This window comes from Furipterus horrens, unplaced genomic scaffold (assembly GCF_987537825.1).
Source record: "Furipterus horrens unplaced genomic scaffold, mFurHor1.1.pri manual_scaffold_10, whole genome shotgun sequence".
Classification (NCBI taxonomy): domain Eukaryota; kingdom Metazoa; phylum Chordata; class Mammalia; order Chiroptera; family Furipteridae; genus Furipterus; species Furipterus horrens.
Genome location: NW_028327180.1, coordinates 25,974,188 through 26,035,135, shown reverse-complemented (window position 1 = coordinate 26,035,135; position 60,948 = coordinate 25,974,188). Strand labels below are relative to the sequence as shown.

General features: G+C 34.1%; 1 protein-coding gene across 1 annotated transcript; it reads left to right on the top strand.

Moving 5' to 3' along the window:
- Positions 1 to 4,225: 4,225 nt before the first annotated feature.
- GLRB (glycine receptor beta) lies at positions 4,226 to 55,995 on the top strand. Its single transcript, XM_090287962.1, has 10 exons — positions 4,226 to 4,323; positions 5,998 to 6,148; positions 23,281 to 23,387; positions 25,230 to 25,297; positions 40,685 to 40,914; positions 41,021 to 41,103; positions 42,633 to 42,773; positions 48,721 to 48,873; positions 50,830 to 51,122; positions 55,654 to 55,995. The coding sequence occupies exons 2-10, from the start codon at positions 6,027 to 6,029 to the stop codon at positions 55,948 to 55,950; spliced, it is 1,494 nt and encodes a 497-aa protein (XP_090144088.1). The 5' UTR covers positions 4,226 to 4,323; positions 5,998 to 6,026; the 3' UTR covers positions 55,951 to 55,995.
- The last annotated feature ends 4,953 nt before the right edge of the window (positions 55,996 to 60,948 follow it).

Genomic DNA, 60,948 nt, shown 5'->3' with positions numbered 1-60,948 from the left:
ATAATTAGGATATTAGAGAATATTTTAAGGATAATATGCTGTGTCTGAAAAACATATGGAACTGATTTGGGGTTATAAAATATTATTTTCATTATTCTAATACATTAAGACTGGCTACTTATTAACATTTCCCAATACAGGTTTTGCTGTCTTTTTAAATTTATGAATAGTACTTAACAGATGCCAAATAACTGACCCATAATTCTAATCATACTCAGGTGTAATCTTAGCTTTATTTCTATTCCAACTTCTTGATTTTGAGATTTTTTTTAAAGAGGATGATTTGGAGAAAAACACATCTAAAAACAGGTGAAGATGCTCTTTAAAAATGTGATGGTTATAATGGCATAGAGACTGAAGTTTAGTGAAAACTCTCATGAATGACTATCATAATTCAGGCTTCCATTGAAAAACAAATATGATCCATAAATAGAGAAAATAGAAAAGAAGTAAATTTATATATTTAAAACTAATGTTTTATAGCTATGTAAGCAGTAAGCAGCAATGGTGGTAAGTACTTATATGAACAAATGATTTGGTGAGACTAACTTCTCTTCTTAAAATGTTCAATTTCTTAATCTAATACAGGATATTTAGGACAGTATTTAAGTTTCTGAACAAGTAAAATAAAATTAATATATTGTAGACCATGTAAAGTTGGGGTGCATGGGAAATAAGGTTCCTATTGAGTGTCTTGAGATAGGCTTACAAAATGTTTCCACATAAATATCAATAAATAAAGGGACAAAAAAGTAGAAAAAATGTACGTCAGAATCCCACTAACTAAAAATCTATCATTCCATTACACAAATAGAAAAAAAATTAAGAGAGGGAAGCTAATTATTTATGGTCCCTCTTCTGTGTACTAATACCAGATATTTAACATAAATCAACCTGTTCATTTCTTGGAACAATCCTGCAAATTATGTATTGTCATTTTTATTTTACTAATACAAAATCATGAAATTTAAAGAAATAAAGTAACTAGGCCAAGCTTTACTCATTTATTCACCACTATTCCGGGTGGTTGGACAACACCAATGGACAAAAACAGACACAAATCTACTCTTTAATTGAGCTTACATTTTAGCAAGGAAAAAGAGGCAACAGATATATGAATAAATAATATAATATTTTAGAAGGTAATAGTACTATGAAAAAGAAAAAAAGTAGGTAAGAGGGGATCAGAAATTCTTGGATGGGACCAGTTTGCTCTTTTAAACAATACCTACTGAATCTCCTTGAGAGGGTGACATCTGAGGGAGAACTTAAAAGACATTAGAGAGTTAGACATGTGCCTCTTTGGGGGAAAGGACAGCTGGAATGAATGACCTAAGGTAGGCTCCTGCCTAGTGCGGGAATGTTGGAGAAGCAACAAGATCAGTGTGGCCGGAACAGAGAGAGCAAGGGGCAGGATGAAAGTGGGTAGAAGGCAGAGTTTTCGGGAGAGGGGCATAACAATTGGGACCATGTAAGCCATTATGAGCACTTTGGTTTAAAATCTGAGTGAAATGAGGATTGCTGTGTTTGGGGCTGAGGAGTGACATAAGCTGACACATGACATGTTTCAAATGTATCTGGCTGTTGTGCTGAGAATACTAGAGGATGGGGAAGCCAATGGAGGTGGCAGGGAGAGCCACCAGAAAGCTATTACAATAATCCAACTAAGACATAGTGGTGGCTCAGTCCAGGTTGTTTGCAGTAGAAATAGCAAGAAGTAGCGAGATTCTGGATATAATTTGAAAGTAAACAGGGTTTCCTCACAGACTGAATGTGGGAGAGAAAAAGAGAGAAATCAAGAACAACTTCTAGAGTTTGGGCCTGAACAACAAGAAAGAAGGGATTGCCATCAACTAAGAAGGCTGAGCATGGAGCAGAATTTGGGAAGAATATTAGTTCCATTGTGGATATGCTGAATTTGAAATATTTATTAAATGTGCATGTAGAGATGTTTAGAAGGTATTTGGTAACACAAGCCTAGAGTTCTGAAGAGAGGTCTAGTCTGGAGAAGTAAATTTGGAAGTCATTAACGTGGTATTTAAAGCCATATGACTGAATGAAATTACTAAGGGAGTGATGTAGATAAAGAAGAAATAGAGGAAGCAGATCAAAATTTGACAGAATTGGAGAAAAATACATTATTTCAAGACTTTATTTGGAAGCTTTCCCATTGACGATATAAAATAAAACAGCTATATAAATACAAGTGAGTAGATTATCTTCAGAGAAAATATTCAAAATTCTTAACTTCACAGCTTCACGGGCCTGGAGCAGGTTATTAACTATATTTGCTAATCTTTGGGAAAAATACAAAACCAAACTCAAAACAATTGGACATGATTTTCTTATGATTCACCTAATTATCCAATAAAGTATCTATATGTCACATTATTAGAGATAATCCCAGGAAAAGTGATCAAGTCAATTTTAGATATTTTCAGCATAGAAGTTCTTCTAAATATCCCCCTAAGATTTTGGAAGTAAAAGATAAGTCTATTTTATTATATGAATGTGAACATCCAATTATTCCAAACACTTAATAATTCCTTGATTACATGCAAATGAAGTTTAAGGTTTTCTTCAACTTCTAAACTCTCTTGTTTCCATGAAACTTATTATTTATCCTTCCTTATATAAATGATTCTCCAAAACTTATATCTTATAAAACTTCCATGATCAATACAGTCCTCCTTTGTACACCTTTAAAATCCAAAGTCATGATCCAATCTGGAATCGCCAGAAAAGGACAGTTCTTTAAATAAAGGAATTATGAAATACTAATCTTAGGGAGCAGCGTATCTTGTAAAGCTTATAAAACATGATTATACAGTCTCCCATTTATGATGGTTTGACTTATGACTTTTTGTCTTAACAATCATGCAAAAGCAACATGCATTCAGTGGCAAGTATACTTAGAATTTTGAATTTTTATCTTCTCCAGGGTAGCAATATGTGACGTGACACTCATGCGTGATGCTGGGCAGTGGCAATGAGCAGCAGCTCCCAGTTAGCCACACAATCGTGGGGGCAAACAACCAATACTCAACCATGTACTGTGTTGCCAGCACATTTTGCATGTTGTGTTTTGTGTTTTCACATCCCACCATGTCTACAAAACATCCATCTGTGTCTCCCGCTTCTGGTGAGAAGAGGCAGGCAATTACTGTAAACAATGAATGCTCCCTTCTCCCCATGTGATATGGGTTGAAAACTTTATTAATGGATAAGTCTGTAGGTCCAGAACACAGTGCTAAGTGATGCTCACCTGAGCCAATGCTTTCTTAATAATAATATTTTTTCAAATCAGTTAAGTACACAGAGATAATAGGAAAGCTGTCTGTTAACCAAGAGCTATATAGCCAGGGAAGGGACCACGTTGTAAACAACAAAGACAATGAGCACTTTGCTAGAGAGAGCCGATATCATATTTGGCTAAGAAGTGTAAAATCAGACTGTGAGTCTCTGGTAAATTACATCAAGGTATGTAACACCAAGTATATATCCCTTAACAAAGACATCTGAGCTTCATTTTCTTAATCTGCAAAATGAGAAGGAAGACTTAATCTTGCCGAAGAATGCAGGTTGAGAGGGCCGGATGAGATAATGCAGTGCATGGGTTTTGAAACCATCAAGTTCTGTACACGTGATAATTAGTTAACAAAAGTTGAAACAACATACCTGTACGATTATATGGCCTTATTCCTTTTGACTCATTTAAGGTTGCTTAGAAAGGTCAGGCTTTTAGAGATTAGAAATAAAATTCAGAGATTAGGTTTACAGAAACTGTAGATTGCCCATTTTGGTCCGAGGAGGTCATTTGTTCTCCTGTTCTTGTTTGTTTTGTTGTTACTACTGGTTAAAAGGTGACCCTGAACGATTCCAGCTCGCGGAAAGGTTGTTCTTCCTCTGTACCAACACTGTCCTTACCTGACCCCTGCCCTCACCGTCTTTAGTCCCCCAAAAGGGAGGACCACATTTCTTCTGCTCGAAACCCTTCCAAAGCCCGCAGGGAACGGTGTTATGACGTCCCTACACGCTGGGTGGGGACACCTCTTCCCGCCCCCCGTCCCGCCGTCTCGCTACCCCTTGCTCCGGGCTCCGCGACCCGCTGTCCCCGCGACGGTCCTGCCCGCGGTTGGGGACACCCGGCAGCGGCGCGCCACGGCGCAGGCTCCGCGACCGGAGCAGGCGCGTCAGCGGAGCTCGGCCGGCGGGGACGCAGCTGCCCCAGCTCCGCGCCCGCCGCACCCCCGGCAGCCACCGCCGTCTGGGCCCTGCGCCGCCGCGTCCTGGCCTGGCGGCTGCAGGCGGCGGGCTCCTGGGGTACGTGTCAGGGGCTCGGCTGAGGAGGGAAGGGCGGGGGAGGACGGCGGTGGGCGGTTGTCTGGGGACAGGAATCAATGCTTCTGCGGAAAGACGGGGTCAAGGCTGGAGTGGTAGGGGGGCGAGGAGCACTGCGGCGTGCAGGGAAAGGAGGCGCGCGCTCCCCTGCGCGGGGACAGGGGCGCGGGGTGGCCGCAGCCGGGCCACCGACGCCGTGGCATCCGCAGACAGGCTCGGGATGGAGGGATGCAGAGGGCCGGCGATAATTAAGAGAATGCAAATTTGGCGGGGAGGGCTCCTGGCGTCATTGCAGCTGTGCCCCTTGAAAGGTTGACGGTGAAGACAGAGAGCATGGTGTTGAATTTCTCCCTGCCCCCTGAAACCGTCAGGACGGGCCCTTGTGTTTTCTCGGGGAAGGATGTGAAGGTGGGAGAAGTACCTGCTGCTGTGGGCAAAGGCATCTGGAAGCAGATGCCACCGTACGGTGGGGGGAGGGAGAGTCCAGTGCTGTAAGTTGACAGAGGAGAGTCTTCTGCTATTGCTGTTGGCCTGATAAACACCCTCTTTTCTTCAGTATAAGGGACCTAGCTTGCTTTAGGGGTGTAAAGGATAAACCTGAGAAAATAATTCCTGGAGAAAAGGAAGATGAAAAACATGACATAGAAGAAACAAATGTATAAGGGTCATATGGGAATTAAGTTGTTAATGTTGAGGGGTAGGATAGTCCCTCCCTCTGCAGAAAACAATGAAGGAGAAACAATTTATGGTTTGGAAATGAAGGACATGGAAGAGGTTTAAATATTCCAATATTAGCAGAGGCTTAAAGTTTTTTTTTTTTGTTTGTTTTTTTTTTTTTTTTTTTTTTTTTTTTTGATGTATCAGAGTCTGGTAAGAATATAATTCTCATTTCAACATGGAAAATGTTATTAAAATATGGCTAAGAAGATTATTTGGAAGAGTCTAACCATACTTGCTATTTTATTTTATATAATGTTACCTAGAGTTTCTGAAGTCAGAAATAATCTTATGTTAATAAACATTAGTATTAAGCAAGTAGGAAGGCCAAAGAGCTAATTTAAATCTATATGCATCTTTTGGGGGAATAAAAGGTAACTTGCAAATTTATTGTGTATGAATAAAAACACAATGAATTTAGAATGTGAAACTGTGATACTAATTTTCTTATCTTCTGTCAATTTTTAATACTTAAAATTAACTTTCCTTTCACTAGTTTTTATTGTTTATGGAAGATACACGTGCAAAATTGAAACAATATAAAAATTTAAAAAGAAAACAAAAATTAATTTCACTGTAATAGCATGAGATAACCATTTTATCACTGTGTTAAACATCCTTCCAGATATCTTTCTAAACATAGGTCAATATACTGTGCAAATTAATATCAATTTACAATTTTATATAATTATGGAGCCTGAAATATCACATAGTTATCTTTTATATCTAATTAGCCTTTTATTTCCTACCGTTATTTAAAGTAACTTTTACTGCTGAATCTCCACAAAATGTATAGTGAAGTATAGCCACATAGGAATGAGCAATGAGGATTTGATGTACAAATGTCCATTGGGTAGTAATGATCATACTCCTTAGAGTCTTATAGTTAGTTAATCATTTGCTTCATAAACGTAAACGTTTTCTTGTTCTTTCTTGTAGATCCATCTCCTGAAACTTAATCTGTCAAGATGAAGTTTTTATTGGCGATTGCCTTTTTTATTTTAATTTCCTTGTGGGTTGAAGAAGCCTATTCTAAAGAGAAGTCTTCAAAGAAGGGGAAGGGGAAAAAGAAGCAATATCTATGCCCATCGTACGTTCTCCATGTCTTATATTCTAATATGAAGAAATGTTATTGCTTTTTTTATCCACATTAGGTGGTTTACTGAAACATATATCAGCAGAACTTTTCATATCAGAATATGCCACTCATTTGTTTCATAGGTAGAAAGTGATAGGATGAAGAGAGGTTTAGAACGTGAAAGCTAATTCCCGGTATTAAAGGTAAAGTTTTATATAGTTTTGTCTATGCCCTGAGCTTATAAATTTGTATACAGCTTTTATAACAGTAGAAAAAAAAGTTACCTTTTCTTACCCTAAATGTGCAACTTCAATTGGATACTGAGATTGCATTTTCTGAGCAATACCAGTTCAGAAACTGATGTTTAAAAAACACTCCTAAAAATATTTATTAAAGATATCAGATAGCTAAACTATGATTTTAAAATCTATATATTGATGGATGGCACAAGAAAATTCACATGGTGGATTGGTTTTCTATTTATATATATATATATATATATATATATATATATATATATTGGTAAAGCATTTATATTAGGAAACTAGAGTATTTCTTTTTAAAATGCATTAAATTTGAAGTTACATGTAAAAACAAAATCCAAATCCAAATCAGCAACTCAGCCCCAGGGACAGGAGGGAACCAAAGTTTTGTAGTTTGTATTTTTTTTTTTAACAGGAAAGGTTAATATATCTGCTGAATAACAGCAAATAACATCCAGTTGTTAGAGCAATTGAACAATATATCCACAACTAACTTCCACAAAACATAATGTGCTTTTAGGTAGTCATTCAACATATGCAGTGATCTGTAATAAAAATTATTTTGCTGTTGCATGTTGTTTTAAAATTAAGATTTCTTAATTGCCATGTGGATCCCATGTAATATTATTTCAGCAGCAGCAGCATTTAAATTTAGATTATTATAGTTTTTAAAGTGTTCTATAACAACGATTAAGGTACATTTATGAAGTATATGTTGTAAAGAAAGGATATTAGAATTGGTATTTTGGAGTATGTGAGTATGTGAGACTAAAAGTCTAGAGACAGCATCATGATCCACATGAAGTCCTGCATTAGATTAGGCTCTCTATTAGGAACTATCTCCTGTTTTTCAGCTTTTTTTTTTTTTTAAGCCAGAATTTATTTCCATTTAAAAATGCTCAAGAGACTTTTAAAAAGGTTCAAAAACCCAAAGATGTCCAAATTTAATATAAGATTATACTGAGGTGGTGTCTTTCAGTTTCTCCTCTACTAAGGCATTAATTTGATCCTTGTTAATGAAACACCCTGCTAATTCTTCTAGTTGGGTCTCAGTGATTTCCTCTGACTCCTGGTATCTTCTATAAATGGCCATCAGCTTATGAACGATAAAAAATATAATGCCAGAAATAATCACAAAATGTCTGTAGGTTCTACTTGAGTATCCTTTCTGCATTATTCTTTGAAACCAGGCTCAATGATGACCAATTTGAGTAGTGGAGAGCATGATGAATGTCACCTGGTATTAAAAGCAACTCTTTCTGAACAGAAACCAGTAAACACCCTTCAAGACAAAACACCCTGTTTTTCAGCTTTAATAGCTCTGCTTATTCCAGTGCTGTGCAGTCTGATGTCTGGGCCAGTTATCTGGTTGTGTGATGGGATGTGCCAGAATTATATTCAAGTGACCCTCCTTAGCCATCTGGCCAGTTGGGTAGGAGGTGTCTGATGGGGGAAGGCTCAGTAGTAACCATCATTTGAAACTATCACTACTCTTCACTGTTAGAGTTTCTGGGGCACAACCAGGAAATTAATGTTTTAGGCAACTGGAAATTGTCAGGCCTTACTCTTCCCAAGAGCAAGGACACATTCTCATGTTTTAGATAGTCTCTATATTAACCTTTTATTTGATGAGTGTTGACATATTGACAGAAACTGTTGTATATATCTTGTAGTCATGGTAATTCTGTGTGTGGTGTCAAGCCATCTATCAGTTTCTTCATATCAGTTTCTTCTTCCTTGTGCTCCATTAGACATCATAAATCCTAGAGTTCTGAACATGGCATCAGCAAGCCTTATAACTACCATATATCTCACAAGAGTCCTTTAGAGGACATTCTACTCCTTTTCAGAACTACATTATTAAAATTGCCTGTATATGCATATGGTATCTATAATTATTTAAGACATATTTTTAAAGTTAAATCTAGTAGATAAAGGGTGAAACAGTAAAGGTTCTCTTTTGGTAAATATGGAAATCTTCAAGCGGAAGCCCCTTACATATACCTGGTAAGCCTTATCACATTATTTTAGATATGTTGAGTTGTAATTTTATCTTTGAAGTTTTCTACTAAATTTTAAAATTTTGTTTATTCTTCATAATTATGAGACTAGATAAATCTTTACTAATAGTTGCCATTTTATCTTTGAAGTTTTCTACTAAATTTTAAAATTTTGTTTATTCTTCATAATTATGAGACTAGATAAATCTTTACTAATAGTTGCCATGGTAATGCTGCAAAAACCCTGACTTACTAAAAAGTAGATGTGCTTTAGAGAATTAGATATGCATTTTTTGGTTTGAACATTTCATTAAGATTTTGTTTTATTTACATTGAATTGTGAACTTAGGAAGACCAGAGTTTTCTCTGGCTATAATTGGATCTATTATATTAAATGTGTTTTAACATCCAGATTAAGAATTTCAGCTCTAATAATGTGCTGTGAAAGGATATGCAAAGTATTTGTATCTTAAAGGATGATACAGTTAGCCCATCTGGTGTAAGTGACTAAGTATAAAATATCTTGACTAGGAGGAACATTTAATATTACAAAACTCAGAAATTAGGTACAAACTATCAGTAATACTTCTAAATATGGTGAAATTTTTACCCAGTAACACTTTAATTTATTTCAACTTTATTTTTAAAGTAGTTTATGAAGCAGTGGAGTTGTGTGAACTTACGTATAGTGTTAAGTGTAGCAAACATGAGCAAAATGTCCCATTTTATTGTTATAACAATATTTCCTTCAAAAGTATACATAAAGGAAAAATGTTTTAAAATATAGAATAAATAAAGGACTTGGGGGTCCTTACTATTCTAGGGTATAATTTTGATGTTGAGCTTGAATCATACCATAAACTTTTCCTGGGTCTTCACCATTTTTTTAAATACATTGTTTTGAGATGTTATAAAATCATAAATACATGTTATCTATCATTGTTTTTGGTGTTTAAATGAAACATCAGTACCACATTGACAAACTACCTGATCAACTTGCTTTCAGAAAATTTGAGAAATTCAATATATATATTAATAAATAAGAAATAAATTTTAAATTAGAAAAAAATATTTCAGATGAAGTCTTTGGACACAGCTTTCTATTTTACAGCTTGATCTGACATTCAGCTCAATCTATTGGTCTTTCCTCTGATTTTCTATACATCCTGCCTGAGTGACTTTGTCCAAATCTATGACTGTGACTACCATTTAGTCACTGTTAATGCCTAAGTTTGTATGTCCAGCACAGACATCTCTGAAGAATGCCATGGTATAGATCCAACAATTCAACCTGGCTATCCCATCTTGACCTCAGACTCAACTTAAGATGGTAAAACCCGAGTTCATAAATACCCCACAATTCCCAATACAGTGTTTTGTTTTCCAGCAGATCATAGCATCACCTTTTTAGCTATTGAAACAAAATCCTGGGGATCATCTTAGACTTTCGCTTTCTATTTTAGCTTCTCAAATTCAGCAGTCACCAAGACTTCTCAATCCAGTCTTTCCTGTCATTGGAATATGTCCTTCATTTTCATTCCCATGTGGGCACTGCTTCATTTACTCCTCCCCATCGTTTTTGGTGAACTCTTGGTCTCCCTGCTTCTTATCTTCCTCCAACAATTCATATTCCACACTTACCTGAGAGTGTATTTTCTAAATTTTTAATACAGTAGTCCCTCTATATATCGCGGTTCAATTATCATGGCCTCACTGTATCACAGGATTTTTAAAAATATTATATTTAACTATTTATTGCGCATTTTTTGCTATATGGTTAATAAGGGACTGGGAACGGTTTATAAGTGTGTGGGAAGGGCTTATAAAGCATATATATATATATATATATATATATATATATATATATATACACACACTAAAATAAATGGAAGATTCCTGCTTTGCGGATTTTCACCTATCGCGGGGGGGGGGTGTCTAGAATGTGATACCTGCGATAAGTGAAGGAATACTGTATAGTCAAGTCATTCTAATGCTTAGAGTCCTTGAAGGGACTCCATAACATTCTGAATAAAGTACTGATTTCTTACCTACACCCACAGGTCTTGCAGAACTGGCCTCTGACACCTCCAGCATTATCTTTCCATCCCAGCCCCCACCCCAACCCAACCCAAACCACACACGAGTCAAGTCTCATACACACTTGCTCTTTCACAGCCCTGGAAGTGTTCTTTCCTTTACCTAAAATGCCAGTGTTCTCCTGTTTTTTGTTAGCTCCCACCTTAGTGGTCTTGTCCAAGTCTATGGCTACAAATACCATTATTTTTGTTGATCCCTAAATCTACATCTGGCCCAGACCTTTCTGAAGAGCATCACACCCATACATTTAACATTTTCATCTGACTGTCTTTCAATGACATCAAACTGGACTCAAACCCTGTTATCTCTTTTGGGAAATTTTCCAATTCTAATAGACTGATTTAGATAAACACACTGTGCCCCCATAGTACCTTAATTGCCTATCATGTTTATAATAGTGTGTGGTAATCACCAGTTGTAATTGCCTGCTTTCCCCATTAGACTGAAAGCCCCTTGAGAACAATGTCTTACTGACTCAATCACTAAAGATCAACATCACACACACACACACACACACACACACACACACAGAATATAAAATTTTGTTTAAAAAGTGAATAAAAACCTAAAGGTCTTTGGCTCTTATACATCATATATCTGGATTGGTTAAGGTACTTGAAAATAACATAATTCCTATGGATAATATTTAGAAATATGGTTTCAAGATTAAAATTAGATGAGCTAAGAACTGGGTAATTAGTGGGACATCTTCAACCTGGACTGTTTCCTGGTGAAATTTTGGCATTATTGTGTTCAACATTTTATCAATGACTAAAATAACAGCATACATAGGAAACAATCATTGAAACTGAGGAAAGCATATACAGCCATTTATTAAGAAATGAATTTTTTGAATCATAGAGTGTAAGCATATAGCTTTACAAGATATGGGCCATTTTCCAACTCTAGTTTCATCATTCATGTGTGAGAATTCCAGTTGCTTCACATCCTTGTCAAACTTTGGTATTATCAGCAGTCATTTTAATTTTAGCCATCAGATGTGGGTATAAGATATGGCATTGTGATTTTAATTTGCATTTCCCTGATGATTAATGTGCTGAGCGCCTTTTCATATGTATATTGGACTTCTACTTATCTCTTTTGAAAAGTGCTCACTATGTACTACATATCTTCCAATTTTTGTTATGCATTTTTACTTTCTTAACAGTGTCTTTTGATGAACTAAATGTACTTATTTTTAACAAAGTCTGAGTCTGAATGATTTATTAATCTTTTTTAATGCTTTTGTGTTTTATTTGAGAACGATTTCTCTACTCCAAGGTTATGAAGATAATCTGCTTTTCTCCCCCAGACGCTTTATTGTTTTATGTTTCACATTTAATTCTCTAATCCACTTCCATTTATTTATTTATTTTTTGTGTATGATGTGGGGGTCAAGGCTCATTTTAAATATCAGAACATTGGTTGAAAAGGCCATACTTTACTAAATTGCAGTTGTGCCTTTATTTTAAATCAATTGCTTGCTTCTCCGTTCTAGCCCACTGGTCTATTACTGCTCACCCTGTGTCAGCAACACCTCCTTATTACTACCGCAGAATGTCTGCATGTCCTCCAGCTCCGTTCTTCAGTATTACCTTGGCCATTCCAAGTCCTCTGCATTTCTGGAGGAGTTTCAGAATCAGCTGCTCTATTTGTGTACATATAGACACAGAATTCTGGGACTTTTACTGACACAGTTTTGTTAGCCTAAAAATCAGAAGCCAAACTGAGAGGAACCATTGTTCGTTTGAGGTCACAAAAGTGCGATTTGGAGGCACAGGCTCAGGCAGAAACCCAAGCTGTGTCCTGATCACAGAGGAAATGACTTTTTGTGAGAAACTGATGACATGAATAGAGGCAAGAAATTTCCATTGGTGTTAACAAACTGAGTTACTCTTTAGCTATGCATGACTGGTTACTGATTCGAGCTCAGATTTTGTGGCTAGGAGGTCTGCTTCCCTGTTAATTTTACAAACAATTGTTTACAAGACCATGTTCCCTTGGCCCAGGGCAAAGATTATTTCACCTAGTTCAAACATTCCAAAGGTTCAAGGAGCAAGACTTGTTACCAGTTCCTCTGGAATGGCTGCCCTAGCTCTATTTTATAATGGTTCCAATTATGTCAAGTCTTCATAATATAGACTGAATTTTGTTTCTAATTTGTATTCAAACATTAAATAAAAAAGTAAATAAGAAAAAAAATCACATATGGGGAAAAAGGCAAAGCAAACAAATTAAGAATGGAAATATTTACCATGACATACTTTTCATATATGTGGTTAGACCTGGATAATGGTCATTTAAAACCATATCAAACACAGACCATAGCACTGAGTAGTATTCTTTAAGGAATGGAAACTAGGGACATTTTGATTCCTATCCTATGGCCAATTACTCCATGAATCAGGGGCTGAGCTCCATTGGGAGCAATTGTTCTTGTGTGTTTTGTTTGCTGGTATTTTCCCAGGGCCTAAAAAAAAATGTCTGGCTGTGGTAGGCACTTGTTAAATATTTGTTGATTGACTCACTGAATATTTGTTGAATACTACATGTGTAGTATATTCAGAATGTGTAGTTCTATTTAAGTATGAGTTTTGTGAGGGAAAAAATAGTTTTAAATCCTAAAAATTTACATTCAAAAGGGACAATCTTTTCCCCCAAAAAAATATTCTGACAAAATACAGGTGATAGATGATATTAATCATTCCATTAATCATTTGGTAAATACTGGATATTCTATCATAATACCTTTAAAAATAAATTTCAAAGTCAGCCACATTAATTTATTTTTCATTGCCTTTAAGGTTCTGAATTGTATTAAGATGTGATACAGTATACTTTTTTTATCTTTTAGGTGCTCACGTAAGAACTCTTACATTTTGGCAGACATACAAGAAAATGTTCTCGATCGTTAGCTTGGAACTTTTAAGGAGGACACAGAAAATGTCTGACTCAATTTTTCATTAGGGCATATGATCCTGCCTATATTACTGTCTCTTTATTCCTTTTCCTCCTTAGAGTGAAGGAGTGCTCACCTCATCTAAGGCTAATTTTTTTCATCCCATTGACTCCTATTTGGCGGGAGGAGGAAATCTAAAATTGGGATTAACTTTTCCTCACTCACCTGGATCTTTTGTAATCCACTCAGGGTTTGCATTATGGACTCATGCAAAGAAAAAAGGCAATATGCCTCTGCAAACTATATCTATCTCTAGTCACTCTTTAATTCTTTTCTAGAGTGTATTTAATCAAACTACTTTTTCTGGGGGGGGTGATGTTAAAATAGATCTCATTAATTTTTAAGTTGAAGTATTTAGGAGCTCTATCCAATGACAATTTGAGCTGCTGGTGTTTACCTTTTATCTTTTCATGTGCCAGATTCTCCTTAAAAGAAAGCCAAAAATTAAATTTTATTTCCAAATAATAGCTATGCAAATCGTTCAAGGAAACAGCTATTTGAGTCAGCCAAAAAAAAAAAAAAAAAAAAAAACAGAAAACTATTTCTTTTTTAAATTAAATTGAGCTACAACTTCTTTCAAAACTCACTGTTTATATACATACAATATGGCTTTCCTGATTGGTTGTCACTGGATGTTGTTTTTAAATTTTTAAAAATTTATTGTGGTATGAATACTTAATGTGAAATCTGCCTTCTTAACAGATTTTTCGGTATACGTTACACTGTTGTTTTCTGTAGGCACAATGTTGTACAGCAGATCTCTAGAACTTATTTATCTTGGCATAACTGAAATTTTACCTGTTAATTAACAACTCCTCATATCCCCCACACTCCAGCCAATCACCACTGTATTCTCTGCTTCTATGGGTTTGACTATTTTAGATACCTCTTAATAAGTAGGATCATGTAATACTTGTGCTTCTGTGACTGATTTATTTCAGTTAGCATAATGCTCTCCTAGTTCATCCATTGTGTTGCATATGGCAGGATTTTCTTTTTAAGGGTAAATACTATTCCATGTATGTATATACCACATTTTTCAAAAATTCCATTCATCTGTCAATGGGCATTGAGGTTGTGTTCACGCATGGGTAGCTACTATGAATTCAGTGAGCAGGGTGTGCAGACTCAGAGAGGAACTGAGGTTTAAAGTCCCACTGCTGTGCACCGAGAGGGTGGGGTTGGAGCTCTGGTGGACTCTGCTAGTTCCAACAACTGCATGGTTCTCTGCAGTCCACAGAAGACTGGCATGTACTGGGCCCCATTACTGCTCTGAAACAGGCAAGGTAGAACCCAGTCTGTAGAGCAACATCCAGAAAGCTGGGATGTTAGGCATGGGGTCAGACTCTTTCCCTACTCAGGGAGAAACTGGGAGCTGAGGGGACCCTCTGGATGCTATTGGGCTGTGCTGTTCTGGGCTTGGGTATTATGCTGAGAGCGTGTCTCCACTTCCCCTACAGCCTTCATTGCATCTGGTTGTGTGTAGAAGCCTCTCAGCTAGTGTCTGCATTTCTGACAAAAATGGACCTGGGCATGGCTGTTGAGTTAGTGTGTCCATGGGGGAAGGGAGGGTCCAGAGTTTCCTATTCCATGTTGTTGAAGTCACTCCTAGTCAAACTGTTCAGTAGATGTACTTTCTCATTCCATTTCCTTTCCTACTACTCACTGTTCTATCTTCTTCCATCTGGCTTATTTTTCTCAACTGAAAAACAGCTCTCCTTTCTGCTAAATCCCATGAAAAGTTTCAGTCTTCATCTCAACCTCTCTGTGACATTTGGTCCTGTTAACCACCCTGTCCAGAACATATTCTTTTTCCTTGAGTTCTGTTGACACCCACACTTCTGGATTTCCTCCTTCCTTTGGGCAGTTCATTCTTTGTCTTAATCGTTGGCTTACTTTTTTCTTCCATCAGCTTATGTTTTAATTCCATGTCCTTTCCTCACTGTAAATTCTCTTTGCTGGCAAGTGACTGTCTGAACACTGGAATCGTCTGAGGAGCTTTTAAAATTCTGATGCCTGAGCCTCATTCCAAACTAATTAAACCTGGAAGAAGGTAGGGAGTGGGGGTTGGTGCCAGAAGTTTGCAGAGCTTCTTGGTGAATTCAGGGTACAGCCAGAGCTGAGAATCACTAGACAAATTCACTGAACCCACAGTTTTAAATGCCTCTTTTATATCAGAATAATCATTTGTGTTGAATTTTTAAATGCATAACCAGCACATGGCACTGAGCATGGCATGTATTAAAGCATAAGACCTTTGTTAAAGGAGTTCAGGAATGACTAATGTAAAAGAGAAAATTAGTATATTGATAGTTGTATAAGCTTTTGTTCTTTAAAGAACCTTATGATCTAGTTGGTGGAGATTGAATTCTCTCCAAGACAGACTCTGACATGAAGATTTACATGCAGAGAACGATTCCTTTTGGAACAACACCTACGTGGGCGAGGAAAGCGGAGCCAAACACAAGAACAATAAGTACAGAGGCACCTAAAGCATCAGTTGATGTGCAAGGGAGCCCTGAAGCTGGGGCGCCTTCTCGGCATTGTCTCTATTAGTAGAAACAGCTTAGGGTCCCTTTGTATTTGCAATATCAAAGTTTTGGACATGAAATGCCTCCAGGGCAAGACCCCTTCTTTCCGCTGAAGGCTACTCCAGAAGAGACCCAGCTGAGACCCCTGAGCAGCCAGCATTCCTGGCAGCAGCATCAGTTTTGAAGGGACCATGTGGGGGAGGCAGCCCCACAGCATCCACAACAGGTAGAGCTAGATCATCCACCAAATGGGATCTTAGGGATCCCCTTATTTAAACCTTTGATTTAAAGGTGAGGCTACTGAGGCTCAGAGAGGGTACATGACTTGCCCAATATCGTGTAGGAATCTAACAGTCTGTCTGGGGATAGAACACCAACCAATCTGTTGACAAGTGTTTCTTCAATTATACCCACATTTAACTTCATTTTGTGTGTTAGTGTTGGCTTATCTTATTACTGTTTCTATTAGTCAGAAGAGAAACATTTTATATTTGTGCTATGCACAGAAAATTGAGAAAAGGTAAGTACTATTCCAGCTGCAGTTAGAGGTATTACTGTGGATTTTTATTTGCTGGACCAGGATGTAATACTATTTCTGCATAGTCTGGAAAGTAACTGAACAGTAGACGTTTGGTTTGGACTGAGCTTTAAGTTTAATTCCTTATGTCATGAGATTTGCATCAAATTAACAAACCAGTGAAAAGTAGTGAGAATGTATAGTGTTTTACACTGTTTGAGAAACATAACATATAAACAGAAGATACTTATAGTATTCACAGGACAAGTAACCTCACATGTGATATAAAGTTAGAAAAGATCAGAGCCTTTGATGAGATTTGGAAATTGCTATTATCTAAAATCCAGCATCTCTCCAAATAGATGTTTCTACTCTTTGAAAAACATTTTTCTTTGGGCCATGGATGATGTAATTGCATAATTGAAGTTAGACAAGATCTGAAAATGTTTCTACAGGATCCAAATTTCCTTAAGCCCAACTGGGGCAGGGTAATAAATAAAATGAAAGTTGTGGAACATGTTTTTAATTATGATTCTTGGCCTATAATAACATGACAGGCTTTGCCACACACATACACACACACCCATAAACACATTCTTTTCAAATAAATATAAACAAATTAAGCTCAACTAATCATGTAAGAGGTATCACTTGCTGTATTTATAAACCTCTTCACAATTTAATGTGTGAAGACAGAATGGAAAAAATGCAGAGGCTGTCAAGAGAGGTAATAATCATAGATAGGAAAATATAAAACAAACAGCTCCTGAATTATCTGGATTCATAAATAACTACTGACTTTGTTTGTTACATGAATATATAAAATATTTGTCTTTATGTGAGTATTTGTCTAATTATCTAGAAGAATATTTTCACTGCCCTAAAAATCTCTGTGCTTCCTACTCATCTCCCCCATCCCCTTCAACTCCTTATAACCACTGATCTTTTTCCTGTCTCTATAGTTTTGCATTTTCTGGAATGTCATACCTTTGGAATAATATAGCACAGATTGGCTTCTTTTACTTGGTAACATGCATTTCTGTTTCACCATGTCTTTTCATGGCTTGCTAGCATATTCAGTTTTCATGTTAAATAATGTTCTATTGTCTGGATGAACCAGAGTTTATTTATCCATTCATCTACAGAAGCACATCTTGTTTACGTCCAGGTTTTGGCAATTATAAATAAATATGTCGTGAACATTTCTGTGCAAGTTTTTTGATGTTGTTGTTGTTGTTGGTGGTGGTGGTGGTGGTGTGTGTGTGTGTGTGTGTGTGTGTGTGTGTGTGTGTGTGTGTTTTGTCAACATTGTTTTGTCTCCTTTGGGTAAATACCGAGAAGCAAGATTGCTGGATAAGATGGTAAGAATATCTGTAGTTTTGTAAGAAATCATCAAATAGTCTTTGAAAGTGGCCATACCATTTTTCATTCCCACCAGCAATGAATAAGAGTTCCTGTTGTTCTTCATTCTCATTTGTATTTATTGTCAGTGTTCTGGATTTTGGTCATTTTAGTAGGTGTGCAGTAACTTACCATTGTTAAGTTGCATTTCCTTGGTGACCCAAAGTTGGATCATCTTTTCATATGTTTATTTGCCATCTGTACCTCTTCTTTGGTGAGGGGTTTCTTAAGGTCTTTGGCTGTCTGCTCTTTTCTTTTTCTTGAGTACACTATTTTTATTTTAAAACAATTTTAGATTTATGGAAAAATTACCCAATTCACAAATACCCTACATTTAGTTCCCCCTATTAACATCTCACATTAGTATGGTACATTTTTTTACAATGAAAGAACCAATGTTGAGACATTGTTATTAACTAAAGTCCATACATTATTCAGATTTCCTTAGTTTTTACCGAATGTTCTTTTGTTGTTGTTGCTCTAGGACACTGTTCAGGATTTCTTACATCATATTGGTCTTTATGCCTCCTTAGGCTCCTCTTGGCTGTGACAGTTTCTCAGAATTTCCTTGTTTTTCATGGCCATGACAGCGTTGAGGTGTACTAGTCAGGTATTTTGTAAAATGTCGCTCAATTGGGATTTGTCTGATGTTTTTCTTATCATTAAGATGTGGGTATGTGTTTTGGAGAAGCATATATCTATATGGATTTTATTTTATAGTTGATAATATAACGCAATACTACTTTTTTTTTTTTTTGCTCAAATGGTTTCAAATTTGGCCATTGGGAGCTCTTGGCTTCTTTGCCCCCCTGCCATATTTTAATCTCATTTTTCCCCCTCTCTGAGCTTACTTCTGTCACTACAAGATACCTGACATTTTTTAAATCATCTCCGAGGTAAGGAGACCAGCATTTGTTTACACAAAAGAGTTGTTTCTTTGATTGTGGCCCACAGGTCCAGGAACCGTCAGCATTGCAAACTTTGCATGTACTTTTCCAGGGAAGAACATAGCTTTTATCAGATTCTCAGTGGTATCTGTAACCTAAAAATAAGGTAAAGAATCACAGCTCCGGGGTAACGAGGAGAAATAATACAACCCACACAGTTTACCTATGTTTACTTTGCTTCCTCCTCACTGCTCAGTGCTTGCTTCATTCAACTCATGCCCAGCCCGAAGCTTTGCAGGTCCCATGCCCAGTTCACTCATGTGAACATATCTATACTGCATTCAGGCCCAAGAAGACCTCTGACCACTGTAGCATTTATAAGTCTTGGCAAAAAACAATCCCACAATCCCTTTGGGCCAGATTCCTGGTTTGAGGGAGGAGATTAGGAAAATATACACACCAGTTCTGAAATGGAACTGTGCAGTGTGGTCACTAAAGGGTCATGTAAAAATATGAACGTTCTACATGGACAACTGAGCTTTCCCCTTTGGAAAGAAATTTCTAGATTTTCCCTTTAGTACTGGAAAACATTACATCATACAGCTATATAGCCTGATACATTCCTTGCATAACTTTGCATATTAGTAATGACATCGGTTCAAGTTTAGGCAAGTGAACAAAAGAGGACTGGTTGTAAAAAGGCTTTTGATGTGAAACATTATTTTCTCTAGTCATTTGATCACATTGCCCAAGTAGAGTAAGTTATTTTCTTAAATTAATATCACATTTCCATGAAATAAATCCTGTTTTGTAATAATATCATAATCGTTGATAGATTTCTTGAAGTAAAACAAAATGGCATAGTCAGATGGATAAAACATTGGACTGAGATTCAGAATATGAAGACTTTAATAGTAAAAGGCATTAAGTATGTGACCTTGTTAAAATAATTTAACTCTTCTTATTCCTGCTTACTTTGTACAAATAATACTGGTTTCTTTCCAAATTATAAGATTATATATAGTAAAGTGCACATAGAAGAAAATATGCTACATACAAATTGTTTCAACTCTTTGGAAGAAAGTGGCATAGTTATCTTGACTCTTTGAATGTTTTTTAATTTGTAGATATGACTTTCAATGTAATATGATTTTCAATGTAAGAAAAAAGTCCCTAAATTCATGCATGTGAATATAAACTACATGGGATTTCACTTAAATTTTTAAATATCTCTGAAATGCTGATATAAAGAAAGGTGAACTGTTAATTAAATATTTGTAGCAGGTTACCTGCATCAGAGTCATGGAAATACATATTGACACAAATAAGAATAAAAGGGCCTATAGCATAGTTTATATTTTTTCTTTTTATTTCAAGAGATTTTTGTCAACCAACATTGAATTTTTGTTAACAATTTTTTTTTTTTTTTTTTTACTTTGGAGAGAAATACAAGCACTTGGAGATAACTAGGGGGAAGGGAGGCACTGGTAAGTTGTAAAAAGGGCACATTCAGATTTTTTGGAACTAATGATTTTAAAACTAATAAGAATAATAGAGCTTAATGTGTAATATAATATAGGTTATTGTCCTAAAGCAATATAAATCAATATACAGATGGATGGTAATAAGAAGATAGGTAATATTTCACTTCCATTACAACAGGCTCATTGTCAAATGAGAATTAAGAATCTGGATTAGGTTTCATTCTTGACTTTACCTAACCTTAGAAAACTGTCTTAACGTTACTGTGACTTCATTTCTGCATATATCATGTACTTAATTGCTCCATCTACTCACCTAATGCTCACTTGTCTACCAATCTAGCCTTTCTGTTTCACTTCACTGAAAAAATAGCTCCGTGTGGCTAATACCTCTCTTACTTAACCAAGTGAGTGTTTTTGATTATCAAATAAAAGCATGTAATGGACAAGATGGTTGACTCTCCAATATCTATTTCACACCAGACTATCATCTGAGCCAATCATGATGGTTTCATTCACAGAGGCATCAGAGCAAAAACAAAAAACAAAAAACAAAAAACCCAAAAGTAGTGAGATTTGAAAATTTATATATCATCTTAATATCTTAATAGGGAGAGGGGAAGAGGAATGTAGGCCAGTTAAGGGATAATTTTTTTTTTTTTTTTTTTTTTAGGAAAGATGAACAGACCATGAGAAAAATAGATGGGAGATATGATAGTGCATAACAGGGTTTGTCTGGTGTGGTGTCCTCTTCTAGTCTCCTCTCCTGTGATAAAAGTCAGTCTTTCCTAGTTAATGAAACTCACCAGTGGGGATCTATGACAATTGACTTCCTTTTGGAGGATCTGTTTTTACACAGATAAAGAGAGTTAAGAGAAAGCATCTCCCTATGTTTACTGTTTTTCAAGAGCCTTTAGCTCAAAATAATCCTTATGCCAAAGAGTTATATTATAGGGCGGCATAGTCTGCCATGCTTCACAGCCAGAAGAAAAGATCAGCTGGAAAGTTCTCTATTACAAAAACTAGTGTTAATTGTCTGGTCATTTTGTTGCTTAGAAGGGAGATACTTGAAAGGTTTTATATTGAGAGGCACAATAATAGCATTCCTTAATTGAACCAAGACAAGTATATTTTGTAATTAATTCTCTTTTTATCCCATGAATGAGAAACCTTGTAAATGGCTTTGAACACCAATTTGCATCCTGATATCCAATTTTTCCCCATACCCTCATTCTCTTTAGAGTTTTGTATATTTGATAAGGGATGACAGGTGGCTTTAAAGAGGTTACAATTTCAACTACAATGAAATGGAATTTTGTTACCAGTCCCCAACTCCCTGCAACTGTGGTATTGGAGCTGATACGACCATAAGAAAGAATTTTAAAATACTATATAACTTCCTGCAACTTTTTAGATTTTTCTTAAATTTCTTAACATTAGTCATATACCACCTTAGTAGATGTATTTTATCAGCAGATTGTATGATAATTAATTCAAAACAGAATTCCCTGATATATAACAGTATTTCAAAACAAAGCCATGGCCAATACATATGAGTTTGATTCACACAAATTAATATCATTTGTGAAATTTATACTTTACTATATTGATACAGAATGGAGAGTACTAAATGCTCCAAATGTAGTTTTAATGTTCCTTGCGATTCTCATGGATTTTTTTTTCTTGTATTGGGAAAATTATTATATGATAAGACTTTGTGGGTGGTAAAATAAACCTAAACAAACTATAAACAACCAAATATTTTCCATTGGTTTCCAATGAACTATGTGTGTTTTTAAGTATTCTCAAGCAACTACCATTTTAGTCAAAGTTCATGGTTCAAAGTTAATTGAAATAGAAAAATATGGCCGTTTTTTCTTTTTTGCGATGGTTGACAGCAAGCACATATATAATAGAAAGAGATAGTTGTATTTTATAGTTCTGTATTTTTCCATGTTTAATTGATCTGGTAACAGAGAAACTCCTTTTACCAACTTCCCATGCCAACCTCAAAAATAAAAATAGCCAGTTATTTTTCTGACAGTTGAATTTATTCAGGAATCACAGAAAATTTCAGTTTTGGACAAGCAAGCAAGGGTGAACCACAGGCAAGTCCAAATGACCAAAGAGAAGGTTACCTTTTATTAGGGTTAGGAGGAAATTGGAGAAGACTGTTCATTGAAGAACAAGAGTTAGAGGTTGTGGTGGTTTTTCATAGGCTGCAGGTGGTGGTTAGTGTGTTGCAGTTAGGGCAAAGACAAGGTCCTTCCTTTTCATAAAAGCAAGAGATAAAATTCCTCTGTGAAAAATGGCCTCCCTTGCTGAAATAATGACCTCCTTCTTCCTGCTGATTTGGCAGGGTGGAAGAAGTGGGACTTGCACGAGAGCTCCCCCTACAGGGCTCTCAACTGAATTTTAATGAAGTTTCTTCTAGTAGTATGTTTGTTTTCACACCCCTTTCAAACATATTTAACTCAATAAGAACATTCATTGTGTATTTCTTGGGAAATATCATTTCATAAGTGTAAGCATGATTTTTTTTTGAATTCTTAGACTATCTCTTTGGCCGTCTTATGGTATTTGCCTACTCCTTTGTTTAGGCAGAAGGGTAAATATAATACATTATTCAAAAACTTTTTTTGCTGTTCTTTCATTGTCTGCATTTTCTTTGAGCTTGTCTAGATTTCAATTATAGATTGCTTCATGACAAGTAAGAAGTGTGCTTAATTTTTTAAAAAGAAAGTTAGAGTATTTAGGACTGCTTCATTCATCTGGTAAAATTAACTACTTCAGCAATTTTTTGTTGGCTGTTGTTTCTTAGGACACATGTGTACGATGTGGGCTGCTATGTCTTTGACTTTTCATTTACTGCTATTTGGAAACGCCATGCTATAATCGCAGATTTGTCTCCAAAAGCAAAGCCTTTTCTCCAGTGAAAATTACCCATTCTTGTTGCTTGCCATTTCTTAACACTTACCAGGACTTTGTTTTGTTTTTTTCTCTTACAGCCAGCAGTCAGCGGAGGACCTTGCCCGAGTCCCTGCCAACTCCACTAGCAATATCTTGAATAGGCTACTGGTTAGTTATGACCCCAGGATAAGACCGAATTTCAAAGGTTTGTCCCCTACCCCAAATATCTTTATCGTTTGCAGTTTAAAAATGAGTTTTATCTGCATTAAAGCACTTATTTATGATGTCTAAAACAATACCATTTTAAATTAATATGTAACATTTCTGTAATGTACTTACATTCAGAGCAATTTAATGTCAAACATGTTCAAAAATAAGCAATATATTAATTCTAATAGTTTTATATGGTTTCCAGATTTTAGAAAGGAAATATCGTGAATTAATAGGCTAACCTCTGTAACAGGTTTTCTGAGTACTTAGTATTCTTAACTTTAGTGATTTAAAATTTAGGCCCTGGATACAAAGCTGGCTTTCATTCACAGACACCAAAGTTACAGTTTGTAGGAAAGCAGCCACCTACATATTTAGGGATAGAGAATAGTTCTGAATGTGTATTTAGATTATTTTTTAATGTTTTCTAGCCTTTCACACTGATAAAAAAATTTTCTCTATTCTTTTGCTGAAAAAAACAAAAGATGGCCATATGGTTTTTAAAAACACGTTAACTTGTGTGAATAAAAGTGACTGTGCTTTCTACAACATAGATTGATTTCCCCCCCCCAAAACTATCCCCATTTACCATACTTTTCAAGAACAAAATCCATACTTGCTATAAAAGTCATGAGAAGATTGTATAGTTGGGACAGGTATTAATGTAGATCAGATTAACATTATAAAGCTTGAGTTTTTTTTTTCCTTCACAGAAAAAATAAAGTGTCTGCAGCTGCTTCTAGTCAACTGAAGTTATACAACTATGTTGTAAAAACAGGGATTTTAGTTCATTACCAGAACCTATTCAGTTACTCTCAACAACAGCCATAGTCTGGATTGTCACATGTCTACCATATATCGATTCACCACCTGTTTTTCATCAGTCAGTGGTTATGCGGCTGAAAGGCTAAATTCACATTTTCTCTTTGTTAGCCCAACCAGCAGCCCACAATGAGCAAAGGGAAAAAAAAAAAAAAAAGGCAAGAAAGAAATTTGCAACATTATACCTTAGTTCTCACTCCATGAACTTTCAAATTATTTTCCAAAAGGTCAGGCAAAAATCTGTATAATGACTCTGTTATATGTCTGATTAACTTTGAATTTACATGAATTAGAAATAAAAGCATAGTAATTGTAAGTACAATTTATTGAATATTGCTTTACCAATTCAAGTAAGAGTTTTAGGTGATTATAAAAGTTGACAAAATTAAACCATATTCTTAAGTGATGTTTTTCAAAGAATAATTTACATTTTCTTAAAGCAAATGCATCAGCTAAATTTAATATTTTTAATTTATTTTTATTTTTTATACTATCACAGGTGTCCCCATCCACCGGCCCTCCCCTTTGCCCACCCCCCTCCCCATGTCCATCCTTCCCTCTGGCCATCACCACAGTACTGCCTGTGTCTATGAGTCATGCGTACGTTTTCTTTTACTAATCCCTTGCCTTCTTTCACCTGGTCCACCCCTGCCACCTCCCCTCTGACAGTTGTCAGTCTATTCCATGTATTCATGCCTCTGTTCCTATTTTGGTCATCAGTTCATTTTGAAAGGTAAATGTATTTTCTCGGAGTCTTTAGAATTTAACAGATGAATACTTCTGAAAAAATAACATTATAAAGTACAACTGAACTAATTTTTTATTTGTGTTATAACCCCTATTTAAAAAATAAGTTAATAGTACTATAAACATGATATACTGAGACTTTTAATATAATTTTACATCCATGAGGACTGGGAAAAAAGATAAAAATCAAATGTGTAAACCATGAAACATGAAGATTGTGACCAAGTCCTTTACACCCACTAAATGCACCCTTGATTTTTATTCACAGGCATTCCTGTTGATGTAGTAGTGAATATTTTTATCAACAGCTTTGGATCCATTCAAGAGACAACAATGGTAATATTACAATTAACTTAATATTTTTAATTACCAAAATTTAAACTAGAGCATAGTAAAATATTAAAGCTGAAAAATATCAAGTAATTCTAAGGAAAAAAATGCATGCTCTCTCCTGGTATAAAATAATCCAGTTCCAAGGTTTTGTTAAGTTAGTGATTTCAGTACCTACATAATGTTTCAAATTTAGCCTTAATTCTGCAGTAAAACTTATAGACTTGAAAAATTACCATACTCACTTTTAACAATTAATTGACTACCACTTGGAAGATGGATTTATGCAATGAATACTCTGGAGCAACGTATTTTGCCCCAATATGTTTTTATGTATAAGCATGAAAAAATGTTTGCGTGTTGATAGATTTTTTTTTTCTTCCAATTTCTTGAGGAGTATCTTTGTTTTCTCTGTTGGGCTAATTTTGTGATGTGTGCAGCAGGTAACTGTAAAAAAAAAATTTATTTTCATAAAATGTGGCCATGGAACTCCCTGAAAAGATTATGTAATGGGGGAAGAGTAAAGGAAGAAAGGGAAGGAGCGACAGGCAAGATCCTATCATGAAAGAACCAAAAAGAAAGGTCTCAGAAGGTAGCTGCTATCCATGATGAATTGCACTTTAGGGACAGAAACACCTATACAGTATGATTAGGTTTTCTGAGTGATATATGATGTAATTACCCCCAAGCTTCTCAGAAGACATTCAAGAAACTCTACTTGTTTTTTGATGTTTTAGAATATAGATTTGTGCCCATATTTGAAAAATCACGTGCTGAAATAATACTTCAGGTGGGAAAAAGAAGGCTCTGGTTCTTTTTTTTAATGTGTACTTATTTTTTAAGTAATAATATAAGGTGTGGTTTGAAAGTCTAATAGTAATGGTTAGAGTACAGTACAATTATTCAGGGAATAACTCAGACTAGAGAAAGAAAGATTAAAACTATCCCTAGATTCCTAGTAGGAGCATAGTTGTGTTACAAAAGGAATTGTGTATTTCATTTAAATTATAATGCCTATTATATTTCTGATTGTGATGATAAAGTCATTTATTTTTTTTATAGAAACGTGTATTTAGCCCCTGAATAATTGATTTTCTTAGACAATGTATAGCTATTTGTAGAGAATTATTTAAAAGATTTTGGAATCAAGTCCAAAATTCACTTTCAGTGACTTTTTAGTTCACATAAATGACATAGACATACAGTACAGATCAGTAAAAGTCAGCTGTGAAATATAATATAGATAACCATATATCACTCAGAAGACAAGTATAGCACTCATTAATTGAACATATGATTAGTTTATCAAAGCACTTCACTTTGCAAGAGTAAGAGAAGTCATTTCCTCAAGGCAAAACTTTAAAGGGAGCTATTTGGTCTCTGCACTTTTCTCTGTACCCTGTTTTATCTTTCCTGGCACCACTACACTCAGCGTAAAACACTATGTCAAGAGGTTACAGCCTGCAGGAAATACCCTCAACTCTATTTTGCATTTGAGGACAAGTAATGTAAGGATATTTTCTTATTTGCATAAAGGCTACATGTGTCATAGAGTAGTATGTATCATTAATGTAACTGTTATTTAATAAATATTGAATTGACTTCCCAATATGAGATGCTTAAATTTCCCTAGGTCTTATCAATAGTTACTTACTTGACTAAATTAAGTTGAAAACACCTGGGAGAAAGGGGTGTTAAAAAAAGGACAAGTTTTTTACAGATTACTGGCTTCTTAGACTCACCTTGTGTCCTATTTTCAATTCAGTCTTTTGTTTCTATTATTTATTTGTTATTAAATCTGATAGCTTCTTTGTATGTATATTTTCTTTATCCTCTAATGGACTATAAAACTCTTAAAGTCAGGAATAATGTGTTCTACTTGTTATTTTCCATAGATACAGATGACAATAGGCACTCAATAAGTAGTGAACACATAAATAATTTCTTACACTAATATTGACTTAATAGATGGACAAATAAATTCTGCTATTTGCTGAGCACAACATGAGTCAAATTAGCCATAAAAACAATTGGCAGAAAAATTTTGAACAATAGATCCATGTTGAATATTTATTTGATTAAATAACAGACTAAATAATGATATTATTGTAGAGTGATAATTTTGGAAATTTTAGAGACATTTATCCAGAGAACAAAATTATTTGTATTTGCTGTTTCTTTTGCTGCATTCCAATCTGTGTTGTGCAGACACTGTTTAAAGGTTTAGATTGGGAGCCACATTCATCATATAGACTTACTTTCCCATAATTATTATTTTTTGCTTTAGCTATGTTTATTTCTTACATTCCCACAAAATAGTATATTTATTATAGACAGGTATTTTGAGGCTGTCATATTTTATAGATTTGCTCAATTTTTTAAAAAACAAATGGCCTGACACTTGCCATTGGTTAGGAAAGGCACAAGCTATTATAGGTATATAGATAATATTAAGATGTTTTCTAAGGAGAAAAGAAATGGATCTAAGATAAAACATCGTCATTACTTGTTACAAGCACGTGTCAATAGAGATGATTTGGAGGGTAATTAAAAGGGTATACCTGAATGGATAAGAGTTATATTATGAGTATATTATGAGAGGATATTTTTTTCCTTCCAATTACCTGAGGTAAGATTGCTTCTTCATTTACAGATTTATTGAAGTATAATTGATGAATAAAATTTTAAGATATTTAAAGTGTGTAATCCACATTGTGAAAGGATTCCTTCTACCATCATGTCAACACATCCATCACCTCATGTGTGTGTGTGTGTGTGTGAGAGAGAGAGAGAGAGACCATTTAAGTTCTACTCTCTCAGCAAATGTTAATATAGAAGTGTTATCAACTGTATTCACCACATCATACATTAGATTCTCAGATATTATTCATTTTATAACTGAAACTGTGTACATTTTATCAAGCTCTCCATATTTCCCATATCCCTAAGTTACTAACAATCACTTTTCTACTCTATTTCTATGAATTGGACCCCCTTTTTGTACAGTTCCATATGTAAGTGAAGTATTTGTCTTTCTGTCCGGAATTTTTACTTAGCGTAATGTTCTCCAGATTCATACATATTGTCACAAGTGGTAGAATTTTCTTCTTTCTTAAGGTCAAATAATATTTCATTGTATATACACACACACACACACAAACACACCACATTTTCTTGATCCATTCATTTGTTGATGGACACTTAGGTAGATTCCATACTTTGGCTATAATAAATAGTACTGCAATGAATATGGTAATACAGATATCTATCCTAGATAATTATTTTTTCCTTTGTATAACCAGAGGTGGAATTGCTGGTCCATATGGTACTTCTACTTATAATTCTGTGAGGAACCTCTATACTGTTTTCCATAGTGGTTGTACTAGTTCACATTCCCACCAGCAGTATTCAATGGTTCCTTTTCCACATTCTTGCCAGCATTTGCTATAACTTGTCTTTTATGTAATAACCAGAGAGCACATTTTGTAGAAACAAAATAAAACAAAAAAGAGTTTGGGAAAACAGAGAGCAATCGATTTGTCTAAATATAGGATATATGTTTGTGGAAACAATATGGTGGGCAGTGTGTGAGTTGTGATAAGGGACAGACTTGTGCTAAAATCTGTTGTGTCCTTTATGTATTATACCCTAAAAAAGAGTGGAAAAATACAAAAATAAAGCCAAAAATACAATAAAGTACGTTGCCTGGCATAGATACATTCAGTAATGGTGGCTTTGGTTTTATGTAACTTCAAATTAATGTAATAGTTCATAATAAAATCTCATTCTAAAGAAAATGCTAAAAAAAATTAGCTATTTATTAGTAGCTTCATTATACAGTGGTTTTGTTTATAACTAGCCCCCTAGAAATTTCTCCTACAAAGATCACCTATTATAAAATTTAGAAAGTTTTAACATTGCCCAACACTCTTCTCTCCAGTTCAGAACTTCTTAGCTCAACTGGTAGTTGTTTATTCCAGAGAGCAAAATGTAGAACTCATAGATGTAATGGGAATAGCTCCAAGTCAGGTAGCTGATGGACACAGGGCGGCTTCTGAAGGGACAGGACAACCTGTTCTTCCATTGAATAAGGTTCATTATCAAACAAAGAAGCTATCAAGGTTATAAGCATTGGCATGGTTGTCAGGAAATTTTAACTATATCTACCCTGAAAACATTCCTTCCTGCTTATTTGCTTTTTTATTCAGATGCTGACTACTTCTGGTTAAACTAAAAGTAATCTAAGATTTATTCACAAATCATAATTGTATAGTGGAGGAACACTCGGCCATGTTCATATCCTTAGCTCTTTTATACCTCTGTGGTAATATGGGCCTTCAGCTTGTTTTAACAACTCACTTAAGAGCTTTATAGTTTTTCTTTCTCATATCTATTCATTCATTTGCAATCCACTACTTTATGTTTTTGTAAGGTATCATTATTAATACTGTAAGTGGTATTTACTGACATTAATAGTATTATCACCAAAATTGTCAAATAAATGTAATCATCTTGATTTGAAGTTGCTAGAACAGTCACTTCTAGTTTTATCAGTTTACATGGTACTAGTTGTGACTACTGAATTAACACTATTCAAAACAGCAAGAAGAATAGAACAAGTACTCAAAAACTTATACGGAACCACAAAAGACCCCAAATAGTGCCTCAGCACTCTTCAGAAAGAACAAAACTGGAGGTACCTCACTACCTAATATCAACCTATACTCCAAGTCCATAGTAATCAAAACAGCATGGTATTGACATAAAAATAGGCATCTAGATCAATCGAACAGAATAGAGAGCCCAGAAATAAACCCACACTTTTATGGTCAACTAATATTTGACAAAAAAGGCAAGAACATAAAATGTGGTAAAGATAGTATATTCAATAAGTAATGTTGGGAAAATTAGACACAGGTAATAAAGTGAAATTAGACCATTTCTTTACATAGTGCACAAGAATAAATTCAAAATGGATTGAAGGCTTAAATGTAAGCCACAAAACCATAAAACTCCTAGAAGAATATATAGGCAGTAAAATCTCAGATATTTTTTTTATTTCTGATATATCTCCTCAGGCAATGGAAGCAAAAGAAAAAATAAACAAATGAGACTACATCAAACTAAAAAGATTTTGCACAGAAAAAGAAACCATCAACAAAATGAAAAGGCAACCTACTAAATGGGAGAACATAGTTGTCAATAATACATCTGATAAGTGATTAATTTCCAAAACTTGTAAAGAACTTATAAAACTCAACACCAAACAAAACCCCCAAACAATCCAATTAAAAACTTGACAAAGGGCCTGAATAGACATTTCTCCAAAGAGGACATACAGATGGCCCACAGACATATGAAAATATACTTAATGTCACTTATCATCAGAGAGATGCAAATCAAAACCATAATGAGATATCACCTCATGCTTGTCAGAATGGCTATAATCGATAAATCAGCAAACAACAAGTGCTGGCGAGGTTGTGTAGAAAAAGGAACACTTGTATTTTGTTGGTGGAAATGCAGATTGTTGTAGCCATTGTAGAAAACAGAATAGAATTTCCTCAAAAAAATTAAAAATAGAACTGCATTATGACCTAGTAATTCCACTTCTGTGTTTATATCTGAAGCCCAAAACACTAACTCGAAAGAATACATGCATCCCTATGTTCATTGCAGTGTTATTTACAACAGCCAAGATTTGGAAGCAGCCAAAGTGCCCATTAGGAAATGAGTGGATAAAAAAGCTTTGATACATTAACACAATGGAAAACTAAGGCCATAAAAAAGAAAGAAATCTTATCCTTTGTGATAGCATCGATGGATTTATAGAATATTGTGCTAATGGAAATGAGCCAGTCAGAGAAAGACAAATTCCATATGATTTCACTTCTTTGCAGAATCTAATGAAAAAAAAACAACAACAACTTAGAAACAGACTCATAGATACACAGAACAGACCGACAACTGTCAGAAGAAAGGGAGGTTGGGGTGCTGAGTGAGAAAGGTGAAGCAATTAAGTTAAAAAAACAAACAAACAAAAAACAGACACAGACAGTGGTATGGTGATTTCAGAGGGAAAAGGAGGTAGTGAGAGGTGGAGGAAGGAATAGTGGGGCATAAATGGTGGACGAAAGAGAACTGACTTTGGGTGGTGAGTGCATGATACAGTATTCACATGATGTGTTATAGAGCTGTACACTTGAAACCTATATGTTTTTTAAAAAATATATTTTGCTTATTTATTTTTAAATAGAGGGGAAAGGAGAGAGAAAGAAAAGGAGAAAAACATCAATGTGTGGTTGCCTCCCATGCACCCTGAACTGGGGACCTGGCCCATAACCCAGGCATATGCCCTGAATGGGAATTGAACTAGTGACCCTTTGGTTCACAGGCCTGCACTCAATCCACTGAGCCACACCAGCCAGGGCTGTATGGTTTTATTAACCAAGATCACCCCAATAACTTCAAATATAAAACAATAAGCAGAATGGTTTGTTAGAGGCTAGATGGCATCTACTCTCTAGTTATATTCATTATATTTGTTAATTTTTTCATTCAGTTATTACCTTTGGCTTAAATCAGGATGATTTTTTCATATGTAAAAATGTGAACTACAACACTATGGTGATTGCCTGGGACAGGGGATGGAGAGAGGTGGAGGAGGGGAAGCAGGGGGTAAATGGTGATGGAAGAGACTTGATTTGGGGTGGTGAACACACAATACAGTGTACACATAATGTGTTGTGGAATTGTGCACTTGAAACTTGTATGGTTTTATTAACCAATGACATCCCAATACATTTAATAAAAAAGGAAAAAAAGAAAATGTGAACTGTTGCACTCATGGGAAAATACGGGTATTATAGTTCTTTGTAACAATCTATACACAGGCATTTTACCTCACCAGAAATAATAAGAGCTCTTTCATGGAAATAAAAGCTTGTTTTCATAATCCATATTTATCTTTGGTTTAGGCATGCTTTTAGTTACATTAAATTATTACTGCACTACAGTTCATGATCCTGTCAGACTTCCTTTGCCTTTCTTTTTTGTTCACTTTCATCATAGACTTAAGCTCTTTTTGAGCCCACAGTTGTGCCTGTCAGGAAAGAGTAATCATATTTGAAGTCAGCTAAGAGAGCTGAATTCCAGTTTTTGACAATTACTCATCTTTGTTATTTTAAAAACAATCTTATTTTCTATATTTTCTTCTATATAAGATTTAAATTTATTTCCTTAAAACTTGTGTTGGTTTTAGTATTTTTGTACTTTGTTGTTTTTGTGATAATCATTTTAGCATGATTTTATTTGTCACAGAATAATATTAAACATACAGGGTGGGGCAAAAGCGGGTTTACAGTTGTGAGTACATGAAACACCGGGTTTACTCTTATATTATTGTTTATTAATGATTGTATTATTTTCCATATGAACAACTGTAAACCCGTTTTTGCCCCACCCTGTATTTGATTGAATTTTTTTCTATTCTATATCTTAAATACACAGCCTTAAAATGTTTATTTTTAATTGTTTGTTTGTTTCATTTATTTTTAGAAAGAGGGGAAAGGAGAAAGAGAGGGAGAGAAACATCACTGTGTGGTTGCCTCTCACTCGTGCCCCCAACTGGGGACCTGACGTGCAACCTAATTATGTTCCCCTACTGGGAATCAAACCAGCGACACTTGGCTCGCAGGCCAATGCTCACAGCAGCCACAGCAGCCAGGGCCCTTAAAGTTGTTTTAAATTTATTTTTTCTCATATTATTTATCTTCAGGGTTAGTATCCTATAGTAGAATACCTAATGGTCCCCCAAAGATGTCCATGTCCAATTATTAGAATCTGTGATGTTATTTTACACAGTAAAAGAGGCTTTATGCATATGATATAATAAAGGATCTTAGATGGGGGAAATTATCCTGGTTATCCAAATGGGCCTAGAATAATCACAAGGGTCAGGAGGGTCAAAGTCAGTAGAAATAGGTGAGATGAAGACAGTATGAAGTTGGATGGTATCAGCTGGAGGCCACAAGTCAAGGAATGCAGGTGGCCTATGGAAGCTGAAGAAGCTTCTCAGAGCCTCCAGAAAGAACCAGCTCAGAGGATATCTTGACTTCAGCCCAGTGAAACTGGTTTTGAAGATCTGAACTTCAAAACTATAAGATATTAATCTGTGGTGTTTTAAGACACTCTGTACTTGGTAATTTTGTTACAGCAGCAATAGGAAACTAATATACATGTGGATGAACACTTGTTGTTTTTTTTCTCCCCAACTCTATTGGAGGATTATCTGATTATATACAATAACTCTCTCTCAAATGCTGTTGGAGACTCATGTGATTACATAAATAACTTTTTCAATATATGGAAATGTCAAAATAAGAGGTTTTTTTTATTCAGTGATTAATGAGAACTCTCACTCTTTAAAGTAAATCATAATAACAATGGTTTGAAAGAGAATCTGTTTTAGGTACTTAAAAAATACTGTATGTCTGTCTTTTCCTTGTCAAAGTTACTTTTTTTAATGTATCTGCCTTAAAATGAAGAATAACATAATTTGTTATTTATACTTTCCTCTTTACTTTTTTTCTCCTAGCTTTATTATTTCAGAGGCATTCATGCTTAATCATCATAAGTAAAGCATTGTATTGGGCAATAAGGAAGAATGAGATATGTCCAAGTATTATTTTCTCCTTTCAGTAATTTGTCATTGTTATCGGCTGATATAGAAAAATTAAATTAATGGTGTGAATAGTACTAGACAAATATCCTAAGCTGTCAAACTATCACAGAAGTCATTACTTTATTTCTGTATTTACTAGGAGTGTGTTGGGCACTTTTTATTCAGAGAGTTCAGCAGACTGCTGCTGTTATGAAGGGTAGAGTGTAGTGCCACACCATTGCATCACCAAGCAGGCACTCCTAATAAGCGTGGGATATTGGCATAGGTCTAGAGAAATTTAAATATTCATAAGGTTTAATTAAATAATACTTAACTAAAAATGATATATTGAGAAAAACTGTTAAATATAATCTGGGAATTTTTACTGACATTTTGTTATGTTGCAGGTCTTCCATGAAAATTCTAACCCCTCACAAGTCACATTTAAGTTATTTTAAAACCAGGCTTACAAACAGCTCTGTTGACAGATACTTTAATTATAATGCTGCCAGGTGCTATAAGAGCTGATCTCTTCTATGTCATTGAATGCTAATTTTTTTATCATAATGCAAAGAAAACAAATGAGTTAAAGTTTGCATATGTGAGAATTATGTAAAAAGTTACAAGTAGACAGAAGAGCTATCCTAAAAACAATACAAAGTACTGATTAAGTGTTTTTAATATTAAAAGTGTCACTAATGAAATGTAATCACTTTTAATGTCTTGTTGTGAAATGTTTTATTGCCTTGAAGAAATAGTTTAATTTGGGTGTTAATTGGTACTGAACATTTTGGAGACCATCCATTTTTCAGATAATGACTAATAGTGTGATGTTTGGAATGAAAAATGAGTTGTATTTGTCACCAAGTTCTCTAAAAACAATTAAGTAATTTCCCATTGATAAAAGAAGTCACTTTCTAATGGGAATTTGTTCATTGCAAAATAAGAGATAGAGCTATAATTATTGTGATTGAGTGCTTGAAATTAAAATAAATAGGTTTCAAAGATAATCTAATATAGAGCATTTGAAATGCCAATAACTACCAATCATTTAGAAACTCTCACAAAAACATTAATCAAAGTACACTAATGACCTTTTTTCTTTTATTTAGTGTTCAACCAAACTATTAATTTATATTGTAAGATGTTAATACATTCTTAAACGATATATAAGCTTGTTGCAACTTGTATTGAATCATAATAGTATATACCTATATAGCTAATAGAAAAGCATCTTTGAATCATAATGAAATAAGGAGACAGAATGATCAAGAATGATACAACAAAGTAAGCAATTTCCAATTGTTCAGGAATGCTCATTGAAGTAGAATTCTGGAGTTTTACTAAAAGATAGGGCCCTGGCTGGTTTAGCTCAGTGGATTGAGCGTCGGCCTGCGAGCTAAGTGTCGCTGGTTCGATCTTCCAGTCAGGGTACATCAGAGAAGGAAAACTCTGACTCCAAAAAACCTCCGCTGCCTTGCGGCATACCTCTTCAGGGGAAAGGCTAAGGGAGTAAACCCTGACAGAAAATCCGGAGCCGGAGTCCCTAAGGCGGTTTGACGTTGTAGTCAACACCGGCAACTCCTGCGGCGCACCTGAAGCCAAGCTGTATTGACTCCGTCTTTCCCTTGGACCCTTCAGCTGCGAAGAGAGGGGGGGTCTGCTGCATGGGCAACAGCAGACCCTCCATATCACCCTGCCCAGGCTCTGTAGCTTCAGCGTCATCGCAAGATGTCGATTCAACACGGGAGGAGACAGATACCGTGTCACTCCCGAGTCGGACTGCACAACCATTCTCGGCGGTGCAGATAGACTCTTAAGAAGCTACACCATCGTCTCTCGAGACAGACGGCTGCCGACGACTAAAAGATAAAATTTTTAAAAGGAGTTACAGTAGAGGCTCAAAGCTAATGCGATAGGTATACTGAGCTTACACTAACTAGTGTGCTGAAAGCCAAAAGAATTCAGAAGATGCTCAAAAAACATCTTTCAGCACTGTTGCAGGATTTGTGACCTATGAGTGGACTACTCTTAAAAATAATTTTAGTTTGTACTGCACAGTAGAGAGAAAACCAAATAAGTTCAACTATGTGCAGGTTTTTTTGAGACTAAAAAGCATATTTATCATTATTATCAACATTATAAAAGAATACAAGCAAAATAAAGGATATATGCTAATGAGAAGGAACACTTGTTTAGCACTTAATATGGCAGTTCATGGACTTATATATATTATTTCATTTACTCCTTATAAAAACTGTATGTTGTATTATTACCACATCTATCTTACTAGTTGGAAACTTTGTTCTCTGTTCACTTCTTAATCCACTGTAATATTGCTTTTTATATGACATTCTACCAAAAATGTTTTTGGCTAACACCTTCATTGGCTTCCTCATTTGTGGAGAGAGTGTTCAGTCTGATTGTATTTGACCCTCTGTGGCACTTGCTGCCATTGACCATCTCAAAGCTTTTCCCCCTTAGCTTTGGTGAAATCACATTCCCAGGCTTTTCTTTTTTCAGTATTCTAGTTTGATCTTTAAATGTTTGCCTTCCCCAGGGTTATTCTGTTCTTGCCCTGCACTCTAAGTAGAATATTGGACAAACTCTTCCTTAGTCTTATTTTTTTTGGTAATGTTTCAAGGTTCATTCATGTTGTAACATGTATCAGAATTTCATTTTTTATGGCTGAATAATATTTTATTGTATATATAAGCATGTACTACCTTTGGTTATTCATTTATCTGCTGATGGATACTTGGGTTGTTTCAATCTTTTGGCTATTGTGCATATTGCTGCTCTGAATATGATTATACAAGAACTTGTTGGAGTCTCTGCTTTCAGTTCTCTTGGGTATATAACTAAGGGTGGAATTGCTGGATCATATGGCTATTTTATGTTTAACTCTTTGAGGATAAAGTATTTTATGTACTTCTTTAATTAAAAACTTATAGTAGGACATCTCATTGACTTATGTAACTCATTAATGTGGGAACCAGAAGAACACTAAAGTTGATTCAATGGAGACTGCAGGGAGAGAAAGAATGCTGAAATTAGATTGCTAAATCTTATACACACTAATGTTCCACCTGGCAATTAAGGTGTAATCTTTGGGAATATCTTTATATCTGAGAGAATTCATTCGCATCATTTGTAATTGATCAATCTTCTATACATTATAGAACTTTGCAGAGTGTAGGGCTTAATCAAAGAAAATGGCAAGTCAAAGAAGGATACATTTTCCTGGAGAACCATTCAACCCTTAGGTGGGCTTGCTGGTCAATGTATGGCATTGGAAAGCCAAACAGTCATCTTTTGGCTTTATCTTCATTTTTGGATAATTTTTCTTAACTTGGTGTTAGTTTCCTTTCATTTTGTTTATAGTATATTTTACATTCACATTTTAACAGTAGGCTTTATTTTTAAAGCAGTTTTAGGTTTATGATAAAATTGAGCAGGAAGCGCAGAGTTCCCATATACACCCTAATTCCACACACACAGTGCCCTACCCCCCCCCCATCAAAATCCACACCAGTGTGGTACATTTGTTATAATTGACAATCCCTCGCCTGGCATTTCATTTTTCTTCCATCCCTATTTCTGGAAATGATTTGAGGTGTATACAAATAATAACAAAGAATACAATGAAATATTGGGTTGGCCAAATGTGCACATAGCTTTTCTCTGTAAAATAAAAGACACATTTTTCATTTTCATCAATAACTTTATTGATTTGGATATTTTGAGTATGTCAGCTATCTCCCACATGGTAGAACATTGATTGTTCTCAATCAATGTCTCAATTTGATCACTCTCAACTTCAACTGGTCTACCCAATCATGGAGCATCATCCAGCGAGAAATCTCCAGCATGAAATTTCACAAACCACTTTTGATATGTTCAATTAGTCACAGCAATTTCACCAAACACCATATGAGTATTTTTTGGCATTTCAGTTGCGATTTTACCGTTTTTGAAATAATAAAGCACAGTATGCAAAAAATGTCAGTTATTTTCTCCCATCTTCAGTATTAAAATGGCTACAAAAAAATTCACCAAGTTTGGTGTTTTTTAAATGCATGCTGATATGACATCTGCTATAGTACAATCTAACAAAATTGTTTCAAATGAAGTTAAAGACAACTAAGCACCATTATAGCCATCTTATGGAAGAAAATCAAACTAACTTTTTGGCCAACCCAATATATAGTCCTAAATGTGCAAGAGTCATACAATGATAGTCATACTAGGATCTGAAAGATAAATTAATTCATCTGGCTGTAAATTTAGCTTTCAGTTCCTCAAGTGCCAGACAGAAAGAAAAATATGACGAGGTACTTAAGTCTTACTTTCCAGTAATAGGAAGCATACAGGAGCACCAGGAGAGCTTCTTCAGAGCATAAACTGAGCAATAGTTGTACTTTTGTAAAGCACTTAGGCCAAAAATGCCTAACAATGGTAAATACCTATATAATGATGTTGTAGTAATATACATATACAAAAATGAAAAGTCCAATAAAGAATAATCCATCAAAAAAAAAAAAGAATAATCCATCAGTGACCAAAATAAGGGGCCATGGCTTTATAAGCTTTAATAATAAGCTTATTAGAGATACATGGGCAACCACATCTAGTTATTTTTTTATATTGACCCTTGATAACAAGTTAAAGACATAGTATTTTATCATAATATTGTAAATGCATATTTTAAGTATCACAGTTTAAAGATGTAATTGTGATGATTTTCCTTAATAAGACAGTATTTAGAGAAGGGGATAAAATAATTTTTAGTGTATATACTTTTAGAATACCATTAATTTTCACAGATCATTACCAGAAATTTTTTTGGAAATAATTTGAAATTGACTACTGCTCAAAGTAATGTCAAGGGGGTATCAACCATGTGTGTTAGTTAGCTAAGTTTACATAATGGATGTTTTATTAGAAAACTATGGAGCTTAATGAGTCTTCACAGAGCTGTGCATATTGACATGAAATGAATAAAAACTTTTGTCAGGAAGCACCATTGTGACTACTGGGAGGCTCACCATGGGAGGTAGATAGGCCTTTGTCTTGGACATACTTGAGTTAATTTTTATAGTTGTCACAATCAAAGTCAGACATGAAGTAATCACTTAAGCCCTGTTAGGAATTTTAAGATATGTATACAGTTTGAAAAAGTTCATGTAGCTGTGCATTGCAAGACTTTGTTTTCTAGAGTTGTAGGCCTTTTTTACCCCTTCTTTAATTTCATGTTCATTTGATTGGGAAAATGTCAACTTTATTTTTTCCAGTTATGCAAATATGTTCAATATCAGCTTATATAATCTTTAATTATTTGACTTTAACATTCCCAAACCATCTACATATGATTTTTAAGAATCAACTTGTATTATATGTTGAAGTTTTTATAAATATCAAGTTTAGAGTAGCTTTAAGGTATAGGTAAATAAAATCTTACTTCACTGTCTGTAATTTAGGAAATGTTTATTTTTATTGTGCTTCAACTTCTCTAATTACTACACATTGTCTGAAGATCACATGAGAGGGAGAGTAAATTCTCCAAGCTTTTCTAGAGTCACTGCTTGTTGCTTATGCTTCATTTATATTTTATACATATATAAAGTGTGTGTATCTTTTCATACATGGAAATATGTTAGGTGTTATTTATAAAAGATGAACTATCATCTCTTCCTATTTAATTACTCAAATTTTGAATTGAAGTTTATAATATAATTCATTTTGATTTTGTCAAAAGTCTATGGATAGATAGAATAGTATCTTATGAATTTTGAATGACTGAAAATAGGGAAGCTGAAGGTCAATAAAATTTATATCCAGAACATTTTTGTTCACATTCTGAGTTCAGTATATAGAATTAAAATCAGAAGACCTGAACTTGATGCCTCAATGCTGAGTTTGAAACTCCATATACTAATAACCCAATTTGTGCCAAAATTCCATTGCACTGACAAATATAAAATGTATTAAGGTATTAAAAATGTCTCTAAGTTCACATATTCTTAAAATCTATTTATATAATCCAGTTTTTACAAAGTTTTAAAAATAAAATATTTATAGAGAAAAAGTGAAGTATAATTAGCTATCACTTAGTAAATGTCAAAACATTTTTCTACTACAGTTGAATATAACAAAATTTTGCATGTGCTATCATCTGCTTTGCTTAATCCAAATCTCATTTGATTATCTCATATTCTCTCTAGAATCATTTACAAGTATGAGTAGTCAAGGATAGTTGTTTTCATTCTCAGAAATATATTATATTGTATGTTATATAATGTGTACATAAATATTGTTTGCTTCTTAGTAAAAGACAAGAAGAAATATTTTCCCTCAACTTCTTATCTATTTTTCACTAAATTTTATTATGCTTGTTTTGGGAAGAATAATGATAATGTTTAGCAAGTACTCAGGCTTTTATGATAGCACCACTTAACCGACTGGTATAATTGGCATTTATATAAAGGTCAAGCAATTATTGGTAAAGTTATATTCTGACATTTGAGCTAACAAGTGCTACAGGAATGCCTGTAGAGAGTCGTTAAATAGACACAAGGGTCTTTTTTGTACTTCTGATAAAGCTCCTTATACTTAACGACCAAGCTGTTTTGATCCTGGGTAATGTTAGAAAGAAAAAATATTTCTGCTGGCACTGAATATATTCTTAAAATTAGCAATAAACACACTTCTGCACACATATATTTTTCTAGGACTATAGAGTTAATATCTTCCTGAGACAAAAATGGAATGATCCCAGGCTGAAGCTCCCTAGTGATTTTCGGGGCTCAGATGCACTGACAGTGGATCCCACAATGTTCAAGTGTCTGTGGAAACCGGATTTATTTTTTGCAAATGAAAAAAGTGCCAATTTTCATGATGTAACCCAGGAAAATATCCTCCTCTTTATTTTTCGCGATGGAGATGTCCTTGTCAGCATGAGGTATTCTTTTATCTTTCGTATTTGTGCATTTATATTTTCCTTTTAAAATCAGTATATCGGAGAGAAATTTAATAAATGACTCTACGACCTGTGTTTCTACTTTCAGGTTATCTATTACTCTTTCATGCCCATTGGACTTGACCTTGTTCCCCATGGACACCCAACGTTGCAAGATGCAACTTGAGAGCTGTATGTAAACGAGAACCTAAATGACTATAGGAATAAAAATGTTTAAAATGTCTAGGCAATGCTTTCTACCTTACTAATATCTTAAATAACAAATTTTTATTACAAGTAGTCATTAGAATAATTTATTTAAGGAAACTGTAGTTAATCTTTTACTATATTAATTTCTATGAAGCAAATCCTTTGGTACTAGTTTTTTATTTCAATTAAATTGATGCAAGTGTACACTTCTAACTTCTTCCAATTGCCATCTTCATTTGAGTTAGTAATGTAGGTAAGGTAAAGAAGAAAATGCCCTCCTATTCATTTTCTGATGTTAAAACCATATTTTTACAGCAGAAAATTTGAAAAACATTAAAAAATGTTCTCTATATCCTACCAAGCATTCATTTTCTATGGATGTATAAAAATTATTTTTTACAGAATTGGATTTTTTTGTTTCTACAATCACATGTTTTTATTTTATAAGATATGCACAAAGTGTGTTAATTGAAATGATTACCTCTAAAACATTAATTTGCTATGATGAATACCTTTTGCAAATAAAAGTAGGAAATAAAACTCAAAAAATTAACACTCGTGTAAGGAAACTTTAACATAAACATACTGTAACCTATTTTGGCAGAGAGTAAACAATAATAACCTTGTAAAATATCTTGCATATGCTTGCTGGATGATATTCTTTCAAATTAATGATTCTTTGCTGCTTTTTTCTTTTTTAAATTACAGAATCAGGGTCTTAAATTTGAATAATATTTATTGCTTTCTAATTATAAAGTGAGATTTTGCTGAGATTTTGCAGATGCCAGGGTGCATATGTTCATGTTGGTATATGTGTTGTACATATGTATGCCTGTGTTTTTATAAAAATTCCAACTATATATTTATATTCATTTCTATTACCAGAAGAACTAAAGTATTTCTTTAAAAATACATGCACTTTAGTGTTGAACAGTAGGTTACTATATGTTGTAAAACCCTATATGATCCTTCAATTTTAGCCACATTACTTATGCCCAAAATATATCCTTCAGTAGGCTATGGTGATGTCCACGTGAAGGATTGTTTTAATGCTTTCCTGTGGCAATGCAATCCCTCTAGGGATGTTTGTAGTTACTTCTTAAAAAAAAAAAAAGTTTTGGTGCTTATATTTCTTTACAAATTTCCAGGTAATATATTGCATGATTGTAAATGTAGACATTTAGAAAGCTAATATCACTTATTTATTACTTTTTTTATTGATGAGATTTCAGAATTCTGACATAATGTACTACTATGTATGATACACTAGGATTTTAATTATTTGCGACAGGCTGATAATTTTAACTTATTCTTCCTTTAAGCTGACTATCTAACTTCTGTCCTGATATCTTCATCAGTGGCTATAGATTTCACCTCTTTACAGTTTAACAACAATTTCATATGTCTTTATTTTCTTATCATTTTGATGTTTAATATTTGAATTATTGAAATATTAAGAAAGCATAATAGTTCTATTTCAAACTAATATTTTTATTTGTTTTTGTTTATAGTTGGTTACACAACTGATGATTTACGATTTATCTGGCAGTCAGGGGACCCTGTTCAGTTAGAAAAAATTGCCTTACCTCAATTTGACATTAAAAAAGAGGATATTGAATATGGTAACTGTACAAAATACTATAAAGGCACTGGTAAGTAAATAAAACTAAGTCTTATTTCAAAGATTTATTTTAATATTAATATATGCTAAAGGTAGAATAGAAAAAACTAGTTAAAAATAAGTTCAGTATTTATAAGTGTAGTATACCTTTATATTTATATATTTAAATATTTCATAAAATTACATTTGCTAAAGTTTTAAAAAACACTTTTATTACTATATAATTTTGCTTTTCTCTGTGTACTTCTGGGTAGAAAGGGATTTTCAATTTCTTTTTAGTTTATTAATATGAATTTTGCCCAGCAGTGGTTTTCTTAGATATTATGAAGAAATTTTACTTCTGGCAAGTTTTAGTTTGGGGTCAAACGTTATGGATATGAGCAATGCAACCCATATATACTCATCTATTGTCTTTTGGGCAATTTTTAGAATGTGGTTTACCCATATTTTTAATTATAAAGGGCATTAATCTTCAAGCTGTGCAAGAAGCAATGAGTGTATAAAATAATTGGACATCAGTCAATAGTCTTGAATAATATTCTTGGCCTAGGTTATGGAACAGCCAGTTATGAAAGACATAACAAATTAATCTCATTCATTAATTACATTAAGCTTTTACAGAAATAAAAGTACAGTAATCACTACTCAATATTTCTATAATAGTTAGTATTAAATCTTTGACTCTCTACTGATCGTTATGTTATTGAGTGATTTTGTATATTGTATATAGTGCTATTTTGCTTAGCAATATAAACAAAAAGATGATTGAATTTTGATTATTACATTAATACTGATAATCAGTTCAGCTTGTAAATGTCATACAATTCTAATTATGTTTCAGGAAATAAATCGAGACAAAGATGTTACAGTTATTTCAACATCTATGTTGATTTTGCAAAAATAAAAGTGTATAATATAGAATTTAGAAAGATTAGATGTTTGAGCTAAAGTGCTGCCATTATGACACCATCAAGGACAAAATATCATTTAAGACATTCCTGTTTATATTAAAATAAAAGGTGGAGTGAACATTTGCATATTTAGAGTTAATAAATGTAACCCTAGGCAATTGAAGATAAAGTTAGTTTAAACATCTGTTGTTGTTAACATTTAAATAAACTAACAACATCATTGGCCATCAGAGAGATGCAAGTAAAGACCACAATGAGGTACCACCTTACACCTGTCAGAATGGCCATCATCAACAAATCAACAAGCAACAAATGCTGGTGAGGACATGGAGAAACGGGAACCCTACTGCACTGTTGGTGGGAATGCAGACTGGTGCAGCCACTATGGAGAACAGTATGGAATTACCTCAAAAAACTCAAAATGGAACTGCCATTTGAACCAGTGATTCCACTGCTAGGATTATACCCGAAAAATCCTAAAACCCTAATTCAAAAAAACTTATGCACCTCTATGTTCATTGCAGCACTGTTACAATAGCTAAGTGCTGGAAACAGCCTAAGTGCCCACCTGTAGATTAAAAACTGTGGTACATTTACACAATGGAATACTATGCAGCAGAGAGAAAGAAGGAACTCCTGCCATTTGCGACAACATGGATGGAACTAGAGAGAATTATGCTTAGTGAAATAAGCCAGGCAAAGAAAGCAAAATACCATATGATATCACCCAATACAGGAAACTAAAGAGCAACACAAACAAACGAACTAAATAGGCAAAGACTAGAATAGTAGTCAGTAGGGAGAAGGGGGATAAGTAAGGGAAGGGTCTAGTCAAGGAATGTATATGAATGACTCATGGACATGGACAACGGGGAGGGATATAATTGTGGGAGAAGGGATGGGCTGGGTGGGGGGAGCAATGGGGGAAAAATGGGACAACTGTAATTGAATAACCAAAAAATAAAACTTAAAATAAATAAATAAATAAATAAACTAACAGTCCTTAGGAACTATTTACATATAAATGGTACATAATATATTAACATATACATGTTATATAATTTTTTAATTTAATAACAGAATATTAAATAATCCTTAGATACTATTTACATATATTTGCATTATCTATGTAAAAATGTTATATAACATGTTAATTTAGTTGAAGGTCAACAATAACAGATGCTTAAATTAACTTTATCTCCAAATTGTTTAGTGTTGCATTTATTATAACACTGCTATAGGGGAGGGGGGTGAGGGAATGGGTGATAAAGGTGGAGGGGAATAAGAGGTGCAAAGTTTCAATTATAAAATCAACAGGTCAGGGGGATGCAATATACAGCACAGGGAATATATTGAATAATATTGTAATAACTTTGTACTGTGACAGATGGTTACTAGACTTGTCGTGATGATCACTTTGTAAAGAATGTAAATGTCAAATCAATATGTTGTACATCTGAAACTAATATTGTGTATCTACTATATTTTAATAATAAAAAAGAATTACCAAGTTTTTTGAAAGGAAAAACTGAGCTCTTAAAAAAGCAATCATGCAAGTACTCAATGAAGAAATCATAAATGCATAGATTTTTAAACATGGAGGGGACCTTCTTGATATGGACATAAAACAGCTGAGGCTCAGGATGACTGAATGATTTCCCAAATGTCACTAGGCAGATCAGGATCAGCCATAGCACTAGGCATAGTATTTCTTCTCCTCTCTAAATTCCTCATTCAAATTAAGAATACTGACTACAGTTTTAGAGATTTTTACAACTCACCTATTAATAATAATAATAAGCAAACTTGAAAGTCAAGAAGTCATTGAGATTGTTGTATATACACATTTATTAATGGCTTTTTGAGGTCTTGTTCTATGTTAGGCATTGTTTTAACTACTTTGCAGGAATTCTGTAACTTAATCCTCATAGTAATCCTCTGAGTACATTACTTTGATTATCTCTAGTTTACACATTAGGATATTTAGGCAGAGACACTTGCCCAAAGTCTACTATTACTAAATGATGTTTTGGGATAGGGAGTCTGACGTCATTACACAACCTATGGAGTCAGTCCTGTTGTACTTTGAAAATAGTTACCTACATCCAGATTATATGCTTAACTTAACATTTCAAAATAAACTGTCTCTATATTGTTTTGAAAGAAATTTTAATATGTCCTATTGAAGTTTTTAAATCATCTAGAGATGAAAATAAAACAAGTAATTTTATTTCTAATTTTAAGTAATGAGCATAACATTATGTAGCAGCATTGAAAATTTGTGGGGTATTAATTTTCTCACCTTTAAGCCCTCCATTTAAAGGTCTCCATTTGGGGACTCAACAGGGAATAAAAGAAAGATCGATGCCATTTTTTAGATTCATACTCTAATGTGGTAAACAACTATACAAATAAATATAGTTTATTTTAGTTCTGAGAAGGAAACAAGAAGGTGTGCTATGGTAGAGAGTATCTGGGGGAATTAATGAAGACTTACGTTAAGTAAAGTATTTTGTAGAATTGTTTGAGTTACAGAAAAACTGTGACAAAAAACCTTATGGCTAACAAAATAATTGGCACTATGTTTCAATAAACATGCTTAAGTAACATTTACATAGATCACATGAATATAAGTAAAACATAAATTAATACTTGGATGGTATTTAGAAATGTATTTAGAAACATAGAACATTCAAAATATATGAAATGCTTAATCAAGTAGAACAGTGAAAAAGATATAGAGAATAACATATAAAATAATGGCCGACATTTTCTTTAATGTGTACAAAAATATCAAAAATAATAAATTGGCTTTAACTTTATTAAATTTGTTTTTTTAATAATTTTAGAAATTGCCATGGTGGAGAAATAGATGGGAAAGCAAGTATACAGAAATACTTAAATTGAAGTCTGAGTAAATAATAATGAAATGAAATCCCACGGGAAATAGAAAATAAATTAAATTGCCAATGAACATTTTTATCAATTAGCTACCCACCTGCCTCTCATAAATCTAGCAGTACCAGGAAAAGATCAAAAAAGATCAAGAAATGTTTCTCATAAAAGTTTATGGAGCAAATCGCGATAATATCCAAGCATGTATTTTACTGCCAAGTGCATCCAGATCTTGGGAAGCTCTCCCAGAGGTGGCTTCATAAAGGAACATGGTGGAAACTTGCTTCAGAATACAGGACTCATGTTATTTAGGCTGTCATTTAAACATGATGGGATGGAATGCAAAAATTCATCTTAAAGTGAACAACTCTGCTGTAAATTGTTACCATATTTGTGACCACTTAGGCTACCCCAAAGTACACAAGCACATTGTGTCATTCTCTATTTCTCTCACAATGGTAAATATAAATTTAACTTGAGCAAGTGATGCTATTATAAAGCCAGGTACTTCAGAACCACGTGTAGAAAATACTGTGAGCTTCTTAACCGCAGCATATTGAATTTATGAAAGATTATATTTTGGAAATTTTGCACATGATTGTTAGTTAGAAACATATGTTCTTGTTAGTTCAGGCAGGAAGTTAAAATGAGTGGCTGGGAACAGAAAAGGGAGGGAAATATTTTTATTGTTTTGCCTTTTGTATCTTTTTAAAACCTGTGTGCAATTTAAGTGAATTGCCTATTTTTTAAGAAATTAAAATGTAAAAAGAAACACATCTGCATTTATTGTTTTTGGTATAATATGGAAATATTTGGCATAATTAGAATTTGCTTCAATTAAAATCAACTATTTATTGTTCTTACATATTAGCTTTAATATATTTCTAATTTCCCAGAAGTAGCAATGATATAATTCACATTGGAAAAAATAGGTTTCTAATGTAAGTTATTTGACAAGAAGATGTGAATAGCAATCTTTATTTATATTTTGTAAAACTCTAATGTATGCAACTACTTCTGTAGGTACTATTAATGAATAAATGTAAAGATTGTTCTAGTGTCAGAAGTATATACATCTTTCTCAACCAAGAATAATAGATATTACTTTTTAACTATTTTATATAATATTGTCCTTTCCCTGGAATTATTTTATTCATTGCTATTTATTTGTCTCAACATTTATAAGTAATATACATTTTAAGCTGAACACAATGGAAAATAGTTTTATATCTTGGTATTTGTACATAACCCTACTTATGTTGAATGGTAAATGACATTTTTATTTAAATTAAGTGCTTTAGGCATTAAATATTGTATTTAAATTGCTGGCTAAATGGCCTAAAACACTTAAAAATAAACTCAAACATCTGAATATATTCCAGTGATAGGAGAATATTTGTGTCACTTATTTTCTGTCTCAACTCAGCAAAGGCTATCATGAGGCTGCTTATAATTTGTGATTAAATTTGGGGACTAGTTCATGTCATGGCAGGTCTAGAATTATCTTGTAAAGCAATTTCTGCATTTGTCTCTGCTAGTGAAAATGGTGTTTAAAAGCCTGGAGCTGAAGAAGGGAGAATTGAGAGGAATGTCAGATGCTTGCTTGCACACTCTGTAATATTTTATCTATATAAAATAAAAACATTTCTCATTCTTGGTACTGTTTACTTCCAAAGCTTTCTTAATTTTTAAGCCTTAAATATGCAAATAGGTTATTGGAGACTGCCATCCTTTCTAGATAAGACAGGGTATATGTGGCTGAAAAATTAATACGACCATGTGTAGTGTGGGAGTGTTTCTTTTCAGATGTGTTCTGCTTTGATTTACTGCTCCCTGTGTGATTCCTTTAGACCATTTGCTTGGAGAGTACCCCTGGGTAATGAAATTTTAAGTCCATTGCAGATTCTCTGAACAAAGGCTTCAAAGCTGAGATAGTGACATATTGGAGTCACACGTGGTATCTATTTCTCAATGTCATAACGAAGTTGTGAAAGGTCAGGTGAAACTGATCCCATAATGCCATCCTTTTAGATGATGTCAATGTCAACTTTTTTGTGTGGAGTTTATTTTGTGAGTTTGCCTCAAATAGAGGTGACTGATACGCTTCCTATTGATTTTTGAGCTTGTATGTGGCAGAGAATCTCAGACTTCCCATATGTTTGTTTTGGAAAGGGTACTACACATGTGTGGAAGTCATCTTCACCCTAAGGAGACAGGTTGGGTTCTACATGATGGGCGTCTATGCCCCGACGCTGCTGATCGTGGTCCTGTCCTGGCTCTCCTTCTGGATCAACCCGGACGCCAGTGCCGCCCGCGTGCCGCTCGGTAAAGTGCTCCATGCTTCTCTCTTTCTATAATTCGCTATGTAATCACATGTTTTGAAATAATGAGTTTGGGAATTGAGGGCAACCATTTTTCTTCCTTTTAGTTTTTTACTCTGTTCAACACAGCACTAAACTAGATTTTCTCATTATTTATACCTTCTAAATTAATTTTTTTTCTTTTTGTGTCCCTGGGGTATTTTCTCTGATATTCACAGATAACTAAAATCTAAAATCCCCAACGGTGACAAACTTAGAAACTATACTTTTTATGAAAATCTTTCAAATGATGTTTTATACTCTCTTACTCTTATAATCAGGGGATATAAAATACAATTCCTTTAAAAAAGAACTAAGCATCATGTTCCTAAACACCAGTTATTATGTGCTATATCATCAGAAGTGGCTAGAGAGAGTAAGGCTGGTTATCCATACTTCCTAATTTTTAATGCTCTGTGACATAGAAACACCATTAGCCAGACTTGAAAATTGTGTCGCTATAGGGGTTAAACATCTGTGTTTGGGAAAATAATCAAGAGCACTTCTTATGGATAAAGTGAGTAAACTTCAAAATAAGGACATTATACAATTTTTTGATTGTTTGGGGTGCTTTTAAAATTTTTTCATTACTCTGTGTATATGTATGTGTGTGTTATTCTGAATATTACCTGGAACTTACATGGTAAAAATGTGATATATCTGACTTCTCAGTGACTAGTTGCAGCATTTCATTTCTTACCTCCACCAGAAAGGCCTTCTGCCAACCTCCCTCCTGACTTATTGGAAGAGTTAAATGAAGTATAGATTTTAAAAAGAAGGAAACCAGGAAAGAAGCAATTAAAATGACAACTTTGTCTGAAGAAAAAATTTGGTAGTCTACATCTTATAAAAACCACAAAGACCAAATCTATATCTTAATAACCAAAAATGTAGGAAATTTTATTCTAAGGGTTATGTGTCTGTATTGAAGACAATGACAACTGATAGATTAATTATTTTTAGAGGATGAGAATTAACTATGTGTATATTGTTCTGGGAATAAAATACCCAAAACTAGACTTAAATTTTTAGACTTGTAAAGAATACAAGTCTAAATACAAAAATAATATTGACTATTTTAGTCAATATTATTTTGCTTATTAGAAATAAGCAATATTAATAATCAATATTATTTTGATTAGAAATATCTTACTCACATGCAGTAACATAGAGTGGGAAAAGCAGGATTTTTTTTTGCCACTGTGACATTCTTTTGAGTTAATAAAGCTATTGTAATAATGATAACCTGCATGTCTTTTTTCATATGAACAACTGTAAACCTACTTTTGCCCATGCCTGTATAAATTGAAATGACAGGCTCCCAAAGGTACTTTGAAGCTAGCTTTCCTTGTACTGTTAATATTACATATAGCAGAATTTTATTATTTCCTTGAAAACTGGAATTATTTGTTTTCCCTGAAATAACCAGGAATGTTCTCTACTTTTTCTTTTCTATTATTTCTTTTTTAAATGTGACTCTTATCAGAAAATTGCTTTATATGTTCTATTCTGGTTCTGATCTCATTGTTCATGGGATAAAACTCAACTCTATAATTGTTTAAAAATAATGCTGGAAAATGAAATAATCCATGTGGCTTCTTCAGAGACTTTATAGAATAGTTTTAGATAGCTTTAATATTTAAACCAGCTCCAAAATGTGTTCTTATATCTCAGTGTAAATATCCATTTCTTTATTTAAAATGTTGAGGACTCACAAACACCCCCAGCAACCTTTAATAATGCTTCCATAAAGAGTATGTATGTATTATTTCTTCTACTGTTTGTGCTTTTAAGGGACCTGATGAATTGTTCATGGGTTTTTGGAGGTTACTGGAGAGGGATTTAGTCAAAGAGTAATGATAGCAGGGCATTCTTTCACAAGGCTAATTGGCAACTTTAATGCCCAGTGCTGTTTCTGTAGGTATCTTTTCAGTACTCAGCTTGGCCTCTGAGTGCACAACCCTTGCTGCTGAACTGCCCAAGGTATCATACGTGAAGGCGCTGGATGTATGGCTCATTGCTTGTCTCCTCTTCGGGTTTGCTTCCCTTGTGGAGTATGCGGTTGTCCAGGTGATGCTAAATAATCCCAAACGAGTTGAAGCAGAAAAAGCCAGGATTGCTAAAGCTGAGCAAGCAGAGGGAAAAGGTGGAAATGCAGCTAAAAAGAATACTGTGAATGGTACAGGGACTCCGGTTCACATTAGCACTTTGCAGGTAAGAACAGAATTCTCCAACGAAATGATCTCCCCCAGCCTGGCTCTCTATAGTATACTGCTCCGTGGGTGTAAAGGTTTGATAGAATTGGTATTCACCCATTTTTCTCTCATAGATGAAAAGGAACTGAGCACAACATACTTTTTGGAAAACAAATAGAAAACATTTAGATCACACAGTAATTAAGAAAAGAAATCAACACATCAGATTTCTGGAGGACTTGCCACTGAGTGTAACGATACCCGCTGCTTTGGTTGTCACCCTCCAATGTGGAGGCCATGCCAGAACAACCGTCGTTCTCCTTACTGTTTCTCAATTGATAAACCTTAGTGAAAGGCTGGAGGACTCTTGCGGAAACACTGACCTTCTATCAACAGTGAAGGCTCAGCGGAGCCATGCTCTTGATTAAATCCCATACATGTTAGAGTTTCACGTAGAACATGACAGGCAGGCTACTTACTTCTTGGATGCCTAGGCCATAGGGAAACTATGCCCACAGTTTTGGATCTGCCCTGCCCAATATTGAATACCTGGAGAAGAATTGGACAGGTTTAGCCCCTTCACATTGTCTTGTACATGATCATTGGTCTAAGAATAGTAGACAATGTGTATAAATTCAGATATTGGTAAATATTGGAGCAACAGGCTGCAGCATGGATTAAGGATAGCTGTCCACTCCCCCAGAGTGCCTCTGACTGATGTCCTCTGGTTTGGAAGACTAATAAACCAGGTAATTATTTCCATTGAGTTTAGCATGGCAAATTCCCCAAGAGACTAGTAGGTCCACAGCATCCTACAGACTGAAGAAATCTTGCTTGCTCTGCCTGTTTCTGGCCCCACACTACCCTATTAGTTTGTTGACTACTACCATTCCTCTTACTTAATTGGACAAGTTTGCCATATATGTATCTTTGAGGTTTAAAAGCAGTAACAGTTCCTGTGTGGTGCTTCCTGTAGATTTTTCTTCTTTTCTTTCTTTCTTTCTTTTCTTTCTTCTTTCTTTCTTTCTTTCTTTCTTTCTTTCTTTCTTTCTTTCTTTCTTTCTTTCTTTCTTTCTTTCTTTCTTTCTTCTTCCTTCCTTCCTTCCTTCCTTCCTTCCTTCCTTCCTTCCTTCCTTCCTTCCTTCCTTCCTTCCTTCCTTCCTTTCTTTCTCTCTTTCTTTTTTTGTAAAGTCATTAAACTCATATTGTGAGCCTACAGCCAAGACTTCTACAAATTCCTAGTTGTAACTTTGCAGGAGGGTACTCCAGACCTTATAACTCTTTTATACCCTAACCCACTTTATGAAGAATACGTATAGAATTTTCATTAATGCAGAACTATTGTGGCCTTAAAGAAATCCTGTATTTGATGTATCGAGTCCCTCCATTTACATCTCACAATCTTTTACCATTGCCTTGTGTTTCCAACCAACTAATCCTCCCTCCCTCCTAACTTGGACCCTGGGGAAGAGGTCTCAAGACCGAAAGCAAAGGTCTTCTACAGAGCAGGTGCTTGATTTCCAATAGTGCCCCAATCACCCCCATTCTCTGGGACGTGATGGGGCCTTGCTAACTGCAGAAATTCTCTAGCAACACACAGCACCAGTGTGCAGATGAGCCTGGAATCTGAACACATCCCATGAAGTGGGGCACTGAGGGAAGCAGACACAGAAGAACCAGGTTTTCATAGTACTGTAGAACATATCCAGATTCAAGCTTTGAAATAATTACCTAATGAACAGAAGTTCAACATATGTAAGAACTTCTGTATTTTATTTCTTTGTTTTCAGTTGCTCATGGAAATACACCTGTCTGGATTCTGAAATTGCTATGACATTGTACTATAAAAGTCATGCAGCGATTCTTAGGGATTTTAAAAATTGACCAGAAAATTTAATATCCAGAAATAAATGTAATTTACTCTTATTTCTTAAAGGCCAAAATGCAATTACCAAAATCAAAATTGTATAACTATGTAATATTTGTATCCTCAGACAAGCTTCAAGATGAGAATATGTCCAAAAATAACTTACCTTTACTGTACACACCAAACTTACAGTAAATATATAAGCATAATAAATTTATAAGATTGTTACATACTAACACATGAAATAAAGTATAAAAAAGAAATTTAAAAATGTTGTCCTTTTAATTTAGTGGTTTTCCTGTGAAAAATGTAATTATAATTTTGGTTTCAAAATAAATATATTTGTTCCAGTGTGTTTTGCTTTCAAGACACAAGCTTTTGCTGAGTAATTTCAATCAGACAATATGTCACTTATTTTTAAATAGATACAATATTAATTAATGTAGGCATAATGGAATTTTGGTTGTAAAAAAAAATAATGCTGATTTTAAAATGATATTGCTCTTGCTAAGGAACGGAATGATAAAAAATGTAAGAAAGGTCAATGATAATTTACCCTAGCTTTCAGTAAGGAGTTTTCATAATTTTGACTACATACAAAAATATACCATTATACATTTATAATTGTCTAGTTTTCCCCTCCCTAAATTTTGTACTTCCTGAGTCTTTCCAGTGTATTGGTTACTAATTTGTTTACTCAGATATTTCTTTTTTATTCAATAAGGATAGTTGAGGACCTCCTGTTGTCATATCATCCTCTTCTCAACTCCTAATTTGTGGCCTGTGCTATTTACAACAAAGTTATTTTGAATAAAAGACAAAATAGTATCCATGCCTATGGATTTGAATAAATTAAAAAATAAAAGCTGCTGTTCACACATGAATGAGCTAGTTATTTTTTGTTTGTTTTTTGTTTTTTATGGGAAGGATATGCTTTTGAAATTAAGGATTGATTTAAATTTAGCATAATATATAGAGTTTATTCATTTCTGAGCATATTTTTACCTTCTGTAGAAATACCGCATTGAAATCATGCCTAAGTCTTTTGTTAAAAAAATACCATATAAGTGATTTGCTTTTAAATGTGTGTAGATACATACAGAAAAGGACTACAAGGAAAATCTTAGAGGTTAAAATTTGAAGCATTAGATGGTTTTTATCTGCTTTATTTTCTTTATTTTTGACAGTTTATTTTTGATACTACCTCATTTTTGCTACCAGCAATTTTGAGAAGTGGCCAGTTTATATGAAAGTGACACACATATTCATATGAAGAAAATAAGAAATTGTAAATTAGAGATTAATATGCTTATGTAAATAAAATAGATTAGAAAATTTCAAGTATTTATGTGTGATGAGTCATAATACCATATCAGTTTGGCTTCTTGTTTAGTGATTCAGATACTAAAACCACACCTAAAGCCACATAAAAAATATGATTCATAGTAAATGCATTTCTGTAGAAAATATTTTGGCCTTTTATGTGTAAAATAAAAATAATAGGAAATCATGCTTTTGAAGTCTAAAGCTAGAGTTCTTTGTTTTGATGAGTGAATTCTAAAGCAAAGTTAGTACATCTAAAGCTTTTGGAGTGGAGAATATTAAATAGAAAAAGACTGGGCTACCCACAGTGTTCCAGATTTTGAAGATTGCTCTGACAGATTGAGGATGATGCAAAGATTTGGTATGTAGAATTTGTTCTCAACTTCTATTCCAATCAAGGCGATGATGTACTCTATACAAAAATTCACTGATACATGCTGAGACTTAACACGTTCCTCAAACAGCCCTGGAAAGCTGGAACTTTAAATGTGGCCTTCTGTCTGGAACACTTATAGGAAAGGTATATTTGTGAAAATGTGTGAGTCTGGGTGTGTGTGCATGGTGATGGAGCTCAGATGTAAGACTGCTGGCCGAAAAAGGCCTTTTAAAATTTCAAATAGGGGAGTTTAAATGGAAGGTCTAGAAATTATCTACCTATCTATCACCTGTGAATGATATCTCAAAGTCACGTGTATATATTTGGGAATTAATTCCAATTTAATAACTCAGATTATCAACAGAATAATCTCTGTAGCATACAATCTTGCTGAAATTCTACACAACTTCTTTAGATTTTCTGAGTGGTTGGCTAATTCAACTTTAGCCAACAAGTTAGGAACACCTTTCTCTAGCAAATCTTCGGTTCATGATAATTGTGACCAACTTTTAGTTCTTATTTGTGAGTGTGGTTTAGAGACAACAGTCTGTCTCATTAGGTTGATAAGTACCTTGATCATTTATAAACCACCCTATTTGGATATAGGGTCCACAGGGAAGTGAAAGATTAGAAGTATCAGAAGATTTCTGTAAGCCATCTACTGTAGGAATACGATCTGTGTTGTGGTTAAATACTGGATGTTTATTTATTGGTCTTCCAGTTGAGGACTCACAGGCCTGGGAGCTCCTAAGACAAGTGTTTATTTGCATTCTGATACCTTAATATAAAATAACCTATATAATGTTCATTCCATGACATAAGCCTGTTATATAGGCCATATTTTAGAGTTAAATGTTCAGGCAATCTAATGGTTTCATCAGTTGACTTTTATATCTGATTTTTTAAATAGTCTTTTGAAGAGATGTTTTTTATTGTATAAATAGAAAATTCTAAATACACTCTGTGTTTAATTTTTACTTCCAGGTTGGTGAGACAAGGTGCAAAAAAGTTTGTACTTCCAAGTCTGACCTGAGATCTAATGACTTCAGCATTGTTGGAAGCTTACCAAGAGATTTTGAATTATCCAATTATGACTGCTATGGAAAACCTATTGAGGTCAACAATGGACTTGGGAAATCTCAGGCAAAGAGCAACAAGAAGCCTCCCCCTGCTAAACCTGTTATCCCAACAGCAGCAAAGAGAATTGATCTTTATGCAAGAGCATTATTTCCTTTCTGCTTCTTGTTCTTCAATGTTATATATTGGTCTATATATTTATGATAAATCCTTTCCATTTGTATAAAATAAAACCCCATTTCATTGTGACCAGGCTCATTCATAAATGCCAATCTGTGAAAAGTTTTGCATTTTCATAGCAATATATTGCATTTTGGATGCCATTTGATTGTAAAAAAACAAACAAACATAAGGCACCTTAATTCTGAATGGCAGCATGGTCTTGTTACATATGTGCACTAATAATGATGTATATATGTATAGAAAACATATTACTTTAGAAATAAATGAAGGATAAGCATACTACATAAAATAAAATTCAAACAATTCTCTTCAGTTAGCATAAATTGCAAGTACTTCAGATAATTCTGATAATAAAATGACATGCACGCTGAATCCTGTTATGATCAACATTCTAATGTATGTAGTATTTCAAATTTCCTTCCTTGTAACTTTCAGAGAAAGCCATCTTATTCTTGTATAACTTTAGTAGGTATTATCACAGATTAAGCAAAATTATATTACATATTGTTTCAACTTTGCAAGTAGAAATATATCGGTTATAATTATGTGGGCTCTGTGGAGAAATAAAGTTCAAAAATTTACTAATTTGTAAAATTGGCTCATTTTAAAGTATGCCTGTGTTGTCAAAATGCCAGATAATAAAACAAAGTAATCATTTTTGAAGCAAAAAGATATCTGTATTTACATAAATTCATACTGAATTCTGGCTTCTGATAAAATAAAAATAAAGAGCAGATACATTGATTTAATATTTCTGATAAAAGAAATTATGTTTAATCCACATAAAACCTAAATATATTTTCATGGACTTCATTTGGCTAAAACAGAGTGTATGCAATCATTGTGCCTTACACAGAGTGGTATGTATTTTAAGTAGAAATATATTAAAGGATATGTTATTTCACATCATTTTTAAGAAACCAGAAGGAAAATACTCTATTACTAGGAGTAACTTGTGTTGTGGGAGGAGGGTTAAAACCCATAATAATTTAAGACATTAATTTCTTTATTTTATTAAAATGCTTACACATTTTTAAGTAAAATTAATTTTTTTCTGAATTTATTTCTTTTTTCTCCATTTATTTTTTGATTTGTCACAAAATATTTGAAGATTAAGTAGTAAATATCTTTGTTTATGTTCTATCTGTATTTTCTTTCTTGCTAAAAGTCTAGGCTACTTAAATTTAGTTGCTTCTACCTTGTTCCAACCTAAAAATAGGCACTTTATGGTCTCTAAGACTCCCATTTCCTGGCAAGAGCACAGCCAATGTACTTTTTAAAAATTATTCCATAGCTGAAATTAGAGCTATCAGTAATTCACATAACATGAACATAAGACCAAATAAATATGTTTGCATTATTTGAAGAATTTTATTGCAGCTGAGAGTTTATGTGGTCAGTTCAATAATAAAATGTATTTTAATGTTGTTTATGGAAATTTCAATATGTAACATGTTATTTTATTGAAGACATTAATTTTATTAATTTTTAAAAGATGGCATATAATTATTCTTAATTTTTTTTACAATCCTTTATTTTTTTTAGTGTCAGTTGTTACTTCTCTTTCATTTCTGACTTTACTTATTTGGGTCCTCTCTATTGATGCTTGGTTAAAGGTTTGCCAATCTTATTTATCTTCTGAAAGAACAAGCTCTTGGTTTCACTGGTATTTTGCATTGTTTTTTAAGACCCTTGTTTATTTCTACTCTGATCTTTATTACTTTATTTCTTCTACTCACTTTGTCTTTTGTTCTTTTTCTAGTTCCTTTAAGTGTAAAATTAGATTGTTTATTTGAGCTGCTTCTTGGTTCTCCAGGTGGGCCTGTAATGCTATGAAGTTCTCTATTAGGACTACTTCCACTATATCCCATAGATATTGGGTTGCTGTGTCCTCATTTTCCTTTTCTTCAAGTATGTTTTGGTTTCTTCCTTGATCTCATTGTTAACCCATTCAGTGTTTGGTAACATTGTATTTAGCCTCCATGTCTATGTGTGTTTTTCAGTTTTGTTTTGTTTTGTTTTTCTGTGACTGATTTCTAGTTTCATAGCATTGGGGTCAGAGAAAATGCTTGATATGATTTCAATCTTTTTAAATTTTTTGAGGCGTTTTGTGGCCTAACGTGGTCTAGCCAAGAAAATTTTCCATGTGCATGCGAAAAGAATGCATATTCTGCTGCTTTGGGGTGAAACACGCTGAAGATATCAATTAAGTCCATCTGATCTAGTGTGTCATCTAAGGCCACTGTTTTCTTGTCGATTTTCTGTCTGGAAGATCTATCCATTAAAGTCAATGAGGTGTTAAAATCCCCAACTATGACTACTGTATTTCTGTCAGTCTCTGTATGTGCATCAAGAGTTGCTTTACATATTTAGGTGCTCCTATGGTGGGTGCATAAATGTCTACTAGGGTTATATCCTCTTGTTGGAGTGTTCCCTTTATCATTATGTAGTATCTTTTTTGTTTCTTACTATAGCACTTGTTTTAAAGTCTATTTTGTCACATATAAGTATTGTTAATCCAGCATTTTTTCATTTCCTTTTGCATGAAATATCCCTTTCCATCCCTTTAGTTTTTAATCACTGTTTATCTCTTGTAGACTGTATATATATGAGTCTTGTTTTCTTATACATTCAACTACCCTATGTCTTTTGATTGGAACATTTAATTCATTTACATTTAAAGTGATTATTGTTAGGTATGTAATTATTGTCATTTTATTCTTTTAACTGTGTTTAACTTTTTTTCTTCTTCTTAAAGAAAACCCTTTAACATTTCTTGTAATATTATTTTGGTGGTGGCAAACTTCTTTAGCTTGTTCTTGTCTGGGAAACTCTTTATTTCTCCTTCAGTTTTAAGTGATAGCCTTGCAATAGCCAAGATTTGGAAGCAGACCAAATGCCCATTAGTAGATGAGTGGACAAAAAAGCTGTGGTTCATTTACACAGTGGAATACTACTCTGCCCTAAAAAAGAAGGAAATCTTACCTTTTACAACAGCATGGATGGACCTGGAAAGTATTACGCTAAGTGAAATAAGCCAGTCACTTATATGTGGAATCTAATAAATAAAATAGAAACAGACTCACAGGTACAGAGTATATTCAGTCTGATAGTTCTCAGCGGCAGGAAGTTTGGGGGGCTGGGTGAAAAAGGTAAAGGGATTAAGCAAAGAAAAACTCTTAGACACAGACAAGAGTATAATGATTACCACAGGGAAAGGGGATTAACAAAGGTAGAAGAGGGTAAAGGGGGATATTTTTTGATGGAAGGAGACTTGACTTGGGTTGGTGAACTCCCAGTGCAATATACAGATGATGTCTTATAGAACTGTACAACTGAAACATATATAATTTTATTAACCCATGTCACCTTAGTAAATTAAATAAAAAAATTTTTAAAGAAATAAAATGATTCTCACTGATTACCAATTTTTTTTAAATGTTATGTAATCTAATCCTCTGTAGTTCTTGAGCACCTCATAGTTACAAAAACTCAGCGATTCAAATAGTTTTAAAATGCTACAAGTAACCCTACCTATGGATTTTAATATACTATGAGAACCCAGGCAGTAACATGTTAGCAGAAGTGCAGTAGAAAAAAGTCTTCAATAGGACTTAAACCATTTAAAATTTTTTTATTTATAAAAATTATATTTGCTTATAACCTTCTTTACACTTGAAAATTTTATTCCCATTGGGGAGTTTGACTTGGGTAGAGTTTTAAGTGGCAAATGTTCCAAATGGAAAACAGGTCTTATTATATAAGAGTTTATTTGTTGAAAATAATGCAAATGACTTACTTTCTTTAATACAATATTGTAGCCTCTTAAGACCAATTTTAATACCTAAGTAGATATCAGTAGTTATCCCAGGATTAAGTGTGTATATATAACTACAAATGGAACATTAGTCACTGGTCATAACAAAGAGGTACAATCAGCATCCACTAACTGCTGCTTTGTAATTGTTATTTCAAGGATTTAGTTGCTTAGCCACAAGGCATTTCTGATCTGTGTACTTTTAACACTTCATCTTTCCAGGAGTTGTACAGTATACCTACTTGGATATCAGTATGTCAAATTCAGTGTCTCTAAAATAAAAATTATCTTCTCACAAATCAGTAGGTTCTCTTATATTCTATTTCTGTTAAAGCCATCAGTATTACAGTTACACATATTAAAGCATCCTTCCTTTCTCACACTGTACACCCTTTCAAGTACTGTGTACTATAGATTGCCCCTCTTACAGCTATCACCTTCTCATTCTGCAGACACCACCCTAGTCCAGTTTCCCATTCTTAATCAGACTATTACAGCAGTCTACAATCTCACTCCACTATAACTCTATTTTTGAACTAACTTTGATATTTAGTTTTTAATTGCACAAGCAATGCATGAATATCTTGACATATTATAAAACAAGCATGCATTTAAAGTAAGCACTTAAAGTTGTTGAAATAGCCTTCTGGCTTCAAATTCTTCTCTCTCTTCCCCAGAGGCCCCCACTGTCTTGTATTCATCCAGATCTTGCTCTAGGTACTTACAGCCTCTAATTTTAAATATGGTCTGGTCCATGGTCTCTTTTGAAACACAATCTTTTAAAAAGTGGGTAAAGACCATACATTGGAGGATGAGGATTTCACTCAGATTGTGAAGTGGAACTTTCCCCTCCTCATCTGCTGGGCCAACCACGGCAGCGTTCCCTGTGACTGAGCACCCCATCCCAAGCCCCTCCTGGCTTTGGCAGCCACTGGATCTGGATTCAAAGAGGGAGACAGAGATACCTAAACTAGAACTTTTGTCTTAACTTGGTGTCACCTTGTATGCTGAACTGCGTAAAGAACCCGGTAGGCCACTTAGCTATAAAAAAAAGAAGATAATTTAACATAATGGGATTTAACATGAAGTGGGTGTTAGTGTGTGTGTAGTTTTGCAATTTATTTTTCATTCAGTATGTCTTATGTCTTTCTATGAAAGGACATATTGAATGCTCATAAATTTATCTTCTGCTTAGTATTATT

Bases quoted from the DNA above. Each gene is read 5' to 3' on its own strand.
- GLRB (XM_090287962.1), top strand. From the start codon at position 6,027: ATGAAGTTTTTATTGGCGATTGCCTTTTTTATTTTAATTTCCTTGTGG. The intron at 6,149-23,280 runs GTACGTTCTCCA...TTTCTCTTACAG, and splicing joins AAGCAATATCTATGCCCATC to CCAGCAGTCAGCGGAGGACC. The intron at 48,874-50,829 runs GTAAAGTGCTCC...CTGTTTCTGTAG, and splicing joins TGCCGCCCGCGTGCCGCTCG to GTATCTTTTCAGTACTCAGC.